We start from the raw sequence: 72,089 nt of genomic DNA, 5'->3' as shown, positions 1-72,089 counted from the left end.
AAACTAATCACCACGATAAGCTTAAGATCATTAGTTAATGACAATATTCCCCACACTGTACATTTCACACCCAGGACTCATTTGCTTTGCAACTGGAAATTTGTGCCTCTTAATCTCCCTTAGCTAATTCTTTCCTTTTTAATTCCAAATTGTAACTAACACTTGCTAGCTTTATGGTTAAAACTCATGGTGGTCCCAAACTTCTTGAGGTGGAAGTGTCTTTATTGATGAATACGTCAGGCACCATGGGTCTACGTTTCTGTGACTATCCTGGTCTTGACATGGAAAGCCTTGCATCCTTCCTTGGGATGTGAAACTGCTAATTTCGGTGATGGGTGGTTGAGGAGGTTGTAGGGAAAGCTCAGAAAAGAAGGGTTGAAAGTAACCCCATGTTCAGTGTCAAATGGTCATGGCAAAAATTATCCCCCTGACCACTGGCTGATATCGCCACCGTGATGTGCAGTTCAGGACAGTGGATGATGCATTGCTGCACTGACCCAAGTGTGGAGCCTGAGTGCCGTAAGCCTGAGCACTACAGCTTCTCTATTTTGCATGTGAATTCATTACTGTACTTTGATAGTGCTAGTTTAATTTTTAACTTTATGAATAGTGTAAATATGTTTGCTACTTCTACTGAAATCCCCTGAAAGTGTTAGTCATTCAGTCATGTCCAACTCTTTGTGATCTCATAGATTGTAGCTCACAGGCTCCTCTGGCCATGGAATTTTCCAGGCAAGAATATTGGAGTGGGTAGCCATTCTCTTCTGCAGGGGATCTTCCTGACCCAGGGATCGAACTCCAATCTCCTGCATTGCAGGCAGATTTTTCACCATCTGAGCCACCAGGGAAAGGTTAAGTCCCCTCAGTCAGTTCAGTCACTCAGTCATGTCTGATTCTTTGTGACCCCATGGACTGCAGCACACCAGGCTTCCCTGTCCATCACCAACTCCCAGAGCTTTCTCAAACTCATGTCCATCAAGTCTGTGATACCATCCAACCTACTAGGCTTCTATATTTTATTATTTATCTTACAATGATGTTCCTCTCAATCTCTACTTGAACCCAGCCAATCTTGATCTTCAGTCCCCACAAAAACAGCAAAAAATGGGTTAAAGCTGCAAATAAGTAAATAAGGGCATAATAGGTACAACAATCAGGTAAAACATAGTATGAAAATGACACACATATTCAATAGTTTCAGAATCAATCCTCCCTGCCTCCTAAGAAGGAACATGAAGGAGTCTCACAGGACTGAGCCCTTAACCTGTGGGAGCTGAAACTTCTAGGTTAATATTGTCAAATGGAATAGAATCAAAGACACCCAACTGGTGTCAGGGAATTGTTTGGTGGTGTGGAAAACACATACACACATATACACTGAGAGGCTGAGCTACAGATGAAATTATTGACCTTAATACTCAACCCTCTCTATGGTCATGTCCTTTCTCATTCAATTTTGCAATTCCTCCCATAAAAGATGGAGTGCATTTCCCCATATTTTGATAGTGGACTCAGCTGGTGACTTGCTTTTATTCCTTCTAGGTCCAGACTCAAGTGATCCCCGCTTTCTGCTTGCCCTCTTGTGTTTCTGCAATTGCCAGGTGAAGAGCATGCCCAGACCAGCCTCCTAATCATAGTAAGAGGTCAGATTCTTGGAGGACGTCCTAATGCAGCCCACAAATTGTTGAGCAGAGTTAAGCCTGACCTAAATGGGCAGACCTCTGGAACATCTTCTGGCATAAAGGACAGGCATGTTTCTCATCTGCTCTGAGAGTGATCCTTCAAAAAAACGATCCCCTGCATTATTTTTTGACCAACAAACTGATGTAGGGTGGATTGGGCCAGTCTTCACCCAGATTGCTCTCAGATTATTCCTCATATTTTCTTTGCGCTTCCTCTGCGTTACAGGAGGGCTGGCTCTTGCAGGCTGCATTTCCCAGGCACCCAGGTCTGGCTTCTGGATGGGTCTGACAGTGAAGACGTTGTTGGGAGACTGAGAAGCATGAAGAAAGGAGATGCTAGTGCCCTCTGGCTGCTCCTCCACTGCCGCAGGTCCTAGTGAAGAAGCCCACCTGTGATGCCAGCTCCCAGCAGTGGTCCTGGTCATCAGGGACCCTCCTTCCTACCTGGGCCCTGTGATCTGGAGTTAGCCATTCCCACTTACACCTCTGGTGCCTCAGTGTTCCATCTGGCTTGTCAGTTCCATGTGTACCCTGCCCCTGCAATGACTCCTCCTCCCCTTTCTCCCTTGGCATGTTGACAAAATTTATTTTATTGACGTCATGCCATATGTTGGGCTTTTGCTTTGTTTTTCTTTTTGTTCTGCAATTTTATACAATACATTCCCATACAACTTAAAAGTTACTCCTTAAAGCTGAGTTGGTTTCTGTTTTTTAGTTAGGCCCTTGTTAGGCAGGGTGTGGCAGACTGTTACACAAACAACTCCTGGGTAGAAAGAAACAATAAGGTGCATTATGTCTAGCCCAGGTAATGTAGAAAGACAGCCTTGGAGGAGAAAAGGAATTGACTTGAGACACTGTCATCCCAGCCTGATACCCAGAATAGGTATTCCCTTGCAGTCTCTATGAAGAGGGCCATCAAATGTGATCTTGGTCCTCATGGGGACAGAACACTCAGTGCTCGTGGAGGCAGCACATTTTCTGGTCTTGTTTTCTCAGTCCCCGGTGAGATTTCCCTTATAGCAGCCAAACCCATCCCCCTCCTTGCTACTCTTCACAGAATTGCAGCAGGTAGTTCTGTACCTTCTCTTCCCCTCCTTGTCCCAGTATCTTTTTCTTCTTCTCCAACTGTCTATGGAAAGTGTACAGACCTCCAGCATCATGGTGCAAGGAGTATCTGGGAGCATCACTTTTGATGGTTCTTATGGCCATCTTCCCCTGCCAATGGACTGGTTCAGATTGCAGGGGCCAAGACTTAACCTTAACTGCAACACTTTTATTGGCTGGCGTCTGAGGTTGCATTAACCGTTGCTGTAGCCACATTAGCTCACTGGTTTATATGTAAATGTTCAGTCCAATAAAACCCCTGGTAGCTTTGGGAAACCATGAGAGCTTGTGACTTGCAACAGTCGGTAAAAAGTTTCCAGGCTGTCGACTTGAAACAAATAGAATGACAGATTTTTTTTTTTTTTTTTTAGCAAAGATGGGTTTCTTTGGGGTCCACAGAAAATTGCAATTCAAGTTCTGCAGCTATGGTAAACCATGTGCAAATACCTAAGCAGCAAAAGAAGGATAACAATTTTATAGAGAGGAAAAGGAATATAAGAAGTGTTAGACTTTATTTTTCAGGGCTCCCAAATCACTGCAGATGGTGACTGCAGCCATGAAATTAAAAGACGCTTACTCCTTGGAAGAAAAGTTATGACCAACCTAGAAAGCATATTGAAAACCAGAGACATTACTTTGCCAACAAAAGAATTTATTGGCTGACTCCTTCCCAGGAACGAAGAGGAGTCTTTCTTCTTCCTAGTAAGGTCTGCTAGCCTCCCAGGACATGAGAATTGCCCTTCTGGCCTCCCAATTCTATTTAATTGAGGTTTCTGTTTATTCACTTTTTATGAAGCTTTGATTGGTGTCTCTGATGTACATTAAATTTTCTGAATGGAAGATGCTACAGCTTCAGTGATCAGAAATAATTTGGGGCTGACTATCCCACTGATCGTTACATCTTTCAGGTTCACCCTTTTTGTGAGCACCTAGTCCTTTCTTGGTTCTGGGTTTTTGTTGATAAATTAATTGTTTTATTGTAGGAGCTCTTAAGTTTCCAATATTACATTTTTGGGAAGCTTGGACACTTGGCCAGGGTAGTAATGGTCATCAGCCTGACTAACATTTATAGTTCAGTTCAGTTCAGTCACTTAGTCATGTCCAACTCTTTGCGACCCCATGAATCGCAGCACGCCAGGCCTCCTTGTCCATCACCAACTCACGGAGTTCACTCAGACTCACGTCCATTGAGTCAGTGATGCTATCCAGCCATCTCATCCTCAGACTTCCCCTTCTTCTCCTGCCCCCAGTCCCTCCCAGCATCAGAGTCTTTTCCAATGACTCAGCTCTTTGCATGAGGTGGCCAAAGGACTGGAGTTTCAGCTTTAGCATCATTCCTTCCAAAGAAATCCCAGGGTTGATCTCTTTCAGAATGGACTGGTTGGATCTCCTTACAGTCCAAGGGACTCTAAAGAGTCTTCTCCAACACCACAGTTCAAAAGCATCAATTCTCTGGGGCTCAGTTTCCTTCACAGTCCAACTCTCACATCCATACATGACCACTGGAAAAACCATAGCCTTGACTAGACAGACGTTTGTTGGCAAAGTAATGTCTCTACTTTTCATTATGCTATCTAGGTTGGTCATAACTTTTCTTCCAAGGAGTAAGCGTCTTTTAATTTCATGGCTGCAGTCACCATCTGCAGTGATTTTGGAGCCCAAAAAATAAAGTCTGACACTGTTTCCACTTTTTCCCCATCTATTTCCCATGAAGTGATGGGACCAGATGCCATGATCCTCGTTTTCTGAATGTTGAACTTTAAGCCAACTTCTTCACTCTCCTCTTTCACTTTCATCAAGAGGCTTTTCAGTTCCTCTTCACTTTCTGCCATAAGGGTGGTGTCATCTGCATATCTGAGGTTATTGATATTCCTCCTGGCAACCTTGATTCCCGCTTGTGTTTCTTCCAGTCCAGCGTTTCTCATGATGTACTCTGCATAGAAGTTAAATAAGCAGGGTGACAATATACAGCCTTGATGTACTCCTTTTCCTATTGGGAACCAGTTTGTTGTTCCATGTCCAGTTCTAACTGTAGCTTCATGACCTGCATATAGGTTTCTCAAGAGGCAGGTCAGGTTGTCTGGTATTCCCATCTCTTTCAGAATTTTCCAATTTATTGTGATCCACACAGTCAAAGGCTTTGGCTTAGTCAATAAAGCAGAAATAGATGTTTTTCTGGAATGCTCTTGCTTTTTTGATGATCAAGTGGATGTTGGCAATTTGATCTCTGGTTCCTCTGCCTTTTCTAAAACCAGCTTGAACATTTGGAAGTTCATGATTCATGTACTGCTGAAGCCTGGCTTGGAGAATTTTGAGCATTACTTTACTAGCGTATGAGATGAGTGCAACTGTGTGGTAGTTTGAGCATTCTTTGGCATTGCCTTTCTTCGGGATTGGAATGAAAACTGACCTTTTCCAGTCCTGTGGCCACTGCTAAGTTTTCCAAACCTGCTGGCATATTGAGTGCAGCACTTTCACAGCATCATCTTTCAGGATTTGGAATAGCTCAACTGGAATTCCATCACCTCCACTAGCTTTGTTCATAGTGATGCTTTCTAAGGCCCACTTGACCTCACATCCAGGATGTCTGGTTCTAGGTGAGTGATCACACCACCATGATTATCTTGGTCTTAAAGATCTTTTTTGTACAGCTCTTCTGGGTTTGTGACATTGTACAGGGGACAAGGATCAAGATCATCCCCATGGAAAAGAAACACAGAAAAGCAAAATGGCTATCTGGGGAGCCCTTACAAACAGCTGTTTAAAGAAAAGAAGTGAAAAGTAAAGGAGAAAAGGAAAGATATACTTATTTGAATGCAGAGTTCCAAAGAGTAGCAAGAAGAGATAAGAAAGCTTTCCTCGGGAATCAGTGCAAAGAAATAGAGGAAAACAACAGAATGGGAAAGACTAGAGATCTCTTCAAGAAAATTAGAGATACCAAGGGAACATTTCATGCAAAGATGGGCTTGATAAAGGACAGAAATGGTATGGACCTAACAGAAGCAGAAGATATTAAGAAGAGGTGGCAAGAATACACAGAAGAACTGTACAAAAAAAAAAAAAAAAGTTCTTCAACATTTATAACAGGTTCCCAAAGAGGCAGGCACTTTATACACATGGTTTAATCCTCTTAATAAACCTATAACACAAGAAATATTACTATCTCCACTTTACATGTGAAGAAACTGGGCACTGGAGAATGAATTGGAGTGAGGGCAAGGCTACAGGCAACTGGGCTCTGAACCCTGACTCACCATCTCAGGCCACCATAGCAAATGCCCTCCCCCAAGTTCACCAACTCAGGACATGAGTATTGTGCTGAACTGAATTCAGTTGATAACATTATCTGAAAATGTGGGCAGGCTGTTTACTTATGGAATTAAATCAGCCATGCAATCTAGGGACCTAAGAGCAAGCACATGGTGGTTTTCTCTTTTTCTAAAATTAGTTCTGAGCTTTTCTCTTTTAGGGATTTCTACTGTGTTTACAAATTATTGAGCCTTATGCTTTCCTAGGCCAGTAATAAATGGAACAAGAGGGAACAATAGAGATTAGAAATGTGTTGGGTGGATCAGGTCTGATAAATAAATAGCTGTATTTTTAATGAAGATGGCATGACTGAAAATCCCATTTATAGTTATCTAATTTTCTTATTTTTTAAATGGATAACAATAATAATAATATAGGGCTCATTTCCAAAACCACTTGGAGCAAATAATATGCAATTTTAAGAAATATTATAGAGTTATTATAAATTGGTTGCAAAACAAAAGTAAAAGGTCACCTCAAAAATCAAGATTTTTACCCAGCTGATGCAAAAAAAAAAAAAATCCTAATATATTTCTGTAATGTTCCCAGTTGAAAACAAAGTCATTTTTAAAAGGATTGCCAATTCATTCAGAACTAAAAACTTGATTCATCTTACCACAAGATTTGGTTTCTCCCAGTTCACTTTTGAGAAGGATTAGATGACAGTTGTTCAACCAGGACTTTATGTACTACTTGTTTGTTGGTTAATGGGGTCTTGGCACAAGAGTGGAGTTTTAGAAAAGAAATAGGAGATGCTTTGTTGAATAGACATGGAGCTTCATTGTCCCAGAATGTAGGTATCATTTCAGAAAGGAATCTCTCCCTGAGAAAACGCATACATGAAAAGTAAAACCATTCATGGAAACAAAATCTGAAAGCAGTATTAGAAAGGGAAGTTGGCATGCCTACTCCTGAAACCTTAGTTACCACAAGGTCAGCTGGCAAGCCAGGGTGCAGTGGGCTGTCTGGAGAAACAAAACAAAACAAAAGCATAAACTGCAAAAGACTAATCATTTTAAGCATCAATTAACCATTTATTGGATGCTAAAATTGGGCAAAAAGTCTTTTTTAAATATTATATTGGGGCATAGTTGATTAACAATGTTGTGTTAGTTTCAGGTGTACAGCAAGTGATTCAGTTATACATACACATGTATCTATTATTTTTCAAACTCTTGCCCCATTTAGTTTATTATAAAATATTGAGCAGAATTCCCTGTGCTATAGAGTAAGTCCTTATCAATTATCTATTTTAAATACAGCAGTGTGCAGAGGGTCTTTTAAACCTTTAAAAGATAATGTGTTCTGACCCTATAAGAGGTCATAACAGTATTGCCCAGTCTAAGGTTGAGTCATTGGGTAGATAGTTCAGAGGAAAGAAAGATTAATATAAGCTTATGAGATGAGGTGGAGAAGGCAATGGCACCCCACTCCAGTATTCTTGCCTGGCAAATCCCATGGACGGAGGAGCCTGGTAGGCTGCAGTCCATGGGGTCACTGAGGGTCGGACATGACTGAGTGACTTCCCTTTCACTTTTCACTTTCATGCACTGGAGAAGGAAATGGCAACCACACCAGTGTTCTTGCCTGGAGAGTCCCAGGGACGGGCCAGACATGCTCATATGCTCTCAGAGCCCCAAGTCAGATGCAATTTACATGGTCAGGGTTATTTCACCACAGTTGGTGCTGCCTGGTGGCTCAGCCACCGGCCCCCTTTCTCAGGGTTCAGGGGAACAAAATTACAAGGTCAGCCTGAGGTCAAATGTGTCCTCAGAGAAGAGGGTTCTGCCAACCCCCCATGCACAAGGTCACCTGGTATTTTGATCACAGGGGTCCTTGAGCAGAAGGTGGATTCTATTACAGTTTGGGTTGGCTTTGGAGAATAAAACAAGAACAGAGAGGAGCCCCATGTTTCCCTGAACTGGGATGCACTGCTTTTTTCTCTTCCTCATCAGTGTCTACGTCCACTCTTATAATTCTTATCTTCTTTGCACCTCTCCACATCCCACAACCAAAACCCCATAATCAAAGAAGCAAACTTGAAAGATGATGCTGGGAGAGGGCAACGCACAAACATACCCTGATGAGTCAACACAGGCTGTGAGTTCCAAACAAATGGTGAGTGTGAGCAATTCAAATAAAGAATGTAAATATGTAATGTTTGGAAGTCTACTGACCAAATTGATAATAGTATTTATGTCTATGGGAAGATAATAATATCTTTAGCTTTCAGCACTACTAATTGCAATTTTGAATTTTCAGTGTGTATATTTCTTTCACTTTTTTTAAGGGCTTCCCAGGTGGCTCAGATGGTAAAGAAACTGCCTGCAAGGCAGGAGACCTGGGTTCGATCCCTGGGTTGGGAAGATTTCCTGGAAAAGGGAATGGCTACCCATTTCAGTATTCTTACTTGGAGAATTCCACAGAGGAGCCTGGCAGGCTACAGTAGGGCTTTCGGCACAACTGATTGCTGTTTTGAATTTTCAGTGTGTATATTTCTTTTACAAAATTTTTTAAAGCAAGTATTCATAATTTATATTATCCTGATGAACCAAAGCAAGGATCCCGAAGTGGGGAGAAGGTGGGGCCCACGTGTCCCAGGCCCTGCCTGACTGCTTCGCAGGGAAGCACATGGGGCCCAGCTGAGCACCCAGTATGTGAGCAGGGGGCACCTGTAGCAACTAGTTAGGCATCGCTTGATCCCTGGTGGGGCTGCTGCATCTTGCTCCCTAGAATCAGCTCAGGGCTCCTGGCACATTTCAAAGCCTTTGGCTCCTTCTTCTGGACAATCTTTGCACAGCAACCATTTTCCTCGGTGAAAGCAAGAGTCACGTTTCTGTTATACAGAGGCAGAAATCAAACACTGAATAATTCATGGCAGCCCTGGTTATGATACCCTTAGAAATGGCTGCTTAATTCTCCAAGAGACAAACTCCATGAAACAGGAGTCTGAGCGCCTGAAGTGCAGAATGTTTCCTTTGGCTGCATCCTTCTCTCCTTGGAGGTTCAGAGAACTTTCCAATGCTACTCCAGCAAGCTTCCCAGGTGGCACTAGTGGTAAAGAACCTGTCTGCCAGTGCAGGAGACATAAGAGATTCAAGATCCATCCTTGGGTTTGGAAGATCCCCAGGAGGAAGGCATGGCAACCCATTCCAGTATTCTTTTCTGGAGAATCCCATGGACAGAGCCTGGGGGGTGGCTACAGTCCATAGGGTCGCAAAGAGTTGGAACAGGACTGAAGCAACTTAGCATACATGCACTCCAGCAAGAGATTAAGACATTTTTAAATCAGTCTTTCTAATTATTATCATGCTATTAAGCTTCAGCCCCAAATGTGAAACCTCATAGCCATGTTTCCTCTTTGCCTACAAGGATGGACAAAAGATACCTGTCCTCACAAGTGTTCACACAGCCCAAACTATCACCTCTGTTGGGGCAGTGACACTGGGGTGAGGCCCATATCAGGCCTCAGTGGAATCCAGCAGAGCTCTAAGCCTGCGGAATGTGGAAGGTTGAGTCATGACCCAAAGGCATCATAATCCCTGGGACGTGTGACTTTGTTATCTCAGGGGGCAGGCATGATTAAGGTAGGATCTTGTAGGGACTTGACCCTGCAGTACCTGGATTAGCCCCATGCAGTCATCAGGGTCCTCATACGAGGAGACAGAGCAGGAGCTGACTACAGACAGAGGGAACAACATGACAGAAGGTGAACATCGAGGAGAAAGAGATTTGAAGATGCTGTGCTGCTGACCTTGAAGGAGGAAAGGGAGCCGTGAACAAAGAATGTGGGTGGGCTCTGGCGACTGGAGAAGGCAAGGGACAGGTTGCCCCCTGCAGCCTCCAGAGAGAGCACAGCCCTGCCCGCCCATTTTAGACTCTGACCTCCACACTGTAAGACAATACATTTGTATGGTTTAAACCACTGTAGTAATTTGTTACAGCAGCAATCAGAAACTAACACAGACATGATAGGGTTAAATGATGGACTCTGTTCAGTGAGGGGAGGAAGGCAACTGTCTTCCCTTCTCTCCTCCTCAGGGTATCTCCTTGTAAGCAGGAGGCTCAGTAAGAGACTGACATCTCAATGTTATAGCTCCAAGGTCAAAGGCTTGTAACCCCTGGAACTGTAAACACATTCACCTCCAAAATTAACTCCTGAGGTGTGCCAGAGACATCCCAGAGGCAGCCACTTGTCTCTCAAGGAGATAAGAAAACCTTTAATTGTTCTACTTTCCCATACACGTTTGCATGAAAGTCTCATCTGACTTTGCAATCTGTTCATGCTTGCTCTATAATAAACCCTCTGCCTCAATTGGTCTCTCTCTCCTTTGCTCTCTCTGTTTTTCTATCTCTCTCCCCCACCCCTACACTGTACAGGGGATGGGTCTTTTGTCATTGTCTTTCCCCAGCAACTCCACGGCCATACTGTGCTCCTCATTCTGAAGTCACCCAGGCAACATCAGTTTTATATGCCCAAGTGACAAGACCATGGGAAAGTGGTGGGAGGTGAGTGCCCTGGGTGTTTCTGCTAGAACTCTGACCTGAGGTCAGGGGAACTTTAGTGCCCTTCCAGGTTCTGCCAGTCAGAGGAGCAGGACCTTGGAGGAATCTACTTCTTTAGGGATCCCTGGTTCCTAAACTGAGAGAGTTGGTCATTAGCTGGACTCCAGGCCCTGCAGCTTTCAAGTCTGTCATGAGAGTGTCTGTTCCTCGGTTCTTTGTCTCTTCACAACAAAGATTTGGAGCGACGGACATTAAAGCCCTCGGCGCGTCACAGCTCTCGGGTCTTGGACACACTGTTTCATAGCTTTTAGGCAAATCAGTGTTACAGCTCTATTTTATTTAGAAGATACCAGGAGAATCCATCCTCAAAGTGTGAGGGCATGCCAACCCAAAGACTTGAAGGGAAGAGAGTGGAGGAGCGTGTGGGGGAGGGAGAGAGAGAGAGGGAGAGAGAGAGAAAGAGCGCAGGCACACAGGAGAGGAAGAGAGAGAGAAAGCGCTTTGGCTCCTCCTTTTATGTTTTTTCCTCCACCTGGGCCTGCCCTATGCAAACTGGGCTTAGCCAGGAGTGCTGTTTGTTCTACCTGAAGTCTTCACTCTGGTCCTCGGACCTTCTTTTGTCCTATTTTCGCGGGCTTTTCCCTTCCTTGTCTTTTAGCCACCGCCATTTTGGACTCCTTTTCCCTATTCTACCTACCTAACAAGGTCCTAACAGCAGCGGGTCAAGAATGAGAGAGCACCTGTCTCTTGATGCTGGACTATGACCCTCGTCACACGGCTCCAGTGATCAGATACATCTGTGCAAACAGACCACAGGACAAACCCAGAACAGGGGAAGAAATTCGAGGGGCTGGTTATCACACATGTGCACCGGTTCAGAAAGCCGGCCTGAAGTGTAGGGGGAGGGTGGCAGACCCAGGGATAAGACTAAGAATCCATATGGCTCCAGTCACCCCTGACTTAGACTGATGTGCGGTCAGAGCTACACACAGTTCTGCCCACATGTCATCTTCACTTGAAGGCTCACCACAGGAAGTTCACTGTTCTCACCAGTAATTCAGTGTCAGGTCATTGTGGCTAACAACAGACTGAACTTGGAGAAAACACAGTCATTTCAGCCTGTTGGAATTCTGAACCTGCAGGAATAAACTAGAAAGATAGTTTCTATTGTCTGTTGGCCATCACAGGCTGGACACTGTTGACTAAACAAATAGATGTATAACTTGAGAGTTGCGAGTTAAGTTTTATTTGGAGTAAAATGAGGACTGCAGTCCGGGAGGCAGCATCTCAGATAGCTCTGAGAGGCTGCTCCTAAGCAGCAGTGGGGAAAAGTCAATATATAAGGTTTTGGGGAAGGGGGAGTTCAATGCCATGAAGCACTCATTTTACAAAAGGCTTTTGTTAGTCATGAGGATCTGATGTCACCATGAAGGGATTTACTGCTTCTCTAGATATGAGGGCTTCCCTTGTGGCTCAGCTGGTAAAGAATCTGCCTGCAATGCGGGAGACCTGTGTTCAATACCTGGGTTGGGAAGATCCCCTGGAGAATGGAAAGGCTAACCACTCTAGTATTCTGGCCTGGAGAATTCCAGGACTGCACAGTCCATGGGGTAGCAAAGTGTCGGACATGACTAAGCGACTTTCACTTTCACCTAGATATAGGAGATGCAAGATTGAGATCATAAAATCTGTTCCTAAAAGCATCCAACTATCTAAAGACCTGTCCCACCAGATTCCCTGGAGCACAGAGTGCCTCACTCCACCCTGAACTCCCTCAGGGGTTGCCGAAGGTCAACAGCTATAGCAGCATGGGGTTCAATCTCCCTAGAGGCAGATGGCAAAGGCCTTCGTTGTTCAGTTGTTGTCAATGCTCTTGGTAAGTGCCAATTTGTAGTTGACACAGCCCTCTTGTGGCCATAAATCCGACCATACTTTGGGGAGCATTTCATGACCATTTTGTCCCGTGTTTCTGGGAATGCTTGTTCCCAGTTCTGAGGAAGGTTTTTGTTGATAAGACACTCAATGTGCTATTACTGGACTAGGTCTTAATAGTCAAAGATCTCTGGACACCTGTATTCTAGTTATGGTCCAGGAGAGTATTCCCTCTCATTGCATCTTTTTTTTTTTTTTTTTTTAATGAATTGCTTATCTGATTTATTTATTTTTGTGTGTGTGTGTGTTCTTCTTTTTTTTTTTTTTAATTTTAAAATCTTTAATTTTTGCATGTGTTCCCAAACATGAACCCCCCTCCCACCTCCCTCCCCATAACATCTCAGTGAGTCATCCCCATGCACCAACCCCAAGCATGCTGTATCCTGCGTCAGACATAGACTGGCAATTCAATTCTTACATGATAGAATGCCATTCTCCAAAATCATCCCACCCTCTCCCTCTCCCTCTGAGTCCAAAAGTCCGTTATACACAGCTGTGTCTTTTTTCCTGTCTTGCATACAGGGTCGTCATTGCCATCTTTCTAAATTCCATATATATGTGTTAGTATACTGTATTGGTGTTTTTCTTTCTGGCTTACTTCACTCTGTATAATCGGCTCCAGTTTCATCCATCTCAACAGAACTGATTCAAATGTATTCTTTTTAATGGCTGAGTAATACTCCATTGTGTATATGTACCACAGCTTGCTTATCCATTCATCTGCTGATGGACATCTAGGTTGTTTCCATGTCCTGGCTATTATAAACAGTGCTGCGATGAACATTGGGGTACATGTGTCTCTTTCAATTCTGGTTTCCTTTGTGTGTATGCCCAGCAGTGGGATTGCTGGGTCATAAGGTAGTTCTATTTGCAATTTTTTAAGGAATCTCCACACTGTTCTCCATAGTGGCTGTACTAGTTTGCATTCCCACCAACAGTGTAGGAGGGTTCCCTTTTCTCCACACCCTCTCCAGCATTTATTGCTTGCAGATTTTTGGATCGCAGCCATTCTGACTGGTGTGAAGTGGTACCTCATTGTGGTTTTGATTTGCATTTCTCTGATAATGAGTGATGTTGAGCATCTTTTCATGTGTTTGTTAGCCATCTGTATGTCTTCTTTGGAGAAATGTCTATTTAGTTCTTTGGCCCATTTTTTGATTGGGTCGTTTATTTTTCTGGAATTGAGCTGCATAAGTTGCTTGTATATTTTTGAGATTAGTTGTTTGTCAGTTGCTTCATTTGCTATTATTTTCTCCCATTCAGAAGGCTGTCTTTTCACCTTGCTTATAGTTTCCTTTGTTGTGCAGAAGCTTTTAATTTTAATTAGATCCCATTTGTTTATTTTTGCTTTTATTTCCAGAATTCTGGGAGGTGGATCATAGAGGATCCTGCTGTGATGTATGTCTGAGAGTGTTTTGCCTATGTTCTCCTCTAGGAGTTTTATAGTTTCTGGTCTTACATTTAGATCTTTAATCCATTTTGAGTTTATTTTTGTGTGCGGTGTTAGAAAGTGATCTAGTTTCATTCTTTTACAAGTGGTTGACCAGTTTTCCCAGCACCACTTGTTAAAGAGATTGTCTTTACTCCATTGTATATTCTTGCCTCCTTTGTCAAAGATAAGGTGTCCATATGTGTGTGGATTTATCTCTGGGCTTTCTATTTTGTTCCATTGATCTATGTGTCTGTCTTTATGCCAGTACCATACTGTTTTGATGACTGTGGCTTTGTAGTATAGCCTGAAGTCAGGCAAGTTGATTCCTCCAGTTCCATTCTTCTTTCTCAAGATTGCTTTGGCAATTCGAGGTTTTTTGTATTTCCATACAAATCTTGAAATTATTTGTTCTAGTTCTGTGAAAAATATGGCTGGTAGCTTGATAGGGATTGCATTGAATTTGTAAATTGCTTTGGGTAGTATACTCATTTTCACTATATTGATTCTTCCAATCCATGAGCATGGTATATTTCTCCATCTATTAGTGTCCTCTTTGATTTCTTTCATCAGTGTTTTATAGTTTTCTATATATAGGTCTTTAGTTTCTTTGGGTAGATATATTCCTAAGTATTTTATTCTTTTCATTGCAATGGTGAATGGAATTGTTTCCTTAATTTCTTTTTCTACTTTCTCATTATTAGTGTATAGGAATGCAAGGGATTTCTGTGTGTTGATTTTATATCCTGCAACTTTACTATATTCATTGATGAGCTCTAGTAATTTTCTGGTGGAGTCTTTAGGGTTTTCCATGTAGAGGATCATGTCGTCTGCAAACAGTGAGAGTTTTACTTCTTCTTTTCCAATTTGGATTCCTTTGATTTCTTTTTCTGCTCTGATTGCTGTGGCCAAAACTTCCAGAACTATGTTGAATAGTAGCGGTGAAAGTGGACACCCTTGTCTTGTTCCTGACTTTAGGGGAAATGCTTTCAATTTTTCACCATTGAGGATAATGTTTGCTGTGGGTTTGTCATATATAGCTTTTATTATGTTGAGGTATGTTCCTTCTATTCCTGCTTTCTGGAGAGTTTTTATCATAAATGGATGTTGAATTTTGTCAAAGGCCTTCTCTGCATCTATTGAGATAATCATATGGTTTTTATTTTTCAATTTGTTAATGTGGTGAATTACATTGATTGATTTGCGGATATTGAAGAATCCTTGCATCCCTGGGATAAAGCCCACTTGGTCATGGTGTATGATCTTTTTAATGTGTTGTTGGATTCTGATTGCTAGAATTTTGTTGAGGATTTTTGCATCTATGTTCACCAGTGATATTGGCCTGTAGTTTTCTTTTTTTGTGACATCTTTGTCAGGTTTTGGTATTAGGGTGATGGTGGCCTCATAGAATGAGTTTGGAAGTTTACCTTCCTCTGCAATTTTCTGGAAGAGTTTGAGTAGGATAGGTGTTAGCTCTTCTCGAAATTTTTGGTAGAATTCAGCTGTGAAGCCGTCTGGACCTGGGCTTTTGTTTGCTGGAAGATTTCTGATTACAGTTTCAATTTCCGTGCTTGTGATGGGTCTGTTAAGATTTTCTATTTCTTCCTGGTTCAGTTTTGGAAAATTGTACTTTTCTAAGAATTTGTCCATTTCTTCCACGTTGTCCATTTTATTGGCATACAACTGCTGATAGTAGTCTCTTATGATCCTTTGTATTTCTGTGTTGTCTGTTGTGATCTCTCCATTTTCATTTCTAATTTTATTGATTTGATTTTTCTCTCTTTGCTTCTTGATGAGTCTGGCTAGTGGTTTGTCAATTTTATTTATCCTTTCAAAGAACCAGCTTTTGGCCTTGTTGATTTTTGCTATGGTCTCTTTTGTTTCTTTAGCATTTATTTCTGCCCTAATTTTTAAGATTTCTTTCCTTCTACTAACTCTGGGGTTCTCCAATTCTTCCTTTTCTAGTTGCTTTAGTTGTAGAGTTAGGTTATTTATTTGACTTTTTTCTTGTTTCTTGAGGTATGCCTGTATTGCTATGAACTTTCCTCTTAGCACTGCTTTTATAGTGTCCCACAGGTTTTGGGTTGTTGTGTTTTCATTTTCATTAGTTTCTATGCATATTTTGATTTCTTTTTTGATTTCTTCTGTGATTTGTTGGTTATTCAGAAGTGTGTTGTTCAACCTCCATATGTTGGAATTTTTAGTAGTTTTTCTCCTGTAATTGAGATCTAATCTTAATGCATTATGGTCAGAAAAGATGCTTGGAATGATTTCGATTTTTTTGAATTTATCAAGTTTAGATTTGTGGCCCAGGATGTGATCTATCCTGGAGAAGGTTCCATGAGCACTTGAAAAAAAGGTGAAATTCGTTGTTTTGGGGTGAAATGTCCTATAGATATCAATTAGGTCTAACTGATCTAATGTATCATTTAAAGTTTGCGTTTCTTTGTTAATTTTCTGTTTAGTTGATCTGTCCATAGGTGTGAGTGGGGTATTAAAGTCTCCCACTATTATTGTGTTATTGTTGATTTCCCCTTTCATACTTGTTAGCATTTGTCTTACATATTGCGGTGCTCCTATATTGGGTGCATATATATTTATAATTGTTATATCTTCTTCTTGGATTGATCCTTTGATCATTATGTAGTGGCCTTCTTTGTCTCTTTTCACAGCCTTTGTTTTAAAGTCTATTTTATCAGATATGAGTATTGCCACTCCTGCTTTCTTTTGGTCTCTATTTGCGTGGTATATCTTTTTCCAGCCCTTCACTTTCAGTCTGTATGTGTCCCTTGTTTTGAGGTGGGTCTCTTGTAAGCAGCATATAGAGGGGTCTTGTTTTTGTATCCATTCGGCCAGTCTTTGCCTTTTGGTTGGGGCGTTCAACCCATTTACGTTTAAGGTAATTATTGATAAGTATGATCCAGTTACCATTTACTTTATTGTTTTGGGTTCGGGTTTATACACCCTTTTCGTGTTTCCTGTCTAGAGAATATCCTTTAGAATTTGTTGGAGAGCTGGTTTGGTGTTGCTGAATTCTCTCAGCTTTTGCTTGTCTGTAAAGCTTTTGATTTCTCCTTCATATTTGAATGAGATCCTTGCTGGGTACAGTAATCTGGGCTGTAGGTTATTGTCTTTCATCACTTTAAGTATGTCTTGCCATTCCCTCCTGGCCTGAAGAGTTTCTATTGAAAGATCAGCTGTTATCCTTATGGGAATCCCCTTGTGTGTTATATGTTGTTTTTCCCTTGCTGCTTTTAATATTTGTTCTTTGTGTTTGATCTTTGTTAATTTGATTAATATGTGTCTTGGGGTGTTTCGCCTTGGGTTTATCCTGTTTGGAACTCTCTGTGTTTCTTGGACTTGGGAGATTATTTCCTTCCCCATTTTAGGGAAGTTTTCAACTATTATCTCCTCAAGGATTTTCTCATGATCTTTCTTTCTGTCTTCTTCTTCTGGGACTCCTATAATTCGAATGTTGGAGCGTTTCATATTGTCCTGGAGGTCTCTGAGATTGTCCTCATTTCTTTTAATTCGTTTTTCTTGTTTCCTCTCTGAATCATTTATTTCTACCATTCTATCTTCTATTTCACTAATCCTATCTTCTGCCTCCGTTATTCTACTATTTGTTGCCTCCAGAGTGTTTCTGATCTCATTTATTGCGTTATTCATTATATTTTGACTCTTTTTTATTTCTTCTAGGTCCTTGTTAAACCTTTCTTGCATCTTCTCAATCCTTGTCTCTAGGCTATTTATCTGTGATTCCATTTTGATTTCAAGATTTTGGATCATTTTCACTATCAATATTCGGAATTCCTTCTCAGGTAGATTCCCTACTTCTTCCTCTTTGGTTTGGTTTGGTGGGCAACTCTCCTGTTCCTTTACCTGCTGAGTATTCCTCTGTCTCTTCATCTTGGTTATATTGCTGCATTTGGGGTGGCCTTTTTATATTCTGGTAATTTGTGGAGTTCCCTTTATTATGGAGCTTCCGCACTGTGGGTGGGGTTCTATCAGTGGCTTGTCAAGGTTTCCTGGTTAGGGAGGCTTGTGTTGGAGTTCTGGTGGGTGTAGCTGGGTTTCTTCTCTCTGGAGTGCAGTGGAGTGACCAGTAATGGGTTATGAGACATCAAAGGTTTTGGAATAATTTTGAGCTGCCTATATATTGAAGCTCAGGGGAGTGTTCCTGTGTTGCTGGAAAATTTGAGCGGTATGTCTTGTTTTGGAACTTGTTGGCCCTTGGGTGGAGCTTGGTTTCAGTGTAGGTATGAAGGCATTTGATGAGCTCCTATTGCTTAATGTTCCGTGAATTCAAGAGTTCTCTAATGTTTTCAGGCTTTGGATTTAAGCCTCCTGCTTCTGGTCTTCAGTTTTATTTTTACAGTAGCCTCTAGACTTCTCCATCTATACAGCACCGATGATAAAACATCTAGGTTAAAGACGAAAAGTTTCTCCGCATTGAGGGACGCTCATAGAGGTTCACTGAGTTACAAGGAGAAGAGAAGATGGAGCGGGTAGTTAGAGGTAACTGGAATGAGATGTGGTGAGATCAAAAGAGGAGAGAGCAAGCTAGCCAGTAGTCACTTCCTCATGTGCGTTCCATAGTCTGGACCGCTCAGAGGTATTTACGGAGTTATACAGGGAAGAGGAGAGGGAGGAAGTAGACAGAGGTGACCAGGAGGATAAGAGAGAGGAATGAGAAGGAGAGAGACAAATCCTGCCAGTAACCAGTTCCTTAGGTGTTCTCCACCGTCTGGAACACACAGAGATTCACAGAGTTGGATAGAGAAGAGATGGGGGAGAAAAGAGACAGAGGCCACCTGGTGGAGAAAAAGGAGAGTCCAAAGGAGAAGAGAGTGGTCAAGCCAGTAATCTCGCTCTCAGGTAAACTTGGGTAGTGAAGTTTGGGTTTTTAAATGTACGAAATTGACAACAAAAACCCTAAGAGCAAAGATTAAAAATCTAGAGTAGAGGTTGGACTTTCAAAAATACAATATTAAAGAAAAGAAGCAGAAGGAAAAAGGAGGAAAGAAAGATAGGAAAAAAAAAAAACAAGAATTATTAAAAAACAAACAAACAAACAAAACAAAACAAAACAAAAAACCCAAAAAACAAAAAACCACCGAGAACCATCCAAAGGCTATATATTGTGTTTGCCTTAAAAAAAAAAAAAAAAAATTCTTTTTTTTTTTTTTTTTTAAATAGTAATAGTAGGTTATAGTAATAAAAATTAGAGGAGAAATGACTTAACAATTAAAAAAAAAGGTTAGAAAAAAAAAGAAAAAAGAAAAAAAAAGGAATGATTTTAAAAATAGTAAAAATATATCTGGCCCTTCTCTGATGTTTTGGGCCGTGTGGGATCTCATTGCATCTTTTAATACCTGAAAGTATGGCAAACCATTCAATATCTCAGTAATCCAAGTCTATGCCCCGACCAGTAACGCTGAAGAAGCTGAAGTTCAACAGTTCTATGAAGGCCTACAAGACCTTTTAGAACTAACACCCCAAAAAGATGTCCTTTTCATTATAGGGCACTGGAATGCAAAAGTAGGAAGTCAAGAAATGGCTAGAGTAACAGACAAATTTTGCCGTGGAGTACAGAATGAAGCAGGGCAAAGGCTAATAGTGTTTTGCCAAGAGAATGCACTGGTCATAGAAAACACCCTCTTCCAAGAACACAAGACTCTACACATGGACATCACCAGATGGTCAACATCAAAATCAGACTGATTATATTCTTTGCAGCCAAAGATAGAGAAGCTCTAAACAGTCGGCAAAAACAAGACCAGAAGCTGACTGTGGCTCAGATCATGAACTTCTTATTGCCAAATTCAGACTTAAATTGAAGAAAGTGGGGAAAACTACTAGACCATTCAGGTATGATCTAAATCAAATCCCTGATGATTATACAGTGGAAGTGAGAAATAGATTTAAGGGACTAGATCTGATAGAATACCTGAAGAACTATGGATGGAGGTTCGTGACATTATACAGAAGACAGGGATCAAGACCATCCCCAAGAAAAATAAATGCAATAAAGCAAAATGGCTGTCTGAGGAAGCCTTACATATAGCTGTGAAAAGAAGAGAGGTGAAAAGCAAAGGAGAAAAGGAATGATATACCCATTTGAATGCAGAATTCCAAAGAATAGCAAAGAGAGATAAGAAAGCCATTCTCAGTGATCAATGCAAAGAAATAGAGGAAAACAATAGAAGGGAAAGACTAGAGATCTCTTCAAGAAAATCAGAGATACCAAGGGGACATTTCATGCAAAGATGGGCTCAATAAAGGACAGAAATGGTAGGGACCTAACAGAAGCAGAAGATATTAAGAAGAGGTGGCAAGAATACAAAGAAGAACTATACAAAAAGATCTTCACTACCCAGATAATCATGATGGTGTGATCACTCACCTAGAGCCTGACATCCTGGAATGTGAAGGCAAGTGGGCCTTAGGAAGTATCACTATGAACAAAGCTAGCAGAGGTGATGGAATTCCAGTTGAGCTATTTCAGATCCTAAAAGATGATGCTGTGAAAGTGCTGCACTCAATAGGTCAGCAAATTTGGAAAATTCAGGAGGGGCCACAGGACTGGAAAAGGTCAGTTTTAATTCCAACCCCAAAGAAAGGCAATGCCAAAGAGTGCTCAAACTGTGGCACAGTTGCACTCATCTCACACACTAGTAAAGTAATGCTCAAAATTCTCCAAGCCAGGCTTCACCAATACATGAACCATGAACTTCCAGATGTTCAAGCTGGATTTAGAAAAGGCAGATAAACCAGAGATCAAATTGCCAACATCCACTGGATCACTGAAAAAGCAAGAGAGTTCATCTATTTCTGCTTTATTGATTTTATTGCTTTAAAGAAAGCTGAGCACAGAAGAATTGATGCTTTTGAACTGTGGTGTTGAAGAAGACTCTTGAGAGTCCCTTGGACTGCAAGGAGATCCAACTGGTCCATCCTAAAGAAATCACTCCTGGGTGTTCATTGGAAGGACTGATGCTAAAGCTGAAACTCCAATATTTTGGCCACCTGATGCAAAGAGGTGACTCATTTGAAAAGGTCCTGATGTGGGAAAGATTGAAGGCAGGAGGAGAAGGGGATGCCAGAGGATAAGATGGTTAGATGGCATCACCGACTCAATGGACGTGAGTTTGGGTAAACTCCAGCAGTTGGTGATGAACCGTGCTGTGGTTCATGGGGTTGCAAAGAGTCGGACACGACTGAGTGACTGAACTGAACTGAACTGAACTGATACCTGAAGGTGAAAGTGAAGTTGCTCAGTCGTGTCTGGCTCTTTGCGACCCCATGGGCCATAGCCTACCAGGCCTCCCCGTCCATGGGATTTTCCAGGCAAGAATACTGGAGTGGGTTGCCATTTCCTTCTCCAGGAGATCTTCCTGACCCAGGGATTGAACCCAGATCTCCTACGTGCTTCCTGACCTGCATATAGATTTCTCAAGAGGCAGGTCAGGTGGTCTGGTATTCCCATCTCTCTCAGAATTTTCCACAGTTTATTGTGATCCACACAGTCAAAGGCTTTGGCATACTCAATAAAGCAGAAATAAGATATTTTTCTGGAACTCTCTTCCTTTTTCCATGATCCAGTAGGCCTCTCTATAGACCAGTCCAGCTTAGGGGCATTTGGAAGTGGGAGTTAACCCAAGAGTCAATTTCCCTTCAATTTCACCAGGCATGAGCTAGTTAAGAGTACCAATAGAAAGGTTGGAGACAGTTCCTTAAATTATGTCTTCTTCTAGTCTTATTGAAGGCCATGTGTGAGGCATCTGATCTTCATCCTAAGACAAATTACTGAGATAAACTGCAGAAACAAACCTAGAGTGTCCTTTGAAAGTGAAGTCGCTCAGTCGTGTCCGACTCGTTGAGACCCCATGGACTATAGCTTACCAGGCTTCTCCGTCCATGGGATTTTCCAGGCAAGAGTACTGAAGTGGGTTGCCATTTCCTTTATTCAATTAAATTTTACATTAATGTACCCTTCCCTGGTGGCTCAGATGGTAAGGGATTTAGTGCTTTTCTAGACAGGAGGAGATGCAAGGATTGAGATCATAAAATCTGTTCCTAAAAACATCCAACTATCTAAAGACCTATCCCACCAGACTCCCTGGAGCACAGAGTGCCTCACTCCACCCTGAACTCCCTCAGGGATTGTTGAAGGTCAACAACTATAGCAGCATGGGGTTTGATCTCCCTAGAGGCAGTTGACAAATGCCTTCATTGCTCAGTTGTTGGCAATGCTCTCAGTCAGTGCCAATTTGTAGTTGACAGCACCGAGTTGAAGGCAATCAGCAATAGAATGAACTGAAGTGTTTCTCACTGACACTCATTTTCCTAACATCCCCAAACTGTTACTGAAGTACAGCTCAAACACTTCAATTCTAAGATATTCTGAACATATGTATATGCATTACTGAATCATTGCTGTATGCCTGAAACCAACATGGCACCATATTAATAAATCAATTATTGTTGTTCAGTTACCCAGTCATGTCCGACTCTGTGACCCCATGGACTGCAGCACTCCAGGCCTCACTGTCCTCACCATCTCCCGGAGTTTGGCCAAGTTCACGTTCATCGCATCAGTGAAGCCAGCCAGCCGTCTCATCCTCTGATGCCCTCTTCTCCTTCTGCCCTCAATCCTTCCCAGCATCAGGGACTTTTGCAATGAGTTGTCTGTTTGCATCAGATGACCAAAATACTGGAGCTTCCACTTCAGCATCAGTCCTTCCAGTGAATATTCAGGTTTGATCTCCCTTAAGATTGGTTTGATCTCCTTGCTGTCCAAGGAATTTTCAGGAGTCTTCTCCAGCACCACATTTCAAAGGCATCAATTCCTTGGCAATCTGCCTTCTTTCAATTCAGTTCAGTTTAGTCACTCAGTCGTGTCCAACTCTTTGCGACCCCATGAATCGCAGCACGCCAGGCCTCCCTGTCCATCACCATCTCCCGGAGTTCACTCAGTTTCACGTCCATCAAATCAGTGATGCCATCCAGCCATCTCATCCTCTGTCGTCCCCTTCTCCTCCTGCACCCAATCCCTCCCAGCATCAGAGTCTTTTCCAGTGAGTCAACTCTTCACATGAGGTGGCCAAAGTACTGGAGTTTCAGCTTCAGCATCATTCCATCCAAAGAAATCCCAGGGCTGATCTCCTTCAGAATGGACTGGTGGGATCTCCTTGCAGTCCAAGGGACTCTCAAGAGTCTTCTGCTTTCTTTATGGTTCAGCTATTCCAATAAAGGTAAACTATTAATATTTAAAAAGAGCCCAGGTACGAATTGCCAGTTTTCTCTCTCTCTCTACCACCATGACTGTGGAAGCTTCTGCCCAAAGGGAACCTCCACCTCACCCACGTTGGATATACAGTATCAGCAGAAAAAACTTGCATTTTATTGAGGTTTAAAAAAAACTAATATATTCTATATTTACCTCATTCAACTTAAGGGAAAGAGCAGACTCAGTGGTGGAAATGTGTCCCAACCAGAGGCATACTTATCTCTTTATTGTGTTTTTCAATGTACACATCCCTAAATACAAACCCAGGACCTGCACAAAGAAGATAAGAGACTTTTTAAAATGGAAAGATAACTATGATAAGGAAAACTAAACACAACATCACATGTTTAGTGCCATGTCATCCTGCCCAAATCGTCAGTTAAATGTAAATATTAATCCAAATTAATTTCTGGATAGCATCGTATCCCATTTTGTAAAAGTTCATCACTTCCTTCCTGTCATCATCTCTGTATACACAAGTCTGTCTTGGATTTTTAATTTTTCAAGATGAGATGTCTACTTTAACAATTCGCCAGAGAACAGTATATTGTCACCAGTTTAGGGTGGATCGAGGGGATTTTAATAAAAGTGCTTTTCTAAGTCTTCATTATAAAGCAACTTAAATAGGAGAGACCGCAGTGGCATATCCTCTGAAACATACTTTGAAAACAAGCATATTTTTAATCAAGTCTGATTTTTTTTCAATTTGTTCACGATTTCTTTTATTTTTTAAAATTTTTAATTGGAGAATAATCACTTTACAATATTGTGTTGGCTTCTGCCATACATTAACATGAAATCATTCAGATTTCAAGCGACTTTTATTTTCTACATCTTGCTGAGTAGAATGATTTTTTTTTAAGTTTGTTGCATATGGATGGGTGTGCATATGCACGTGCATATGAAAATTACAGAGAGAAACACATCACTATGGATTGTTATCTGATTACTGTGTGATTATTATCACTAGTATGGCTATGTGGTTATGGCCAATGTTTTCTACAGGACTTTTATACTATAATTAAATGAGCCTGTACACTTCCCTTAGCTGAGGTTCAAGTCTTGAGAACACTGAATCACTTCCCAAGATATCCGTGCCCATTTCCAAGACAGCCCTCTGAGGAGTTAGCTGTCCTTCCAAGGAAGAGGGATGGTGGGATGGGCCAACCCGAGAATCTCGGGCCTGACAGCCATGAGCACAGTTATCACTGCAGCGCATGCATGCATGGTAAGTGGATTCAGTCATGTCCAACTCTGTGCGACCCTATGGACTGAAGCATGCCAGGCTCCTCTGTCCATGAGATTCTCCAGGTAAGAATACTTGAGTGGGTTGCCATGCCCTCATCCAGATCATCTTCCTGGCCTGGGGATCGAACCCACATCTCCTGGGTCTCCTGCACTGACAGATTCATTACCTCTGTCCCATCTGGGAAGCCCAGTTGTCACTCTAGACCTTCATCAAAATCTCATTACCAGTAGGTGAATGTACTCAGTGAGTTAATGAGAGCACAGGGAAAGTGCTCAAGGTCTCCTTGCCAGATGCTATTCTTCCACACATTTGGAGGAAACAACCTAATAGTCCTTTGCTGGTACCTGCCATCGTGAGCTGCACCATATGCATTAACCCAGATGTGAAATGAAGCCATGACACTGTGGTTCCTGCCAGCCTGTGAAGAAATCAAAGGTCACCCCAAGGAAAGTGATCACTGATAGAACAGACCAAGGTTTAAGAATAATATAGCTAATGAAAATTAAATACAAGATGGATGCCCAAAACTTCAGCATCTCTGCACTGGTGCCAAATTGAATCTTGAAGATAAGAGTATTGGGTGAAGTAGCAAAGAAGAGTTTTATTGCTTTGCCAGGCAAAGGAGGACACAGTGGCCTTCTTCCCCTCAAAACTGTGTGGCCCAACCTGGGAGGATTTAGTGAGGAGTTTTAGAGCAATGGTTCAAGGGCAGGATTGTGGCAAGGACTAGGGTGTGTGCAGCACCTTCACTCCTTTAATCTGACCTCAGGTGGTTTCCTAAACTTGCTGAGTTGCTCCGGTTTCTTTAATCTGGCCTTAGGTTGCCTTCTCTGGAATGAAGAATGCTAACATCTTCCCTTGCTTAGGGGTTTCAGTTTTGTAGAAGAGCTCAAAAATACTGTTATGTGTACCCCTTGAGGTGGAACCAGGACCCCGCTCCAAGGCTGCACTTTTGTTTCTTGGATGCTCCTCCCTTGTCTCTGCCTCTCCTCCCTTCCCTGATTAGAAACTGTTTGAATCTGCCCTTCAGGACTCAGGGAAGGTCATGGAGGCTGTGGTCCATTTCCTACAAACAAGACATGGGGGACACAGATGCTTCCATGCCCAGGAGCTCCAAAGTGTCTCACTTGGCTTCAAGATGACTGGGGTGACGTTAAGCATACGGTATAAACTTTTAGGCCTATATTAATTTTCTAGGCTAGCATAACAAAATAGCACATTCTGGGGCCTTAAACAATAGACATTCATTTCCTCACAGTTCAGAAGACTAAAGCCCAAGATCAGGGTGTTGCAGGGTTGGTTCTGAGTCCTCTCTCCTGGGGTTATAATGATCTCTCCTCTGGGTTTGCATCCCTGACGTCTCTTCCCCTTGAACACAAATCATACCAGTGAGGACTCTACTCTTAGGACTTCATTTAACCTTGCTGCTACTGCTGCTAAGTCGCTTCAGTCATGTCTGACTCTGTGCGACCCCATTGACACCAGCCCACCAGGCTCCCCTGACCCTGGGATTCTCCAGGCAAAAACAGTAGAGTGGATTGCCATTTCCTTATCCAATGCATGAAAGTGAAGTCACTCAGTCGTGTCCAATTCTTCGCGACCCCATGGACTGCAGCCTACCAGACTCCTCTGTCCATGGGATTTTCCAGGAAAGACTACAGGAGTGGGGTGCCATTACCCCTTTAAAGGCCCTGTCTCCAAATACAGTTATGTTGGGAGCTGGGCTTCAACATATGGATGGGGGTGGGATGGGGGAGGATGGGCACCAACTGGCTCTTAACAGGGCTACAGAGAGTTAAGAAGTAGCCCCGAGATTCACATGATTCATAAGAACAATGTTTTCCAATCTACATTTATTTCCTTTTTTTTTTTTTCTGGTTTACCAGACTAGATATCTAGAGAAATGATGGAAAAATACATCTTCCTGTCATCAAGGCATTCGTTAGGTATTTTATAACTGTCTGAAAAGATGAAAGACTGTTGGGTAAGTGCTGGTGGGGTGACTGACTTAGAACAGCCTAAGCAGGAGTGCTGAACAAGGGATCCTCTTGATTCAGGACACTCACCAAAACCAGAGCTTCCAGCTGGCCCTGGAGTACATGTTTTATCAGGGACTTGAATGAAGACAGGATGGTAAATAAAGAAATCTCAAAGTTTTGTGTATCTCAAGTGCTGAACAGTAAGAGAGGGAGGATTACCCTAATGCTGACTTCGGCTGCACTGACAGTGGTGTGGGGTACTAGCTAATGAAGCAAGGGTGCCTCTGCACCTTAAGGAAACCAGCTGGAGAACTGTATGTAGATCTGGTCAGTGTGCACAGACAGCCAGCCACACACCAGAGCACTTCGCCTGCAGTAGTGGGATTTGGGAATGGCACCATGTGAGGAACGTGGAGAAAGCAAGCAGCTTCCCCACATTTGAAGGGCTGATCTGGGTGGACTGTGTTACCTCCCTAGAGAAGATCAGGGAGAAGGAGAAAGAACTACATATTTGCAATTTGGAGGCGTGGGACCAAGACAAGGATTCTCCACATTTAATTGGTTGCAAATTGTGTTAAACAAATGACACTGCTGATTCCCCATTTCCTCACCAATTAATGGGACAATACAACCAGCAGCACTGTTTTAGTATTTTACACATCAAATTGAAAACAGTGATCACTCCCTGGGCAGGGAATTGGGATCAAGGATAGTCTAAGCGGAGGTTCTAATATCAACACCTGGCATTTTTACAAAGAAAATACCTTTATATGCTACTTGTATAATTAAACATGTATTTGAAACTCAGGCAGTGAATGAAGAGTGTTTTTGATCAGGTGAAACCAAGTAATATCTATGAAATTACCTTTTATAACTTTAAGGCAAAATGTCAGAGAGTTTTTGATGCTAACCTAGCATTGTGATTCCTGGGGACAGCCATGACAAATCAAAATCTGTGATTGCACGTATATGTGCATATACCTACTTCAGTATGGACTGTGTTCATCTACACAACATACAACAAAGATACTCTATAGAAATACACAGATATTGAACCCTGTTTCCATAGACAAATGGTGACAGTGATTCTATGAGTTTAAAAACTAGTCTATAATATTTCTGTACACATCTCATTAATATAGGATTATGTACTAAATCTCTAGGTGTTGGAGAGTTTTTTTTTTAATTGAAGTGTAACTGATCTGTAACATAATGTCAATTTCAGATTGAAGACATAGTGATTTGATATTTCTACACATTACAAAATGATCAGCACAATAAGTCTAGTTACCATCTGCCACCACGCAAAGATATTACAATATTATCATCTACATTCCCCATGCTATACATTTCACCCCCAAGACTCTTTTATTTTTTAACTGAAAGTTTGTACCTTTTAATCTCCCTCAACAATTTCACTCTTCCCTTCTACCCTCTGGCAGCTATCTACTTATTTTCTGATAGTAACTGTTGTTTCTTGTTTTGTTATGTGTGTTCTTCTGTGTTGCTTTTTAGACTCCAAACATCAGTAAAATCTTCGATGTGTGTGTTTTTCTGTATGACTTATTTCACTGAGCCTAACACCCCCTTGGCCCATCCCTGTTGTTGTAAATGGCATGATTTCATTTTTTTATGACTGAGTAATGTTCCATTCTCTCTATGTACTACTCATCCATTCATATATCAATGGACACACAGACCACTTCCATATCTTGGCTTTTGTAAATAACTCTGCAATGAATAAGGGTACATATATTTTTTAAATTGTGTTTTGTTTCCTTTGGAAAAATACACAGATGTGGAGTCCCTGGATTATATGTTGTTGTTATTGTTGTTGTTCAGTTACTAATCCGTGTCCAACTCTTTGTGACAGCATGAACTGCAGCATGCCAGGCTTGCCTGTCCTTCACTATGGTCCTGAGTTTGTTCATGTCCATTGAGTCAGTGATGCCATCCAACCATCTCATCCTCTGTTGCCCTTTCTCCTCTTGCCCTCTGTGTTTCCCAACATCATGACCTTTTCAATGAGCTGGCTCATCACATTAGGTGGAGCTTCAGCTTCGGCATCAGTCTTTCCAATGAATATAAAAGGTTGATACCCTATGGATTGATTGGAATGATCTCCTTGAGGTCCAAGGGGCTCTCAAGAGTCTTATCAAGCACAACACTTTGAAAGCATCAATTCTTCAGTGCTCAGCCTTTTTCATAGTCCAACTCTCACATCCATACATTACTACTGGAAAAACCATAGCTTTGACTATATGGACATTCATTGACAAAGTGATGTCTCTGCATTTTAATACACAGCCAAATTATATGATAGTTCTATTCTTAATTTTTTGAGGAATCTCCATGCTGTTTTCCACAGTGGCCCCATGAATTTCCATTCCTACCAACAGTGCCCAAGTGTTCCCTCGTCTCTATATCTTTGCCAACATGGTATATGTTGTCTTTTTGATAAATCCATTTTGACAAGTGTAAAGTGACATCTCTTTGACTTTTTGATATAGTGATGTTGAACATCCTTTCATATGCCTTTTATCCATCTATATTTCTTCTTTGGGAAAATGTCTATTCAGGTTCTCTGTACACTTTTTATTCAGGTTGTTTGCTTTCTGATCTTAAGTTGTAGAAGTTTTCTGCATACTTTGGATGTTAATCCCTTATCAGATACAGTATGTGTGCATATCTTCCCCCAGTCAATAGTTGGACTTTTCATTTTGCTCATAGTTTTCTTTACTGTGTAAAGGTCACTGTGGTTTCAGGTCTTTTATTACAGTCTTTAATCCAATTTGAGTTTATTTTTCTACTTAGTGTGAGAAAGTTTTACAGTTCTTTTCTTATAGATGTAATTGTCCAGTTTTCTCAACATTGTTCATGGAGGTGGGAATCTTTTCCCATTTGTATGTTCTTCCCTCCTTTGTCATAATTAATTGATCATAGAAGGGTGGATTCACTTCTGGGCTCTTTATTCTGTTCCACTGATCTACATCTCTGTTTTTGTTCCAGGACCATGCTGTTTTGATTACTGTAGCTTCATAGTATAATTTGAAATCAGTGAATGTGATGTCTCCAGCTTTGTTCTTCTTTCTCAAGATTGCTTTGGCGATTTGGAGTCTCTTATTTTGGTCAACCATAATACAGACACCTCTGTATAGCCACAAATAAACTACAGCATAAAAGTTCAAATTCTAGAGTTTAAATAACTACCCTGTGCCTTACTGTTTTTGTAAATTGGCCAAGTGACTAACTTTCCATCTCTAAGTTTTCTTATCACAAAATGAGCATATTAATAGCTCCCTCTTTGCTCCAAAAAGTAAATGGGATTATACATGATGTATGCAATACACAATGTTCCTGATACACAATAACTATTCAATAAATGCTAGTTGTTTAGAAAAAAAAACAAGGATATAGGGAGAAAGTTCCTAGCAAAAACGGCCTACTTCTAAAAATAATACATAGCTCAAATCAACTGCTTAACATTACATAGAAAAAGAATAATAAAGAAAATCCAAGATTAGTAGAAAGAGGGAAATAAGAAAAATCAGAACAGAAATAAAAGAGATAAGAGTACAGTAAAAACATCAGTGGAATTAAGAACTGAAAAAATGAACAAAATCAACAAATCTTTAGTTAGACTCATTTAAAAAGGACAGTAATAGACAAAATCAGAAATTAAAAAAGAAATATAATACCTAATGCTACTGAAAGACAAAGGATCATGAAACTTTTATGATTGATTAATATGTCAATCTAGATAGCATATTAAAAAGCAGCAACATTATTTTGCCAACAAAGGTCCGTCTAGTCAAGGCTATGGTTTTTCCAGTAGTCATGTATGGATGTGAAAGTTGGACTGTGAAGAAACCTGAGCGCTGAAGAATTGATGCTTTTGAATGGTGGTGTTGGAGAAGACTCTTGAGAGTCCCTTGGAGTGCAAGGAGATCCAACCAGTCCATTCTAAAGACCAGTCCTGGGTGTTCTTTGGGAAGAATGATGCTAAAGCTGAAACTCCAATACTTTGGCCACCTCATGCGAAGAGTTGACTCATTGGAAAAGACTGTGATGCTGGGAGGGATTAGGGGCAGGAGGAGAAGGTGACAACAGAGGATGAGATGGCTGGATGGCAACACCGACTCAATGGATGTGAGTTTTAGTGAACTCCGGGAGTTGGTGATGGACCGGGAGGCCTGGCATGCTGCAATTCATGGAGTCGCAAAGAGCTGGACACGACTGAGCGACCTAACTGAACTGAACTGAATATGTCCACAAGTTTGACAACCTAGAATAACTGAATAAATTCCTAGAAACATACATTTTACCAATATTAAATCATAAAGAAAAAGAAAACCTAAACAGACTCATTAATACTAATGAAACTGAATCAGGAATCTAAAAACAAACAGGAATCTAAAAACAAACTAAGAAAGTTTACCTGATGAATTCTATCAAATTTTCACAAAAGAATTAATACCAATTTTTCTTAAACTTATTAAAAAACAGAAAAGGGATAACTTCCAAACTTATATTATATTATGAGGCTAGCATCACCCTGTTACCAAAAAATGAGGACATGAGAAGAAAAAATACAAACCAGTATCACTGATAAACACAGCAGTAAAACTTCTCAACAAGATAGTCACAAAAGAAATTCACAGTACAATTAAAGGCTCATACACCATGATCAGTTGAGATTTATTTCAGGAATGCAAGGATGGTACAACATCAGTAAATCAGTGTATGTGACTTACATACACTGTAAATGTAGGGTAAAACATGATCATCTGAACAAATGTAGAAAAAACATTTGACAAAATTCAGTATCCATTTATGACTTAAAAATCCAATAAAGTGAGCATAGAGGTGAGAGAGTCATTTCCTAGGCAGGTTAATAAGAAGTCTAGGGGTCCCCAAGGAGAGAGGGGTCTGGAATTCTCAAGGAGGAAGAAAGGACAAACTTTTTTTCTCTACATTCCTTAGGATTATATAACAACAATATATTCTGCCTGAGGACAGTCTCTGGATTAAACCCTCTGGCTAATTCTGTCTAGATCTGATAGATAGAGTGCCTGATGAACTATGGAATGAGGTTCCTGACATTGTACAGGAGATGGGGATCAAGACCATCCCCATGGAAAAGAAATGCAAACAAGCAAAATGGCTGTCTGGGGAGGCCTTACAAATAGCTGTGAAAAGAAGAGAGGCGAAACGCAAAGGAGAAAAGGAAAGATATAAGCATCTGAATGCAGAGTTCCAAAGAAAAGCTTGAAGAGACAAGAAAGCCTTCTTCAGCCATCAGTGCAAAGAAATAGAGGAAAACAACAGAATGGGAAAGACTAGAGATCTCTTCAAGAAAATTAGAGATACCAAGGGAACATTTCATGCAAAGATGGGCTCAATAAAGGACAGAAATGGTCTGGACCTAACAGAAGCAGAAGATATTAAGAAGAGGTGGCAAGAATACATGGAAGAACTGTACAAAAGAGATCTTCATGACCCAGATAATCATGATGATGTGATCACTAATCTAGAGCCAGATATCTCGGAATGTGAAGTCAAGTGGGCCTTAGAAAGCATCACTACAAACAAAGCTAGTAGAGGTGATGGAATTCCAGTTGAGCTGTTTCAATCCTGAAAGATGATGCTGGGTAAGTGCTGCACTCAATATGCCAGCAAGTTTGGAAAACTCAGCAGTGGCCACAGGACTGGAAAAGGTCAGTTTTCATCCCAATTCCAAAGAAAGGCAATGCAAAAGAATGCTCAAACTACCCCACAATTGCACTCATCTCACATGCTAGTAAAGTAATGCTCAAAATTCTCCAAGCCAGACTTCAGCAATACGTGAACCGTGAACTCCCTGATGTTCAAGCTGGTTTTAAAAAAAGGCAGAGGAAGTAGAGATCAGATTGCCAACATCCACTGGATCATGGAAAAAGCAAGAGAGTTCCATAAAAACATCTATTTCTGCTTTATTGACTATGCCAAAGCCTTTGTGTGGATCACAATAAACTGTGGAAAATTCTGAAAGAGATGGGAATACCAGACCACCTGACCTGCCTCTTAAGAAATCTGTATGCAGGTCAGAAAGCAATAGTTAGAACTGGACATGGAACAACAGACTGGTTCCAAATAGGCAAAGGAGTACGACAAGGCTGTATATTGTCACCCTGCTTATTTAACTTATATGCAGAGTATATCATGAGAAACGCTGGACTGGAAGAAACACAAGCTGGAATCAAGATTGCCAGGAGAAATATCAATAACCTCAGATATGCAAATGACACCACACTTATGGCAGAAAATGAAGAGGAGCTAAAAAGCCTCTTGATGAAAGTGAAAGAGGAGAGTGAAAAAGTTGGCTTAAATCTCAACATTCAGAAAACGAAAATCATGGCATCTGGTCCCATCACTTCATGGCAAATAGATGGGGAAACAGTGGAAACAGTGTCAGACTTTATTTTCTGGGCTCCAAAATCACTGCAGATGGTGACTGCAAACATGAAATTAAAAGACGTTTACTCCTTGGAAGAAACGTTATGACCAACCTACATAGTATATTCAAAAGCAGAGACATTACTTTGCCGACAAAGGTCTGTCTAGTCAAGGCTACGGTTTCTCCTGTGGTCATGTATGGATGTGAAAGTTGGACTGTGAAGAAGGCTGAGCACCGAAGAATTGATGCTTTTGAACTGTGGTGCTGCAGAAGACTCTTGAGAGTCCCTGGGACTGCAAGTAAATCCAACCAGTCCATTCCGAAGGAGATCAACCCTGGATTTCTTTGGAAGGAATGATGCTAAAGCTGAAGCTCCTCTACTTTGGCCACCTCATGTGAAGAGTTGACTCATTGGAAAAGACTCTAATGCTGGGACAGATTGGGGGCAGGAGGAGAAGAGGAAGACCCAGGATGAGATGGCTGGATGGCATCACTGACTCGATGGATGTGAGTCTGAGTGAACTCCGGGAGATGGTGATGGACAGGGAGGCCTGGCGTGCTGCGATTCATGGGGTCGCAAAGAGTCAGACACAACTGAGCGACTGAACTGAACTGAACTGAACTGAGGTCTGATGAGGTCTTTACACCTCCAGACATTCTTTGGATTTACTAGAGAGTATATAACTCCATTGCTAACACTAGCAAGGGGGTACGCTTTGCCCCCATCTGATGCCTATGTCAGAAGCTTTCTCTATCTCCTTTATACTTTAATAAAACTTTATTACACAAAAGCTCTGAGCGATCAAGCCTCGTCTCTGGCCCAGGATTGAATTTTTCTCCTCCGGGGTCCAAGAATCCCAGCGTCGTGATTCAACAGCAACCTTTCAGAGGGAAAATAACAAGATGAAATAAAGCCATTTATGACAAGCTCACAGTTATAGTGAATAACTAAAGCTTTTCCTCTAATCATGAACAAGACAAAAATGCCCACTTCTGCCAGTTTATTCAATACAGTGTTGGACGTCCTAGCCAGAGAAATTAGGAAAGAAAAAGAAAAATTAAAATCATCCCATTAAAAATGAAGAAGCAAAACTGTCACTATTTTCAGATGATGGAATATTATTTATCAAATACTCTAAGGAAGGATCAATCAAGATGATGGTAAGAAAATGTGGAACTCACCATAAAAACATCAAAAATACATCTACATGGAGAATAATTCTCGATGAAACATAACAGGAAATTGGATGAAAGTTTCCAATACAACCAAGACAATCAGGAAGAAACATAGGTAACCAAGCAGGAAGGGAAGAAAAACACTCTTGTTTACATTAGTGCTTTGGAAGACACTCAGAAGAAAAGGGAAAATACACAGCTGGACACCCACTCTGGGGAGGGATTCCTAAGACCCACAGATTGAATTCCTACTCCTAGGGTCTGATCCAGGGGAGACAAAGCTCTTGGCTGGTGGATGGACTACTGGGACAAACAGATAAGCAGTGGGAAGGTTGGACTTTGCTCATGAGAACAGTATGTGCTGGCCTGTTCCTGAGGCAGAGGGTAGAGAATCCTATTCTACCAGCTGCTGATGTTCTCATGATCACCTTAGAACATGCCCCATTCCTAGCAAATATTCTGGTACTGTTCACTCCATGCCAAGGTGTGGCATTGAACCTGGAGCAATGACAGCCAGAGATAAGACCTGACTGTGGAAGGCAGAAGTAACCTGGTCTTAGGGTAGAACTTGGGTGGGGCAGAAAGAGCAGCTATGCTTGGTGCTTACTCAGCAGGCATCAGAAGCAGCCCAGATCTCTGGTAGCAGCCACTCCATGACATCTTGTCCCTCAGTACACGCTAAGAGATCACAAAGGCCCTGTGGCTCCACAACTGTGCAGGAATGGCAGAAACTAGGGGCAGTGATCAGCTGTGAAGATCAAAGAGGGCCTGGAACAGGCTGAGTCTGTGCAGAGTGAAAGAAGTAAATATGGGTGCCTGCCCATGCAGAGCACCTGCAGACCTGTCTGCAGACGATGCAAGTGAAGAGCCCCCAAACGCCCCAACTTGCTTCAGCACTTTACCCACTCTGGGGCAAGGGATCTGGTAAAGGGAGAGAAGAAAACACACTCAGAGGAAATAGAGCCAATTGGCCCCAACCCAATACAATAAGAGTATGGGGCTTTAACACCTCAATTACATCAATGGTCTTCATTGGTTCAGTAGACTAACTCTGCTCCATATATATCTATAGTACAATGCATCCCAAAGTAGCAGAATATACACTCTTTTTAAGTATCAGTTCAGTTCATGTCAGTTCAGTCGCTAAGTCGTGTCCAACTCTTTGCGACCCCATGAATTGCAGCATGCCAGGCCTCCCAGTCCATCACCAATTCCTGGAGTTCACCCAAACTCACGTCCATTGAGTCGGTGATGCCATCCAGCCATCTCATCCTCTGTCATCCCCTTCTCCTCCTGCCCCTAATCCCTCCCAACATCAGAGTCTTTTCCAGTGAGTCAACTCTTCGCATGAGGTGGCCAAAGTATTGGCGTTTCAGCTTTAGCATCAGTCCTTCCAAAGAACACCCAGGACTGATCTCCTTTAGAATGGACTGGTTGGATCTCCTTGCAGTCCAAGGGACTCTCAAGAGTCTTCTCCAACACCACAGTTCAAAAGCAGCAATTCTTCAGCACTCAGCATGCTAGGCCACAAACAAATCCCTATGAATTTGAGAAGCCAGAAAATATAGAAAGCTTTTTCTCTTATCACAACAGTATGAAACTAAAAGTAAATTGCAGAAAGAAAATGGGAAACAGCATGAGGGACTAAATATGCTACCAAAAAAAAAAATTGGTCAGTGAAGATCTCAGGGAGAAAATTGGAAAATACCTTGAGACTAATGAAAATGGAAATGCATTACTCTAAACTATATGGGATGCAGCAAAATCAGTTTGAAAAGTTCATAGTGATAAAAACTTCCTCAAAAAACAAGAAAACTCTCAAATAAATAACCTCCCTCCTAAAGTAGCTATAAAAATAAGAAATATAAAAGCCCAAAGTTAGCAGAAGGCAGGAAATAAAGGACAGAAATAATAGAAAAGATCAATGAAATCAAGATTTTTTAAAGATAATAAAGTTGATAAGCCTATAGCCAGGCTCACCAAGAAGAAAAGAGGTAAGTCACATAAACAAAATTAAGAAATGAAAGAAGGTAAATGAAAACCAAATTGCACAGAGATACAATTTGTCATAAAAGTACAATATGAACAGCTATATGCCAACATATTAGCAGCAGCAGCAGAAGAAGAAAGTGTGAATTTCTAGAACATACAACCTGCCAAGACTTGATCAAAATAAAACACACATCTTGAACAGATCAATCACTAGTAATGGTACTGAATTTGTAATTTTAAAAAAACCCTCTAAGCAACAGAAGTCCAGAGGTCATACCTGCCCTTATCAAACTTTCTTGCCTGGCGAATCCCATGGTCTGAGGAATCTGGCAGGCTACAGTCCATAGCGTCTCAAAGAGTTGAACATGACTGAAGCGACTTAGCATGCATGCATGCACACACAAGTTGGACTTAATAGATGTTGGACATTGACTGCAAAAACAGCAGTATATACATTCTTTTCTAGTGCACATGGAACAGAGCAAGTGCTAGGCTGCAAAACTCGTGTCAACAAATTTAGGAGGATAGAAATGATGTCAAATTTTTTTATACCAACAGTATAAAACTAGAAATTAATTTTAAGAAGAAATATTAGAAAAAAAAACATATGGAGAGTAAACAATATGCTACTGAGAAAACATAGGGTCAATGAAGAAATCAAAGAGGAAAACAGAAACTAACTTGAAGCAAGTGAAAATAAAGGTACAACCTCCCTAAGTCTATGGCATGCAACAAAAGAAGTTTTTAGAGTCGAGCAATACAGGCCTACCTTAGGAAACGAGAGGAATCTTAATGAACAACCTAACCTACTATCTACAGGAATTGGGAGGGAAGAAGAAAATAATAAAGATCAAAGAGGAAATAATAAGAGAAATACCAAAATCTTCACAGAAAATATTAATGAAACCAAGAGCTAAGTTTTTGAAAAAATAAACATAATTCAAAACCAGTTTAAGAAAGAAAAAAGAAAGAACACAACAACAAAATAAAAAATGAAAGAGGAGAAATTATAACTGATATCATAGAGCTTAAAAAATCATAGAGAATACCACAAACAGTTATGTGTAAACAAATTGAACGGAGAGAAGAAATGAATCAATTTATAGAAATTGATCATCCAACACTGAATCAGTAAGAAACAGACAGTCTGAGCAGACTGATCGCTAGTGGTAGAGTGTAACTGAAACAGTAAACAACACCGTCCCAGCAAATCAAAGTCCAGGACTGACAGCTTCATCCAACACCGAATCAGGAAGGAGCAGACAGTCTGAGCAGACTGATCGCTAGTGGTAGAGTGTAACTGAAACAGTAAACAACACCGTCCCAGCAAATCAAAGTCTAGGACAGACAGCTTCAAAGGGGAGTTCAACCAAACAATGTACACTGTACCATACAAGGTAAATAGTGATGTAAACTGGTGAAGTCACCATGGAAAATAGTATGGAAATTCCTCAAGAAATTTAAAATAGAACTATCATATTATTCAGCAATTTCATTTCTGGGCATTTATCTGAAGAAAATGAAAACACTAATTAAAAAATATATGCACTGCTACGTTCACTGTAGCTGATATTTACAGTATTATTTACAGTAGCTGATGTATGTAAGCAACCTAAGTTCCCACCAATAGATGACTGGAGAAAGATATGGTGTGTGTGTGTGTATTACTCAGTCATAAAAAAAAAATGAAATCTTGCCATTTGTGATAACCTAGATGGACCAGAGGGATGCTAACTGACAAAAGTCAGAGAAAGATAAATATTTTATTAGTTCATTTACGTGAGGAATCCAAAAACAAAAATATAGACAAATAGAACAGAACAGAAACACATTTATATTTACAAAGAACAAATAAGTGACTGACAGAAGAAGAGGTTCAAAGAAGAGAAATGGTGAGGGTACAAATTTCTGCTTGGAAAATAGATGTCATACATATGGACATTTATTCTGGTTGGAGTCACAGGTATGAAATTGTACAACGTGAGGAATATAGTCAATAATTAGGTAATATCTCTGTATTACTGATTGTAATGAACTTAACTTTGGGATAATTTTGAAATGTCTAGATATACCAAATCACTGTTTTGCATAACAGGTACTAATATAGTGTTCAGCTCAATTATACTTCAAAAACAAACAAAATCTCATAGAAAAAGAGAACAGATTTGTACTTGCCAGAGGTGGGGAGTAAGTGGAGGGGGAAATTAGACATAGGCAGTCAAAAGGAGCAAATTTTCAGTTTCAAGATAAATACAAACTCTGGATGTAATGTACAATATGATAACTATACTGAACACTACTTCTCTGGTGGCTCAGATGGTAAAGAATCTGCCCACAATGCAGATCTGGGTTCGATCCCTGGGTTGGAAAGATGCCCTACAGAAGGGAAAGGCTATCCGCTCCAGTATTCTTGCTTGGAGAATTCCATAGACAGAGGAGCCTGGAGAGTTAAATCTATGGGGTCTCAGAGTTGGACATGACCTAGCGACTGAGCACACCGAGCACGTGAGCTGACTGAGAGTCTCACCAGAAGCCCAAGAAGCCTGTGTCCCTCTACCTTCTTCCTCAGTCCTACACCAAGTTGCTAGGTCTCCCAATAAGAAGCTTGTCCATGAAAGGGGTTGGACTACATACTTTCCCAGCTTCCAGTCATCTTACCTCCATGTGCTGACCGTGATTCTCCCCTTTGGGACACTGATGGGCCCGTGAACATCCTCAGCTACCGGGAAGTACCAAGAACAAAGAGTGTGGTTGAAAAAAACCCACAAAATTTGAGAAACAATCAAGAACCCAGGCTGAGCTGATTAGTGAGTCTCACCTTCAATGTGAAATGACTCTGTCAAGACTGGGAGAGGTGGCTATCTTATCTATTGTGCAAAACCAACAGAGAGAGTGAGGGAAATTAAATAAACAGAGGACAGTGTTCCAAACAAACAAACAAACAAAAGATTAGAAACAGTCCTTATTCTTATGAACAGAAGTGATTTACATGATACAGAGTTTGAAATAATTGTTAAAAACATGTTCACCAAGATCAGGAGAACAATACATATACAAAACAGGAATTTCAATGAAGAGATAGGAAAAAAATTATTTTTAAGCACCAAACAGAAGCCATAAATCTGAACCGTACAGCACCTGGACTGAAAAATCAACCGAGAGATTCGACAATGGACTAGTGGAAGGGAGAATCAGAAAACTTGAGGACAAAACTGTGGAATTCACCTCCTCAGAGAGAAAGAAGAAAAATTAAAAGAGTGGAGTTAAGCACACGAAATTAAGGGGCACCATCAAGTGGACCTACGATATGAATTATAAGGGAGAAAGGACAAGAGGCAGAGCAAGGGGCAGAAAGTTAATTCAGAGAAACAATACCCAGCAAAACTGTCATTCAGAATTGAAGGAGACATTGAATTTTCCAAACAAGCAAATGTTCATCACCATTAGATCAGTCTAATAGGAAATGTTAAAAGGAGTTCTACAAGCTGAAATGAAAAGATGCTAATTAGGAAAAGGAAAATATATCCAAGTATAAAACTCCCTGGGACAGATAAGTACACAGTTAAAATCAGAAAACTCTAATGTTGAAACGGTGGTGAGTAAAGCATTTATATAATATATCACATATGACTCACATATCACTTATAAATTCAGATGAAGGTCAAAACATTAAAATATCAAAATAATGATAACTGCAAGATGGACTAAAGGAGACATGCTCGAAGAATTAGATGAAAATATGATTTTCATTTATTCATCTAAGTTAAAAGAGACACTCAATGAATAGCTACAAATTATTTTTAAAAAGGAAACTAATATAAATCCTAGAATTGAAAACTATAATTATTAAAATGAAAAATAGGTTCAATATCACACTTGAGATGGAAGCAGAAAGAATCCATAACCTTGAAGATGAATTCAGGAAATCAATGTAAAAAACAAAGAGAAAAAATGTTGAGGGGAAACGATCTACGGCATCCATTCAGCACACCATCAAATGTGGAAGGAAAGAGACTCTGAGAAAGAAGGGAGAGGAAAGGGGACAGAATAAAATTACTTGTAGACATATGGCTGAAAGTTTATAAAATTTTGATGAAAACCACTCTCCAGATTCAGAGTTTACCTCTAGAAAAATGAAAGGAAACAGATCCACTCTAAGACACATCTTGGTCAAGCTGTGGAAAAACAAAGGAAAAAAAGTAGCCGGAGAAAAACTGTTCTCCATATATGCTGCTGCTGCTGCTGCTAAGTCACTTCAGTCGTGGCTCTGTGTGACCCCATAGGGGGCAGCCTACCAAGCTCCTCTGTCCATGGGACTCTCCAGGCAGGAACACTGGAGTGGACTGCCATTTCCTTCTCCTCTCCATATATGAAGAGACCACAATAAGATTAATCACTGACTTCCAGTCAGAAACGGCAGAGGGAAGGCTGTGAGATGCCACATTAAAAGATCTGAAGGAAAAAATTGTCACCCAAGGATTCCATGTCTATTAAATCAGAAAAGATGGCAAAATAAAAATATTCCCAGATAAACAGAGGCTGGGAGAACTGACTGCTAGCAGTCCAACATATAAAAAATACTGAAAGATAACATTTGAACTGAAAACAAAACAAAACAAAACAAAACTTGGTTCTTAGATTTGAAAACACTGGGCTGATTTGTTTAAAGGATGTTTGTGTATCTGTACAGTGTTCCAAAACTTTTTGTTCAGTGTACTGAGTTCAGAAAACAAGGATGCTGGAAACTTATGAAAAATTTACTCTGAAGGTTTAATTTGCTTTATATTTCACAGCCTTGGAAATTTCAAAAATTTTTTACTAACTTTTAATTCCTGGTAGTTGAATATAGTCAAAATTAACTGAAATTTTTAAAAAAATATCATAAAATTTAAAATACCTGGGATTAATCAAAGTTACAGGGAGAACTCCAGATTTTTTAAAGTATTGATGGGGACTCAAGCAGTGATATCAAAGGAACCTGGAATTCTCTGAGTCCTAGGGAGAAAGAGGCAACACTTGACTAATGTCTCTTAACAGGATGAGAAGGTAGGATGGGAAGGCTCAGAGAAGGGAGATGCATGAGGCTGCAGGGCTGGATGGTTAGGGAGGGGCTACAGTCCAGCCTCCTCCTCTGCTACTCCCTCTTACTCCCAAAGGCCCTTTGTGACCAGACCACAGCTCTGTGATGTGAGCCTAGTACTTTAGTCCCCAAGTGCACACCCTGTACTCAGTTGCCTGAGGGCAGCAGTGTGATACAGATGAAGGAAAATCCTCTCCTTTATCTGAAAAGTACTTTTGATATTTGGCTGAACTCCAGCTCCCCTTTTTGGGCGATCGATACCATCCTCGCCTTTCTGTGTGGACTGGGGCTCTTTTTCCTGATCCTTCCCTACCTGGAGAATAACCCATCCTTTCCTCCCCTTAGGAAACATGGAAACATCAGAAAGGTAAGGAACCCTTGGTCCAGACTCACAAGCATATGAAATCTTTTTTATTATGATTTCTACTTTTCTGAATCAACCAGAGATTCTTGCGGTGGGAAAGAACAGGACATCTATTTTCAGGGAAAAATAGAATATCATGCCTCTAGGGACAAACCAGGCTGGGCAGGAGATATAGTGAACACTAGGATTTCTACCCAAAGATCTCAGATCAGGCGTCCAGGTGTGGCAGGGGCTCCAGGGCATATCCCAAACAAAGTGACCAGGGGTTGAGGATTGGATACTTAGTTCAATCTCAGGAGAGGACAGGACTCTCTAAGCACTAGTTCAGCAGCTGTGAACAGTGTCTCAGGGCTGATCTTCTGGCAATGCTGAAGCCCCAAGAACCTCAGAGCAGGGGCTGGTATCAAGAAGCAGAGATCTACCTGATGGAGCTAAGATTCACCCACAGTCTGAGAATGCGTGTGTTTCTTGAGCAGAGGAACAGTGACAAAAGAAGTACCTCTCACATAGAAAATCATCTTTTGTTCTTTGTAGGGAACAAGGTATAAAGAAGGTTGAGAAGTGCTTGCAAACGAGATGTTCTGCCCAGTGTAGGGAACTAGGTTTAAGGAAGGTTGAGAAGTGCTTGCAAACGAGACTCTCAACCTGAGCTGAACATTCTTGCAAACAAGATGTTCAGCTAAGAATCCTGTTTGTTCCCGTGGGAAAAGAACATTTCTTGCACACAAGGATGTTTCTCTGATTCCTCAAAAGGAACAGACCCTGGGACAAAACGGATTCTAAGTTGATAAGGAAGTTCCCCAAAACAAAGTCTTAGCTGCAGTAAATAAGTCAAGGTAAAGGTTATCTCGACCTGCGCCTGCGCACTGTATAGTCTCTGAATCATAGTGCTTGGCAGCTTGCCCTGTAGGTTGTTGTGCAAGGGATATAAAATAAAGCAGCTGTAAGAAGCAAGTGTTAAAATATAAAGATTCAAACCACTCTGCAGTATTGGTGTTTCATTCTGTCACCGGCAGTTCTTCAAAGAAGGAAAACAGAAAATATTTTATCCACTTTAAAAATGAGTGAAAGGAAAGAAACATCACAGAGCTCTGTCCGTGAAATGTAGAAAGTCATATTATGTATGGACACTAGTGCCTGATGCTTGTCTAGACAGGGGAGACTGAGATTTGGGTCTTAAGCTGCCCTTTTTTCTCTCTCTCTCAGCATCAAATGGAAAGAAGGGGAAGAAGCAGGAGCAGCAAGAGAAATGGAGCTTTGAAAGGTGAGTTCTGACATCCAGCCATGAGTGCCCCCAGAGTTGGTCCCCACCTCTCTGGCCATGAGGCCCAGCTCCACGGACTCGGAGGGGGCCAGTGGCTGGACTTCTTCCGTGAGAAACAGAGCCCCCAGGGAGGCTTCTGAGAAGGACAACAGAATCCAGATACTTCCCAGATTCTGTGTGTAGAATGTAGCTGTGAGGGGCCTGAAAAAGACTCTGTACCAAAGGGGCGTGTGGGCTGTATTGGACTAATAGCACCTGGACTGGGAGGGGTGAGCCCTCCAGTACACATAGCACACATGGTTTAACTTTGCTCAGATTCAACTGCAGACTGATGCCTGCCCATTTCCCCTACAGGTAGGTTGTGAGGGCAGCAAGGAGTAAAGGATATGGAAAATTTGAGTGATAAACCCTTTCACGAGCTTCACCATCACTGTCAGGGGTCATGTGGTATTGGACACTGGTGCTTGGGCTCCAGTCTCCCAATGGTGCCCCTGAAAGAGACGGTGCACTCAGCTTCCTGTAAGACCCCTAGGCTCCTATCTTCACCACCATGACCCAGTCTGCTGATTTCCAGCTTGCAGAGATTGCCTGGAAGCACTGGAAGAGGTCTGGGACCTGACTTCACTTCTGCAAAGGTAGAGAATCTACCCTTTCTTTCTAGGGGGTTCTTCTAGAGCCTATGGTGTGAGCCCAGGGATACTGGCAGCCTGGGGCTGAGCTGGGAGGAGGATTCCCGGGGGGGTGGTATGGCTATCACCCTGAGGTGAGGAACAGCAGGAGCATTGTGAAGTCAGTACTGGGGCCATGCAGGGCTGTGGGGTGCAGCTGCCCACCCCTGCCTGGCCTGTCTGGTCCTCCTGGCCTGGCAGCTCCTGGCTGAAGCTTGGTTCTTCATGTCTCCTGCAGACATCTAGGGAAGTTCCCTGACAAGGGCAGCTTTCATCAGGTCTCATGTCAAGATTCACCTGGTAAGGTTTGCAAAGCAGTTTCTGCTGGAGCCCACCAACCATGCAGGGAAGAGGCAGCTCCCACCATTTCCCCAGCTCCTCTGACCAAGCAGCCTCTACCATGGGCTTCTACCATTTCTCCAGGCTCAGTTTCCACTTACTCAGAGTCATACCTGAGTGCCTCTCCAACACCAGAGCATTTATTTCCCCTGGACAGCCTTTCACCCTGGCCACTGGCTCTTTCCCCTTCCCCACCAAGGCCCCCTCATGGGAGAGCCTGCTCTCCACCTCCAGCACCCTGCTCTGCCCCAAAACCATCAGGCTCCATGATGAGTCTCACTCAGGGTGACTCTACGGCACTCGCACTGGGCACCATCCAACACAGGTCATCTCCACACTCCCCTGGCCTGGCCTGGTGGCAGGAAGCAGCCAAAGCTTGGAGCTTCTCCACCTTGACACACTTAGAGTCCCAGAAAGAAAGCCTTCCCCTCTCCCCACCAGAGGCTTCATTCTTGGGAGATCCCAGAAACAGGCAGATAGAGGCTGGTAGCCTCGCTTTTATCAACCCTGATGTCCAGGAGCTGCTGGAAATACTAATCACCAAGAGAGTGGAACTTAAGTTTTGGAAAGAGAAAGAGGAGGAGGAGGCAGGCTACCACCTGAATTCTTCAGGGAAGAGGATCGAGTCACTGGGTCACAAACAGGACACCTTGGGTCACCAACACTTCCGGAACATAAAAGGCAAACATGAACAGCTGCTTGGTCCTGAGAAGCCCCGATATCCTGACACTTTGGGGGACTGTCTACAGAAGACATGCAGCCAGCTCTTCTGGGGTCTCCCCTTTCTGCACAGTGAGTCTCTTGTAGCTGCTGTCACACTACCTGGGTCAGCTCAAGAGTTATGCCCTGTCTTATTTAATGAACACTCTAAAGCCAGACCATTCCATCTTCCAGCTAAAGTAACTTCAAAACTGTCATTGGCCAAGCACTTGACCCACCCTGTCACCCAGGCTCAACCTCAATCCTTGACTCCAACCATGCCCCAGTTGCAGCCATCACATCTGGGTCACATGGAGACCCAGGCCCAACCCCTACCCTTGACTCCAATCATGCCACAATGTCAACCATCATCTGAAGTTTCCATGGAGACCCAGTCCAGTGCCCAAATCTTGGCTTCAACCATGCCTCACTCTCAACCACCAACTTGGGCTCACATGAAGACCCAGGTTCTACCCCTACTCCAGACTCCATCCATGTCCCAGTGTCAACCACCACAACCTCAAGCTCACGTGGAGATTCAGGACCAGTCCCTTCCTTGGACTCCAAACATACCCCAGTTTCAACCACCACCTCGAACTCACATGGAGACCCAGGTCGAATCCCAACTCTTGGCTCAAACCATGCCTCACATTCAAGTACCACTTCAGGCCCACGTGGAGACCCAGGTTCCACCCCTACTCCAGACTCCATCCATGTCCCAGTATCAACCGCCACAACCTCGAACTCACATGGAGACCTGGGTCCAATCCCAACTCCTGGCTCAAACCATGCCTCAATTTCAAGCACCACTTCGGGCTCACATGGAGACCCAGGTTCCACCCCTACTCTGGACTCCATCCATGTCCCAGTGTCAACCACCACAACCTCAGGCTCACATGGAGACCCAGGTCCAACACCTACGCTGGACTCCAAACATGCCCCAGTTTCAACCACCTGTTTGGGCTCACATGAAGACCCAGGCCCAACCCCTTCCTTGGGGAGGTAGAGGTCAGGCAACCATGCCTCAATGTCCACCAACATCTAAGATTTCCATGGAGGTCCAGGACCACCAACAACCCTCAACTCCAACCATGCCCCAGTTTCAACCACCTCCTCGGGCTCACATGGAGATCCAAGCCCAACCGATACCCTTGAATCTAAACATCCCTCTCTGTCAGCCATCTTCTCGGGCTCATATGGAGATCCAGGCCAGACCCCAATCCTTGACTCCAGTCATACCCCTATATCATCCACGACCTCAGGCTCAGTTCGAAACAACTGTCCATCCATCAGCCTCTCGCTCAGTCCAGTCATCATCATCTCAACACCAGATTGGGTCCATTGAAACATCTTGCCCTACAGTCCAAAATAAGGCATCGTCTTTCAGTTCAAATGCAATTGAAAACCTGGAAAGTCACTTTCGGAAAAAACAACTAGAAAGAGAGAGAACTCTACCCTCTTCAGTTAAAAACTCTCAGCAAGTCTTTAGCCAGGTCAGTCCCAACCTACCCCAGGAGACCAGGTCTTCCCAGGCTAACAGCTCTGTCTCCGTCCTTCCTGGGTATTTGATCAGCCCTGAGGTGCAGGAGAAACTGGAGCACCACATTTCCCAAAGGTTCACGCAGCAACAGAGTGGCCTGTTGAACAGAATCCAAGCATCTCAGAAACTGATGCAGCCTCAGGATCGATACCCAAGGCCTTGTCAGGCACAGGGCAGGGAGGGGCCCTCAAGATGCTCTGCAGGTCTAGGCAAAAGGAGACAGGATGCACAAAAGATGAGGTCCAAGTGCCCAGCACAAATCGTACCAGGGAGAGACCTGCGCCATGATGTAGGGCAGAGTGTGGGGAAGATCACTAAACATCTGTACATGTTCTCAGCCAACCCTCCAGTGGAGGATCCGAGAGCAAAATCTGAGTCAGAAAGAGTGTTGAGCCCAGACAAGAAGCATCCAGCAGTCTCAAGCGTCCTTACAGAGAGGAAGGGAGAGCAAATCTGTGAGAGAGAGATCCCTGTGAAAGTCTATCATTCGAGGCTTGCTGGCAACCTTGTTTTAGACATTCTGGGAGAGACAAATGGTCCCATGAAAACAGAAAGTACACAGTCCTCTCAGGATGGGAAAGCCTCCATGATCCCCTCCCATGAGTCTCTTGCCCTCAGTCCGTATACCGAGCAGGAGCTGGAAGCACATACAATGAGGTTTCGGGTGAGGCACAGGTGGAGCCTACTCTTCAAAGTCCTTAAGTTCATATTTTGCTTGAAGCTGAAAAAGGTTCAAAGGCCCACATTGAAGGCCACCTGTGAATCTGGAGACCACTCAGCCCCATTAACCAAGGGCTTGGGAAAACCTCCTCAGCCCCACGCAGGAGAGAAACTGATAACAACAGAGGCAGTTGCCCCACTGGAGAGTCCCCTCCCTGTCCCCTCATGGGCGACTAAGAAAACCTGCGGGTACCTGGGAGGACCCACACCTGGTGACACCCATAAGCCCTCAGATGTCCATCTGACTGGACAGGAAAACAAACCATCTTCTCCGGCCCCCAAATACAACTTTGTGAGCAGAATGTGGCACAGTGAGTCTGTTGTGGAAACTGAGAAAGGTGGCCTGGAGCCAAGTCCAAGTTCAGCAATGGCCAGCAGTGAGCCACAGAAGAAAACTAGGGGGCAGGCCTCCCCAGAATCTTGCTCTAATGTGATAGTTGTGGACCTCGATGAATGTTCCCCATCTTCCAGGGCCCAAGAGGTTGTGGAAGGAGACTCAGCTGGGAAGGGCACCAGGGAACCTAGTGTGCAGGTCAAATCCCTAGACATTAATATGGATTTCAGGAGATTACGGTCTCCAAGGTGCAATAAAAGCCCCTCATTGAATACAAAATCTGTTGCCTCAAATACAGAAGATCTACTCTTTGAGAGACAGTTTCTTAAGCTTGAGTCTCAAGGGTTCACTGACCAGCAGGATCACGCTCAAGGCCAAGCCACCAGTGTGCTCCTTCAAGACTGTGAAACTGGTGTGCTTCTTCAAGACTGTGCCACTGATACACTTCTCAAAGACTGTCACTCAAATATGTTTCTTGCTGCAAACATCTTGGCTTCTCAGCAATCTCTGCCCTATCAGATCTTATCCAGTGGAGACAAATCCAATTCCTCAGAACTCTATGATGCTACATCAAGTGAAGGGAGCAGCCAGGGGCAGCAGGTGGACATGAAACAACAGCTCAAATATAAGAGCCAAGGCAAGAAGTCTGTCCCCAAGGATGGGAGAGAGAAATACACAAGGCCCAAATTAAGACAGATTCAAAAAGGACTGGCAGAACGGAGGGCTTACCAACCCCAAGGGATGAGCCATCCTGGCCAGAAAAAAGAATCAACAGAGTCCCTAAAAAGTAAGTTTCGACAGAAGAGACAGGTTCTGTCAGAAAGCCACTTCAAAGAAAGGATTAAGCTCCTTCTGCAGTGGATTTTCCCCAATAAATGCAAAGAACCAGAAGAGCCCCTGCAAAAAGGCAAGCCTGAAACAGTCAGTGTCAAGAGCCAAGAATCAATCAAAAGCAAATCCACCATGGACAGCAGGGCTGTTGAGGCTCAGACTGTCATAACAGCTGTTGGACAGATCCTAAAAGAGAAGATGGTGTTTCACCATGGACCTCATGCCACGGAGTTAAATTGGTACCAAGCAGAATTCCAAGACCCAATAGGTCCACATTACTGCCACCACAGAATTCTCTCCTACCAAGAACAAAGGAGAATGAGGAGAGATACACCCCGTTATCACCAAGCTACCCCGATGTGCCATAGCTTTTCAAATAAGGGTAAGTGGACCAGTTCCAGGGACAGCAAGTGGGCCTTCTCACCCAGGGATCCAGGTCCCCCTCCAGGCAGAGCTTGCCAACTTGGATCAAGAGTGACAAGCATCCCAGGCCATCCCCTCCACTGTCCAAGGCATGGTCTCCTTCAGAAATATGTCTTCTGGTAAATCAGAACCTGCTTTTCACAGCATTACAGGTAGGAAAACTCTTCCTCGAGAGAAAAATCCATACCATGCAGATAAATATTTTCTCTCATGTTAGCACATCCTCTGTGTGCTAAAGGCTTCTTCTTACCAGAAATAAATGGCTTTTTCTCAGGAGCAGGGGTAGTAGGCTGTCTGTGCCTTACTGAGGGGAATGGAAGGCATCAGGGTCCACTCTTCCCAGGTGCCTGCTTTGACTTCCACATGGAGTGGGGCCATGGAGGGAGGTTGACCCCAGCATCGATACTCACCCGTGCCCCAATTCCCAACTGCACCTTCGGTTTCCATAATACCAGCATTACAGAAACAAGCAACACCATTAGGACATGTCACAGTGAGCTAAACCTAAGGACCTCCCCCTTCTCAGGATCTTGCTCACTTCTATCCTACTCTCTCTCCACCTGGATATTGTGCAGCTGGTAAGGGAGGTGTGTTCAGAAGCTGAAATTCCCCTCAGGCTCAGGAAGAGTTAGGGAGAAACTCACAGTCAGAATAAGGAGGGGAGTCCTTATGTCACAGTGGATAGATGACGCCACCCTGAAAGCCCCTTTCTCTCCCAGATGCAGCTAGAACAAGATAGGCTAAGTTTGTCACCCTCCCTTTGCCTTTCTCGTGCTCTGAAGCAGCAGCAAGAATGAGGACCACATACTCCCAGCCCTGAGAGTGTGCAGTGTGGAGCATGGAAGCCTCTGAGGGCTGGTCCCACCCTGCCCTGGAGGAGAGGACAGCCATGCTTACAGAGCCCACCTCCCCCAGTGAATGAGCACGGTTGTGACTCTGTGTGTAGGCACCTCATGGTCCGAGAGTGGGACGCTGTGCCCCTAGGATGGAATGCAGGGGAAGGATGTTAGTGGAAGAGGCGCCCACAACGGTGCATTTACCAAGGAGCATTTGTGTCCCACCACCGTCCACAGGACCAGAGGAAAGACGTTAGGGGCCTGATGGCTCATGGTGGCCTCACTCCAGAGTCTCCCCTCTACTCTAGTTCCCTGGGCCCAGACAGAGGGAAGCCACCTGGAGCCCCTCAACAGAGGGCCAAGCTCCCAGAGGCAGCAGAGACTCAAGCAGAGAAGCTTCACTTCTCCCCATTGAAGCAATCAGCTTTCACAGGACTGGGTACTCAGGACAGACTCACAGTCGGTGACCTCTACCTACACCTGTGGCCCAAGGAGGCTCCCAGGGTACAGGTAGGACTCAACAGGCCCACAGACTGTTCAGGGGTCATAGCAAGTCTCATCTGCTCTCATCTTACTCACTCCAGAGGCCAGGGTGGAAGATGCCAGCAGACGGGATGCATCACCCAGCATGCATGAAAGTGACCTGTAGAAAATGAACAGACCACCAGCTTTCCTCCTTGGGCCCGTCCACATGGGAAAGTGGGGAGACAAGAGCATTTCCCTAGAGAGATTTGGGGCTCTATGTCACAGACACTCCCATTGTGGAGAGATCTGCTCCTGGAGGGGTCCCCGATCCAGGAGCCAGCTGGAATGGCCCCGCCTCCATGCCTGTCAGGACCCCCACATATAGGACCAGGCCCGGGGCTGTGGGGGTAGAGGACACAGGCCTGCTTCTGCTGTTTTCTCTCTGGAGACTAGTCCTGCCTCTGCACTGTGTCCTCCATAGGGGGCATAGCGGTGGGGGCTCAGCCAGGGTCTGAGGGGATGGGCTGTGACCTACGTCGTTGAGTGGCCTCCAGAGCTCACAGAGGGGAGCAGAGAGCGTGGATTCTGAGCCCGCCTGCGAGGTCCTCTCAGAGGTGCCAAGAGGTGAGCACTGAGTCGGGTGAGCTGGAACTAAGGCGCCGATCTGGAGAAATGACACAGGAGGGACCCTGACAGAACAACAAGAAAGCAGACGGGGAGAGTCACTTGCCCTTCTCCTGCCATGAGGTGCAGAAAGGACAGCAATGGAGGGTCCCCATGAAGACTACCCACACTGACCCCAGACAGGGACCTCCCATATACCCACACTGATCCAGCACAGGGCCCTCCCAGAGACCCACACCCCAGACAGGGCCTCCCACTGACCCACACTAACTCCACACAGGGATCTCCCACAGACTCACGGCGACCCTACACAGGAACCCTCACACAGACCCACACTGAGCCCACACAGAGAACTCTGACAGACCCACACTAACCCCAGACAGGGCCTCCCACTGACCCACACTAACTCTGCATAGGGATCTCCCACAGACTCACAGCAACCCTGCACAGGAACCCTCAGACCCAACACAGAGACCTCTGACAGACCCACACTGACCCACACAGGGACTCCACTACCCTCACATGGGAATCTTCCACAAATCCACCCTGATCCTGTATAGCAGTCAACCACAGATTCACACTGATCCTGCTTACAGATCTCTCAAACACCCACACTGACCCCACACAGAGACCTCTGATAGACGCACATTTACCCCACACAGGAAACTTCCACAGACCTACACTGAGCAATCTCACACGAGACCTCTCTTTGAGACCCCCACACAGACCTCACAGGCATTCTTTAGAATCTGAGTATACACACTGTGATAGTTCCTTCATAGTGAGTCTGATATCACTGAACAAACCATGTGCATTGTGCTTTGCAATGCAAATGTGTACAACCAATATTTACAACAGTGTGGAGATTCTTCAAAAAAATAAAATTAGAATACCATGTGATCCAGCAATTCCACTTCCAGTCATAGAGCAAAAGGAATTAAAATGCTTTTATTCTCAAGAGATATCAGTACTTCTCTATGTCCTTTGAAACTTCATTCATAGTAATGGCATGCAGAGAACCTTCCAGTTTGTTGTGGATGAGTCCATAAAGAATACACACACAAATATACATACATAACATATACAATGGGATATTATTCAGCCTCAAAAAAAGTAAATCATGACATTTACAAGAACATGAATGAACCTGGAGATCATTATGCTAAATAATATAAGCCTTCCGGAAAAGAACACTGCATGGTATCACTTACATGTGGAATCAAAAAAAGGACAGTCATAGCTGGTCATGGGGTATCTGCAAACAGATTGGTAAACAGATACAAATTTTCTGTTATAACATGAAAAATAAATGAAAGAATAAAGTCTTGAAAATTTCTGAGAGTAGAATTTACATGTCCCCATATACAAATGTAAATATGTGAGAAGTAATGGGTATGTTAATTAACTTGATTGTTAGAATCCTTTCACAACACATATGTATGTCAAATAACCACTTTATGTACTTTAGCTACACCATGGTTTTGTCAGGTAGCCCTCAAAAAAGAGAAAAAAAATCAAAAAAATGAACAAAACTACTTAAATTTACCATTACATAAAGAGATAAGGAAAAAATGTATAAAATCAGAAGTGAAGGGATATTACTACCAGCTTTATAGACATAAAAAGAAAATTTTATGTCTAGAAACATCCTACCAAGTCTGAATTATGAAGAAATACAAAATCTAAACAGCTCTAGAAGTGAAGATATTGAATAACTATCAAAAAACCTCCAGTGACGGAACACCCAGCATCAAGTATCTTCATGGTGAATTCTACCAAGTGGAAAGAATTAACACCAAGTCTTCTCAAGTTCTTCCAAACAATTAAATAGGAGACAGTTTCCTCAGTCATTCTATGAGGTCACCATTACACTGAATATAAAGCCAAAGACATGACAAAAGTACACCACAGACCAACATCCCTCATGCAAACTGGCGCAGAAGCCCTTTAAAAAACAATAAGACAGAACAACAGAGGAAAGGGCTTATACACCATGACCAAATGGGACTGATCTTGCAATGTAAGATTGGTTCAATAAATGAGAAAAATCAATATGGCTTATCACTTAAAAAGATGGAAATAAACATCATGTGATCATCTTAACTGATGCAGAAAATAAAACATTTCACAAAATTCAATGCCTTTTTGTGATTAAAAAAAAAGTTGATGACTTCAACATAATGAAGGTCACATATGGGAAAAGTCATAGCTATTAAGTGGTGAAACTTTCCCGTGAAAATCAGGGACATAGAAAGGTTGCCTGTTTCACCACTTCTATTCAGTACACTACTAGAATTCCTAGACGAATAAATAAGACAAGATAAAAACTAAAAGATATCTAAATCAAAAAGGAAAAATGAAACTATACTTGTTTTCAGGCAATACAATATCATATGCAGAAAACCTTATGATTACACACAAACACACCAAAAAACACCCTTAGCATTAATAAATGAATTTAGAAAAGTGCCAGATATAAAATCAACATTTAAAAATCAATTCTGTCTCTCTATATTAACAATGGAAAACATGAGAAAGAAATTAAGAAAGCAACACCATTTATCATATCATGAACTATAGAGTAAAATACTAGAAACAACTTTACAAGGGGAAAAAAGAGATGTATATGGAAAACTAGAAAATATTGCTGAAAGAAATTAATAAAGATGCCAACAAATGTAAAGGCATCCTGTGTTCACAGGCTAGAAGACGTAATGCTGTCAATACTAAAAGTGATGCACAGATGACAGTCTCTAATTATAATGAGGTCTTCTTTTTTTAGAAAATAAAAAACTTCATCCTGAAATTCACATGGAATTCTAACAGCCTGAACAGGCAAAATAATGTGTAAGCAAAATAAAGTTTGAAGTTTCAAATTTCTTGATTTCAAAACTTGCTATAGAAGGGGGGTGGTTTCAAGATGATGGAGGAATTGGACAGGGAAACTACCTTCTCCCCTACAAATATATCAAAAGATAACCTGTATGTGGAACAATTCCCATAGCACATCTTCTGAACCCTGGGAGAGGACCCCAGGAGTCCAGAAAGGCAAGCCAATCTACTTGGAATGAGGTAGGGCAAAAGACAAAGACAAAAAGGGAGAGAAAGGATCTTGAGAATCCATCCTGAGGAGGGGGTCCTGAAGGAGAAGTTTCCAGGCAACAAGAAACCCCCTCACAAGTGGGGTTATAGGGGAGCTTAGGAACCTCAGATGGAAGCACAATAATGCAAAACAGAGAAAATTCTGCACAGAGGTTGTGCCAAATTGCAATTTCCAGCCAAAAAGAAGCTCACACACTCTCATCAGCCTGCAGCAGGTGGGGGCTGGGTGCGGAGGCTCTGGCTGTGGGGCTTGGTCCTCAGGGAAAGGACTGGGGCTGAATGCTGTGAAGATACTCCAAGAGGGTTAATGTGACACAGCACAGCAGGACAGGGGAAACTCTGGGACCACTAGAGAAAGTTCACTTCTGTGGGAAGGCTCTCAGGCAGCATTCTAATTCTGCGTGCACCCACAGAACAAAGAACAGAACCATAGAGAATACCTAGGAGGGGAGAGCAGGCTGCAGTTTGTAGCCCCAGAGGCAGAAAAGCAGGCGCACAACTGCCAGAGGCAAAAGGCAAAGGACCACTACAATCTTGGCCCCATGGACCCATGGATCACATCTACAGCTAAGCTGTGAGTGGCCGAGGATCACTACCCACATCTTCCCAGAACCCTGAGTGGCTCAGATCTGCCAGCCAGCAGGGTCATAACCCAAGGACAACTCCCCTGGGGAAACACACAACTCACCTAAGACTGTGGCAACCTCCACAGGACCCAGCTGGGAGCCCAGTTGGCTTGGCTCTGCCAAGGGTCCAACAAACCAGGATCAACTCCCGTGGGAAGTCCACCATTCAATCTTTTGTTATTAATTTTGTTTAATAAGTGTCAGCAAGCTCCAGTGCAGGATGCCCCATGCCAATCCTCCAGCAAAACAGGAACACAATCCAGCATATTAGCACATAGGCTGCCCAAAGTCATACCAAACCCATAGACACCCCGAAACTCACCACTGAACTGTGCTTCAGAGAGACATGATCCAGCTTCATCCAACAGAACACAAGCACAAGTCCCCCCATCAGGAAACCTTCACACTAGTCCAGCCCCACGATGGAGGGCAGATTGCACAACTAAGAGGAACTATAACTCTCCAGACAGGAAGAGGACAAAACACCTACAAAACATAAATAAGACCATTAACTAAACAGTAACAGTAATCTCTGCTGATCGAGAAATAATATAAATGGATTAAACAGTGGTTGAATGGTTTAAAAAAAAAAAAGACCCAACTCGAAGCTATCTACAAGAGACTCATTTTAGATTTAAAGACACATACAGGCTCGAAATGAAGGGATGGAAAAAGATACTCCATGCATGTAGATAGTAAGCAAAAGAAAGCAGGGGTGGCTACTCATATAAAAGAGTGATGTTAAGTCCAAAATTGTTTCCATAGAAAAAGGTCTCTATATTTTAATAAGAGTCACTTCAACAGGAAGATATAAAAATTATATATGCATACAGCATCAGAGCACATAAAGGTATAAAGCAAATACTGGAATTAAAGAAAAAAATTGATTGCATATAAGGGCAGTAAGGGACTTCAATAATCCACTTGTAAAAATGGATAGAAAATCAATAAACAAACATGCCTTGATGAAAACATGTAAGGATCGTATGGTCCTTACAGACATATTTAAACATACCACCAGACAGCAGCACATATACATTCAAGTACACAAGCAACATCCACCAGGATACATAATAGGTCACAATCAAGTTTTAACAAATTTAAAAAGACTGAAATAATTTCAGGTATCTTTTCTGACCACAATAGGATGAAATAAGAAATCCCTTAAGAGCAAGAAAACAGGAAGATTGAGAAACATGTGGAAGCTAAACAATACACTCTTTCCCCCCACTTCTGGTTTTTCTGAGGTATAACTGATATTGACCGCTGCATAATTTTAAGACATACAGCATAATGATTCGACTTACATATATCATGAAATGATTATCACAAGAAGGTTGATGAACATCATCTCTTATGGATACAAAATAAAAATAAAAGAAAAAATGTTTCTTTTGTGATGAGAACTCTTAGGATTTACTTTCTTAACTGTCATATATAAAATACACCAATTTTAATTACATTTATTATGCTGTATAAAACATTTAAAAAAAAAAACATTGGGTCAAAGATAAAATCAAAGGAAAAATAGACACAAAATAGACTGTACACCCAAACTAATATACACCAGTACTTTTCCTAACACTGCCCTTACACATATGAAAAACCTACCATTAAACACATACAAATCCCCAAATTCATGGGTGAAAAAAGCACATGTAAAAATAGTCCTCAAATATCAAACACCTAATCACCAACTACTTGATGTCTGTGTTACAATCTCAACACCCTCCAAATCCAACACTCACCCTTACACACTCACAAAAATAGAGGCATGAACTCCCCTTAATCACAAATATCCACAGACAAAACCAACCTGCACATTGGACAACCTATCAGACTCCCACTAACCAATTAGTTACGTACAAACCCCATCTATGCTTGCAAATCAATCATGATTTGACATCAGACTACAAATAGATGTCTGCTACTTCATCATGGACAAGACTGCCCTTTGAACATATGTGTCGACTGATATTTTCACGTTAAATATTTTCACCTGTGAAACCATGAGAATGTATGTTAGATCTTCACTCACTGTCCACTCATTTTCCAATGACCTGCGCTACTTCTTGCGATGAGCGCTTTCAAGTGGAAGAAATTCCCTTTAGCTTTTATACTCCTCAGAAGGCACGGACTAGAATGGCACCTGTTTAACTGCTCTCACGATTGACCCTCCACTACAGGCCCTGCAGTCCGGGAAGCATTCTTGCAACCTGCTCCCCAGAGGTGCCAGTAACCCTGGTGTAAACACTGCAAGGGAACTGAGCGCTGTAGGGGAGTCTCCCTATACTGACAAGGGCACAAGTAACCCCCAGGGTGAAAAACAGCGCAGAGTGCGACACCTGAGGGTTGAAAAGTCTGTGTCTCCCTTACCTCAAAGTTCCTGTAACTGATGCTAGAGACTGCCCTGAGTGGCACCTCTGTCCACGCAGGGTTGGCGGTTGGGGCTCCGCCCTCTGTATTTCAGTTAGAGTTCCTGTCTTCCTGAGCAGACAACTTTAACAGAAGCTGGGAGCAGCTCTTGAATAATGGCCGTCAGCCTGTCCACAGTGGGCGTGCGCATGCGTGCAGACACTGGGCACACAGACAACTGTCCGAGGAGGTCGCTGCAGGAGGGCAGAGAAGTTAGGGTTCGAACACGCTGAGGAGCTTCTATGTCCATGGCCTCTCACCGGGAAGCTTCATAGCACTCTCTTAAAATCAGCTCTTGTGAGCTGCGCACCGGTGATTTTTACGTTTCACACCTGAAATCCATGCACTTAAATACAAGAGTTTTGGAGAACTCCATCCTTAAATTGGGAAAGTGTTTTCATGCCCTTTCATGCCTTTTCATGCCCTTGGACTGCAGTTCCTTGATTCTTGTTTATGTCTGTCAAAAACCAGTAGGTCCTTTTCCCTAGTAGGCCAAAAGTTTCCATTAAAGAACAATTCTAGCAAAGAATTTCAGATCTGGAAAACGCTCTGAGATACTGTGTGCTGACTCCATTCCTACACTCTCCAAATGCACTCACTCGACTAGAGTATTTTTTCTTATTATTTATTTACTTCATGGAGGGTCTTCAGTAAATGTTGATTCTCAGATGTTTCCTTGCAAGGTTTTTGTTATATCAATAACTTTGATCAAGACTTGAAAATCTGGGTCAGTTTCAGTTGACATAGCAGTAGCATGGGAATAGTTTTATGCTCCCTTCCGTTTTTATTATATATTGGAGAATTTAAGCTCCCTAATTTTTTTTTTAAGAGATAGTAGCAGAATCAACTTACTGATTTGGGTTAGTAATACTTTACAAAGAAGATTCAATCATCAGATTCTCTTAGTGATCAATTCCAAAATTAGTACCATTTCTACTTCACAGGATACCTCTTAAAACCCCTGGTATCTAACAATACTGAGAGCCTCCAAGCACACAGATTGAAAACTCTACAAGACATAAGCATGGAATCCCACTGCACTTCTAATGTTCCATGCTTCAGCAGAATACGATAGGTCATCTAAGGTCTGTGATCCATAACCATAGATTTTTTTCTCAGCAAGCAATACCTGCCTCCCTCCTTTCTGCATGATAGTCAGAGATCATGGTCCAAAGGACTTCTGCTACTCCCTTCTGTTGCCTGTCTCCCCAGATTACTTCTGGACTCATTTAATTGTATCTGCCTCCGTGGTCTAAGATTTTGATGGAGTAAAAAATGACTGTAGACATGAGATGGGATAATTTTTTCCAAAATTCAATTTTTATATCAGTGGCCCTGGGAAGGTTCATTCAAACTCTACTCAGAGCCATGAATAAGAATTTTTTAACAATTTTTTGACAGGACAAGGGGAAGAATCAACAAGAAAGCCCACCTTTCTGGAGTGCCAGGGTACAATATTTTACCTCCCCATTCCTCTAGTGTGAAGTTACTGGTTAAAATAATTTCATCTTTTCCCATGAGAAAAGCTCAAATAGTGAGAAATGTCTCCAAGTTGTTAATTTCTTCAACCCTTAACAGTTTGATTGATGTTTTTTGTTTGTTAAATAAAATTTACTGCGATTTTCCTTAAATTGCTCTCACCTCATCTTCTCAACTAAGGTCGAGGGAGAGTGCACAGAGTAGCTAACCCAGAGAATAAAAAAGAAAAAGTTAGGTGCATGTAAGAAGATATTTTTGTACTGAAAGCGCTAAAGGCCTGGAAAATATGCAGATGGACAAGCCATTCCCTTCCAGTGACTGGTCAAACCCTCTGAAAGTATCCAATATATGTATCATTGAAATCTTTCAGATTTAGAATTGGGAAAAAAGGTAGAAATCATGAGGAACTGGGCATGAGTTAAGAACAATTTCCTACACAATTGTAACAAAGAAGAGTAAAGAACCTGAGTTCTGAATTCCCAATTCCCTATTTTTCTTTTTCAATATGGCCACTGTTAAGTTTTCATACAGCTTTGCCCTTTGAGGCATTTTTTTTCTTTAGTTAATTGTTTTTTTTTTTTCACCAGGAGCAAAAAACTTTTTAAGCAGAAAGAAAAATTTGTGTCCCAAAGGACTCAATTGCTCTTCTAAATCTTTACAAACATTAAAAAGCAATATAATGGAAAAGGAATAGAGATTTTAAAAAATATTAAAATTAACTCAAAATGGAACATAGATTTAAATGTAAAATTTCAAAATTTGAAACATTTTTAAGAAAATAGGAGAAAATCTTTGGATCCTAGGGCTTGGTGAAGGCTTTTTACACATTGAGAGGAAAAACATTATTGATTAAAAAAAAGAGAAAATTGGATTTTATGAAAATTCAATATTTTCCTACATGAAAGACTCTGTTAAGGATGAGAAGAAGCTACAAGTTTGGAGAAATTATTCGCAAGTCACACATCTGACAAAAGTCTTAGAGTGTATAAAAAACTATCAAAACAATAAAAATAGGAACAATTCAATTAGAAAATGAGGAAAAGATATGAAGATACATTTCACCAAAAGAGGACATCTGTTTGACAAGTAATTCATGAAAAGACGTTCAAAACTCCTGGTCTTTAATGTAACTCAAATTAGGAACACAATGAGAATAAATCACATGTTGATTTAGAACAGCTAAAATGAAAACTAACTTCATTATTAGTGAGTGTGCCAAGAATAAGTTATCTCATAGTGCTGTTAATGGAACTGTAAAATGATACAGTCAAACCTAAAAGCAGTTTGGCTATTTCTTTAAAAAACTAAATATATACTTACCATATGGTCCAGCAATTGCATCCCTGGCTGTTTACTCCAGGAAAATGAACACAGGGTAACAGGATCTGAGTATAGTCTGCAGGAGTACAAAGATATTCAAGTTCTGTAAGAAAGATCAAGATTTGAATCCCTGTTCCCACTAATTCCTACTTATGTGACCTCTGAAAAACTACTTAACCCTGCTAGGCTTCAGTTTATCTTTTAAAAGCAGCTAAACCAAGATAAGAATGCTGAGCACTAAGTCAGTTTCAGGCAATGGGGAACTGGCTGCCCTGGAGCAGACATTCGGTCCATCTGTTATGTGGATATGATATGTGTTGGAATCCCCTGGTTAGAGGTCTAAGGAAAACCGGGTGGGCGGTGGCGGGGTGGGGGTGGGGGGCAGAAAAACACCTACCTCCAGAAATAAGATATAGGAAGGCCTGGCCCCAGGGCACAGCCAGCCTGAGGCTGCTGGGGTTGGGAAGAAAATAAGACCTTAGGACCAGTGGAGTGGCTACTAGTGCAGCTGAACTGCCTGAGCTCCCCTGGTCTTCTGGAGAATGTGTGTGGACCACATGGTGTCTCAGTAGCTCCCTGACTCCAGGGCCCTGAGCAATCTTGCCTAAGGACCCATACCAGAGTTCCCCACCAAGGCAGGGAAAGTTAGTCTTCACCTTCCAGAGACTGCTGGGCTGTTAAGGGCTGAAGCTGATGGTGGTACCTCAGTGGTAGAACTCTAGCCAGAGGAATGGCCAAACGCAGGGACTGTGGAAATGTGTGGATGCTGGGAAGACACTTTTTTTGAGACCTTTTCAACTCGAGTGCGAGTTCCTGGCTCCAGACATGGGATCCATGTGAGAGTGCATGTGAGTCCATTTGTGGTTATCTGTCTGTGGGAGTCCAGGATATATCGGCAATGCCAGGATTGGAAAGAACTTGGCCTGAATCTTTTGAATAGCGTCTAGTCCGTATTGGATATGTGCTAAAGGGGACATCTACCATATTATCATGCGAAGTCTGGGGTGGGTACATTCTGAGGCCTCCTGGGGTGCTGCTGGTTACACAATGACTCTGTGTCAGGTACTTGGCAGGAAGGATGATGAGAACACTGCTTCCAGGCTTATTGCCAGGCAACTAAGTCCTGAGTCAGCTAAGCAGAAAGAAGACACTAGGCTCCTACTGCTGAAGGTGTGTGGACTCTTGGGACAGGCTGGCCTGAGGCCCTGGCCAGAAGGGAGCCATTTCATGTGGGGTTCAGGGCCAGGAAGGTGGGCAGTGAGTTTGGAACCATGGAGGTAGGTGAGGGATGATGGGGTCCGTGAGGGAACATGGGGTGGGTGAGGGATCCATGGGGTCCGAGAGGGATCATAGAGTGGGTGAGGGATCATGGGGGTGGCTGAGAGGACATGGGGGTGGGTGAGGAGTTACTGGGAGTCAATTCTAGGAGCAGAGGTGTGAGGTCTGCCAGACTGGACCTCAGCTCGCAGCCTGGCAAGGGTCTCCTCGCTCTGTCTCCCACTCAGTCGCCAGATCCCCCACGTGCAAGAGCCTTCTGTACTGTAGGCAGGAACCCCCTTCCTCATGGCCTGGGTCATGTTCCTCAGTCCAGCTCAATTGTCCTGATGCGGGGAACATCCCCTTACCTCCACAGGGAGAAGGTCATCCCTTCTCCAAACCTGGGGAGTGATGCTTCTTTACTTTGAGAAAGATTCTTACTCCCCTGCAGTACAGACACCTGACACTATGTCTTACTTCCTATTACGGGCTGAATTCTGACAACCCCCAACCCCAGTTCATTGACTGAGGTGGTAAAGAATCTGCCTGCAATGCGGGAGACCCAGGTTTGATCCTGGGGTTGGGAAGATCCCCTGGAGAAGGGAATGGGCAACCTACTCCAGTATTCTTGCCTGGAGAATTCCATGGACAGAGGAGGCTGGCAGGCTATATACTCCATGGGGTCACAGAGTCAGACATGATTGAGCAACTAACACACAGAAAATTCTTATGTTGAGTCCTAACCTCCAGAACTTCAGAATGTGACTTTCTTTTGTCTGCGCAGTCCAGCATGTGGGTTCTTGGCTCTTCAACAAGAGACTAAACCCATGCCCCCTGCAGAGGAAGCCTGGTGTCTTAACCACTGTACAACCAGAGCAGTCCCCAAATGTGACTTTATTTGGAGTAGAGCTTTTAAAGAGATAATCAAGTTAAAATGAGGCCACGAGGATGGATCCGGGTACTGCTAAGTCACTTCAGTCGTGTCCAACTCTGTGTGACCCCATAGACGGCAGCCCACCAGGCTCCCCCCTCCCCGGGATTCTCCAGGCAAGAACACTGGAGTGGGTTGCCATTTCCTTCTTCAATTCATGAAAGTGAAAAGTGAAAGTGAAGTCGCTTAGTCATGTCCCACTCTTAGCGACCCCATGGATGCAGCCTACCAGGCTCCCCTGCCCATGGGATTTTCCAGGCAAGAGTACTGGAGTGGGGTGCCCTTGGGTTGCAAATGGTGCCCTTATAAGAAGGGGAAATGTGGACACAAACACGCAGGGGGAAGACCCTGTGAGGACACAGGGCAGAGGTGGTGTCTATAAGCCAAGGCGAGAGGCCTCAGGCTTCTGGGCTCCGGAACTGTGATAAACAGTTCCTGTTGTCTAAGCCACACTGCCTGTAATATTTGTTACAGCAGCTGGAGCTGACTGATGTTCTTCCTCTGAGGCCTGTGCATTCCCACAGTAGAAAGACGCCCTTCTCTCTCCCCAGCTGGACTCCTTCAGAGTCCCCACCCCTGCCCTCCTCCTGCTGTAATGGCCCTGCTGCTTCCTGTTTGCTTGTCCAGGGAATCAGACGATAGACCTCAAGAGAAGGGCTGAGTGCTGAGGATCAGGAGGAGCCATAGGGCCCCAAGACAGAATCAGGATGACTCTCATTTGTTTTTATTTGGCTTTTCAAGCTTGGATTGTGGGGGTCACAGCTGGTGGACAGGGAAGCCAAGAAGAGACCATCGAGACCTGATGGGGCTGGAGGAGGGGAGGGGGGAAGGTTCCAGTGAGCAGGCCGGGTCCTGAGGCACACAGCTGGAGCTGAGGGGCTTGACGGATCACCACAGGGCATTTCTCAGGGCCCCAAGCATGAACAACACCAGGGGCCAGGTCTGTGGAGGCACAAAGGCTATGCCTGGCATGGACGAGCCGGCAGCCTGCAGAGACTGGTGTGGAAACTGGGTCTGTGGAGGAGTGGACGTGGGCTCAGGGAGCAGTATAAGAGCAGACGTGGGCTCAGGGTGGGGTGTAAGAGTGGACACAGGGGCTCAGGCTGTGCTGCCACATTTTAGGGTAGCCACTTACCCTCTTTGGGACCTGTTTGCTCACCTATAAAACAGGGGAAAACAGAAAGTGTGAAGAAAGCATCAAAATTCGAATATCCAACAGTGGGACTTCCTTGGTGATCCAGTGGTTACAAATCTGCCTTCCCATGCAGAGGACACTGGTTGGATCCCTAGTCAGGGAACTGATATCCCACGTGCCACAGGCCAACTAAGTCCACATGCCGCCACTACTGCGCTCACGTGCTCTGGAGCTCACGTGCTACAACTGAGAGAGGCCCGCGCGCAGAAACGAAGAGCCCGAGTGCCATAACTAGTGCCCACCCAACACAGCCAAAAGAAAACAAACAAACAAATGCAAAAAAATACACACACACACAAATATCCTACGGTAGACTGATATCTGGAATATATAAAATACATAAAGAGCCCCTAAACGAAGAGATAGAGCACCCAACAGAAAAATAAGAGGGGGAAAAAATCTTGAAAAGAAACTTTACAGAAAAAGATATCCAATGATAATAAATATGTGAAAGTATATTTAATTGGTCATCAAGGAAATCAAACTACAGTAAGCTATTAAAATGAAAAAAGATGAAAAGTGCTAAGTATTGGTGAGAATACAAACTCTCATCCACTGCTTCAATGAGTGGAAATGGTGAACCACTTTGAAGACGTTTGGTAATGTCTGCCAAAGGTGAATACATGCATACCTTTTCCTCCAACAGTACTACTCACGGGATTCTGTGAAACAGAAGACGAAACATTTGGAGTGAAATGAAATGAAACACTTGGAGCACTAAAATACCCACTAAGAGTAACTAATCATAGGATTCAATGCGCACAGGAGCGTCCTGTAGAGCAAGGAGACTGAACACACTACAACTACAGGCAACAGCATGGACGAATCTCACAGATACAACGTGAAGACAAGAAAGGCTGACAACTGGAAATAAATTCTACTTATGCAACATTCGGAATCTAATCTAAAGTACTGAAGATGAAGATGGTGGTTTGCGTTGGGTGTTGGTGACAGGAAGGAGGTGTGAGCGGGGCCTCTAGGGTATTGATCACATGTTGCTTCACTATGTGAAATTTTATCCAACTTATGAAAAGAGCATGGATATATTCTTTTGTATGTATGTTACACTTCAATAAAACCTTTAAAATATACTTCAAGAACAGATGCTGTAGGTGTCCTCATGTGCAAGGGAGTTAGGAAGGGGGGTTGGCCTGGGGGACACTGCCAAGGGATGGAGCCCAGGAAGACGCATGGAGGAGGAAACGGGAAGTCCCAGGGGCTCCACAAAGAGAGCAGAGGCAACACAGCCCCTCCCCAGGGAAACTGAGGCCCTGAGAACAGGCGAGGGAAAAAGAGAAAGCGCCTTACTCATTTGGCAGATGGACTTTCTGTGGAGAAGTCCCCAGCCCACAGCATGTCCACATGTACAGAGCAGTTCTTGCCTTTTCCATCTCAGTATAAGTTTATAGAACTTGTTCTCAACGAAGCTCACATTCTCTCCTGGAGATGGAAGGGTTCAAGCAGAGGTGCTCTGAGGATAAGTAGGAAATCAGGGAAGGAGGCTGTACCCAAGCTACAGAGCTCTGCCTTATCGGTCAGCACTACACTTCAATGTGGGGTTTTCTCCAAACACCTGAGCTTTCATCCTTGTTTCAGACTTCTACCTATGCCTAATAAGCCCTCCCCTGTTTCTCAAACTTTTCCAAACTCATCCTATTCCCTCTACCTCTTTTATAATAACAGACACACTATTTCACAAAGGAAAATGGCAAATCCCTCCAACACCTGCCACTCACTGGTGCTTAGTAATCGTTCACCAACCTATCTACCCTTTCACAAACCATCCCATCCAGTCACCTTTTGTCTGTCACTAACCTTGCTTTCCATCCACTTGTTCCTCCATCCTACTACCCATCTTCCCTCATGTCCCATTCGCCCACTCAGCCTTCCATCCATTTGCCTATACACTCATCTTTTCACCCATCTCTCCATTCTCCCCTCCATCAATAGACCCACTCACTCCATCTCTCTGCCCACCATCCTTTCAACCATTGGCCCAGCCATCTTCCCTTCCACCCATTCATCCTCCCACCTTCCCGCCATCCATCCTCTCGCCCTATCACTCATTTATTCTTCATCCAGTTTACTCATTTATTCCTCCATCCTCATGTTAAGTATCTTTTAGCTAATGATACTAACATTTTTAGTTGGCGCAGAGAGGTTAAATGAAATAAGTATTATTATTTTAGATCTAATAAGTGGTGTAAAGGAAATAAAACAAGAAGATGTACTATTAGGGGTTGCCTGTTTTAGCTCATGTGATCGAGTGAAACTGCTCAGAAGAGTAGCCAAGCTGCATATGTTATGAAACAAGGCATGATGAGCTTAGTTGGAAAAGCAAATGAGTCCAGGGAGATAGTCAAGATGCAGACCTAAGGTGGGAACTGCCTTGGCATCATCAAGGCAGGAAGGAGGCCTGCTGGCTGGGGTGGTGTGGGTGAGGGGTGCAGTAGGAGGTGAGAGAGAGGAATGGGGCCTGAGAGCAAAGGCAGGGAGTTGCGACCTTATTTTAAGTAGAAATGAGAAGGCACTGGGGGTGATGAGGAGGGAACTGGCATGACTCCTGCTCTAAAGCAAATATTTAGACAGCTATGTGGAGACTAACGAAGAGCACACAGGGTGGGAGCCGAGATCAGTCTGGAGGTCCAGGGAAGAAAGACCCGGGGGCAGCAGTGGGATACCTACCAGGTGCTAGGCCCTGCCTGGGGCACAGACTGGGATATTGAAACAACAAAGACAGGGTCCCTGTCCTCAAGGAGGAACTAGCCTGTGTGTGTGTGTGAAGTGTGTATACATGTGTTGTGTGTGTTTGGGTGTGTTGTGTGTGTGTGCTGTAAGAATTATGGAGACCTGGTTGTTTGTCCTATAATTACTGAGTGTTACTGACACACTAATAAGCAAGGACCATGGATGCTGGAACATCCCACCCAATGAAGACAGAATCTATTCAAAATGCTTATAACACCTCTGTAGAACATCATACCAAATTATGACCCTACAAACAATTACAAATAAATATTCTTTCCCTCCATAATTTTGCATCATAATCATTTCACCAAGTTGTAAACACTCCTTTCCTTAATGAAGACTCTTGCTTATAAGTTATTCATAACTTTTGGCCTAGATTTCTCCTCTTTCAATCTTAAAAAATACAATTTTTTTCCTGTTACTCAGTTTGCCTAATAACCCTACAAAGTAGATAACTGACCTGAGCTGGGAGAAGAGCAAAGCGAGTTTCAGAGAGTGAAACCCTCTAAGTCATAATCATTTTAAACTGATCAGGCAGGTTTAGAGGTCAGAGGTAATACTTCAGTTTTCTTTCTACTTTTCCCAAGCACCTCCTATGGCACTGGGAAATCAGAGAGTTTGTTAGTGACCTGGAAGGAGTCAGGCCCCAACCATGACCTTTGAGTTGGATCAAGTCATCTCAGATCTATGGTTGATTTAAACCTTGGAATCAAGAACCAGAAAGACTTCAAGAACTCAGATTCTTGATTCCAAAGTCAGATTCCCAGACTTCAGAGCTTTACACTTTAGGGGACACCAAAGCCTTAGAATCACACACTTTCAGAACTAGAACTAGAATGGTCCAGTCCTCTGGAAATGAAGCATAGTGGGCCAAGGGGACCTTTGCCTGGAGACCCCTCAGGTAGAGACATACCTCCCTTCTTTGCTCCTGTCCTTCTCCCCTTCCTCCTCCTCCTCTTATCCCCCCCCCCAACTCCCCAGTAACCTCTCACTTTCTTCATTGCACATCCCCCAGCCAGTTATCCAGCAGGATGAGTTACTGGGGAGCTTCATGCCAGGGACTGGGAGGCAGGCAGGGATGATGTAGGAGGTGAAGTTCACAGGAAAGAGCAGCTGCAATATGGCAATGTCAATCCCGAAGGGATATAACTTCTTGAAGTCTGGGTGTGTGATAATCCGAGTCACAGACACCTCCTGGGTGTGCTGGGTATGCTGGTACAGCTGGGTGCTTCCTAACAGAACCTGATAGTTCCCAAGGGCTTAGGATTTCCTGGAGGAAGAAAGGCGTGCTGTCACCATCATCTCCAAGTGGGGACTAGCTCTTTCCCTGCATCCTCATCTAACTGCCCACACCCCTCTGGACCCATCCACTCCTTGTGACGCCAGACAGCTTCTGTCCATCCATTTTGAATGTTCAGGAGGCCTTCTTTCTTGAGGCTAATTGATATCCTATTTACAGTTTCAGACATATGGCTGCTTTCTCCATTAGAAACTAGAATGGCAGAAGCACTGAATCCTTGCTCTGGAAATGTCCTCAGTGGGATCATCAAATGAAGGCTTTTTGATTGTACACAGCAGGCATTCTGGGGCAGTTCTCTCTCTCACTTTACCCTTCTGGAGACCCCATACAACCCACCTTCTGGCCCACTCTTCCTGACCATCCCTTTTCTTTAAACACCTCCCTGCCCAAGTCCTGCTTCTCCACTTAGTTACAAAGATTTACAAAATATTTGTTAAATAAATGAGCAACTGGGTGCAGGAAATGGAACCTCGCCTTGTTTCCCCAGCACAGGTGCTGAAACCAGTTCAGTTCAGTTCACATGCTCAGTCATGTCCGACTCTGCAACCCCATGGGCTACAGCACGCCAGGCCTCCCTCTCCATCACCAACTCCCAGAGTTTACTCAAACTCATATCCATTGAGTCGGTGATGCCATCCAACCAACTCATCCTCTGTCATCCCCTTCTCCTCCAGCCTTCAATCTTCACACCTCATCTACTTGGAGGCCCTCTCTCATGTTCCCCTCATCCGATCCTTGCCCTCCAGCAGGCACTCATTCTCCATAGCCCTTCTCCTGACCCTCCCACCCCCACTCCATGTGCTCTGCCCTTCTCACCCATGCTGGGCTTTCTCTTCTGACAGGATGGAGGTATGGTGAAGTGGGATTTGTCACTTCACCCTGATTCACAGAGCGGCTTGCATGGAGCATGGCACAGAGTGGTTGCTGACAGACTCTGAGCCCTCAAAGCTCTTGTGCCCAGACCTGGACTGTGATGCCTGAACTCCCTGGTGACTCCTCCTCCTCTGTTCAGAAGTCTGTAACTAAGCCAGCCCCAAAAGGCTAGGTGAATTAGACTCCTGAGCAGCCCTGTCACTCTCCCAGGGAGCCCACCCCCACTTATGCAGCCTGGCACCACGGCTATCTGCATGCACGCCAGTGACCATGACTCCTCCTGGGCACACAGTTTTGCAGGAGTAGTAAGAATTGCCCAGCTGTTGGTCATACACGCGGTCCCAGGCCCCTGCCTAGAGTCTGACACCTGGAAATAGGGGGCATTGAGAAGAAGTTTTGATCTGAGATGGGCCCATACCAAATGGCAGCGAGGACAGACACTGCCGCTCTCCTGAGGCACACCTGTGTTGGGGAACAGATACAGGGGCTGAGGGCAGAGCATGAGGAGGATCCGGGCAGGTGAGTGGGAGGACAGTCCAGGTGGAGGGTACACAGGCCAAAGCAGGAACGACATGCCTCTGAAGGCCACAGACTGCCCAGAGGAGCTAACGTGGGACACTATCCCCCTCCCTTGCCTAGGCTATAGACTCACTTGAGAAAGCAGTGGGCAGTGGAAAGGAGCTAGCTGGAGTTAATGAGGACAGCTCCACAGACGTGCAAGCCCTGGGATTGCAGACTGGCCTGCCGCGGCCACTGGCCTCCGTGTCCCAGCCACCGTAGATCCTCCCATCACCTTGGGTTTCCCACACACTGTGGAGACTCCCCTGCCACCTATAGTAGAGACCCCAGGTGTCGCAACCAGGAGGGTCACATCACTTCACAGAGGCCAGGCCAAGGCCAGGCGTCCAGCGGCCTAGTCAAAATGACAGGGCTACCTGGACTCCGCCTTCACTGATATTTAATGAAGTTTAATTTACTATTCTTTCTTGTATAACTCATGCTTTGCATGTTATATCTAAGAGATCATGAAGAGTTTCTCCTATGTTTTCTCTGTGTTTTCTCTGAGAAACTGTAAAGGTTGTTTCCTACATTTGAAACCATGATCATGTTTTAGTTCATTTTTACCTACCAGATATAATAGGTTTCCGTTTCTTAGTTTTTCATCTTTCTTGTGTATATCCATTTGTACCAGCACCTTTTCTTGGTTAAAAAAGAAAATTTACTCTTTCTCATATTGAATTGTTTTAGAACATCTGTTGACAATCAATTCATAACAAAAAGTAAGGTTCTACTCCTGGACTCTCAATCCTGTGCCAATGAACTGTATTGCTTTCCTGTGCCAGAATTCCACTGTCTCGATTAGTATGTATTATGGTAAAATCTGAAATCAGGTAATAAAAGTTCTCCAGCTTTATTCTATTGCCAAATTGTTTAGGCTATTTTACATCCTTTGAATTTCCCTATGAATTTTAGGATCAGCTGTCAAATTCTACCCAAAAAAAGCCTGCTAGAATTTTCACTGGGACTGCATTGAATTTATAGACCAATTTGAGGAGTTGCTTTCTTCATAATATGAGATCTCCTGATCCATGAACAAGAACAGTTGCTTTGTATAGACCTTTAATTTCTATCAGCAATATTTTATAGTTTTCAGTGTACAGATCTTGCACTTCTTTATTATGTTTATTGCTAGGATTTTATTCTTTTCCATGCTATTATGAATGAAATTATTTTGTTAATTCTCTTTTCATATTTTTGTACCTAGAATACATAAATGCAATTTATTTTATAAGAAATATTGCTTCCTATGAACTTCCTACACTTGTTTATTCATCCTAGTCTGTTTTGTCTTGTTTTACATTGCTTTGGTGGGTTCACTGGGTGTTTCTAACATATAGGTTCATCTCTTCTGCACTAAAGGTTCTAATTTTTCCATTTAAAGTGGGATTCCTTTACTTATTTCTCTCCTATCTTCTTCTCTCTCTTTTTCCATTCCTCCCTTCTTTCCTCTCTTTCTCTCTCTCTCCCTTTCTTTCTTTCTTCCACATCACAGAGTTGACATTGATAAGGACTTTGTTCTTTTAAATATAATCTATCAATTTTTGTCTTTAATTTTGAGTGTTTAATCTATTCACAGTAATGTAATTATTAATACAGTTGGAATTACATTTTCCAGTTTGCAATTTGTTTTCTGTATATCTCTTATATTTCCCCCCAATTTGAGACAGACTGGGATGTGGGACCCTTTGCTGAAGTGCTGCAGCAGATTCCCATACACTGGTGTACACATGGGTGAGTCCCACCTGTGGGTTAGAGTCCCACAGCAACATACAACTGGCTGGTTTCCAGGTTTGATCACCCGAGTGGGCAGTGCACAGGGTGCTCCCTCCTTAACTGGGCCTTTCTGGAAGCTCACAGGTTGGTGCCTGAATAGACACCCACATGGGCGTGAATTGAAACTGCAGTCTCTTTCTGTCACTTTCTCTTTTTTCAGTCTTTTCTGTCCCTCCTTCCCTTACCCCACCCTTAGTCCTACACCTGCACACCCATCCCCTTAATCCTGAATACTTCTTGTTTGTGTCTTCAAGTTTCTGTCATTGGTATCTTTGTTTTATTTAGGTTTGTCTGTCCAACTGCTCCTGCAAGTCTCTGCTGACATTGTGGGCGTGGTGGAGCACCTATGCCTTGAAATACAAATGCAACCCACATTGTTTGACACTCCAGCCTTGGGTCGCTTGCCTGTGAGCTTAGTCATGTCTGCCTTCTTGTGACCGTTTGGACTGTAGCCCACCAGGCTCCTCTGTGTATGCGGTTTTCCACACAAGAATACTGGAGTGGGTTGCTTTTCCTTTTCCAGAGGATCTTCCCAACACAGGGATCAAACTCGGATCTTCTGTGTCTCCTGCATTGCCGCAGATTCTTTACCCACTGAGCCAACTTAGTGGGAGTTTAAAGAACAAAAAAGAAATGAGGAACCTTCATCTCTCCTCTCTGCCTTTGCAGTGTAACTATTCTGCTGCCAGGCTCCTTTGTCCATGGGATTCTTCAGGCAAGAATACTGCAGTGGGTTACCATTTCCTACTCCAGGGGATCTTCCAGACCCAGGGATTGAACCTGTATCTCTCATGTCTCCCTCATGGAAGGTGGAATCTTTACCACTAGCACCAACTGGGAAGCCTATTCTGCCAGGACTCTCAGGAAATACCTGATCCATCTGTGATCCCCCAAAATGAGGGGTGGAGGAAGACCTTTTAAAGTTCAAGCAGGAAAATGATCAGGTCTCTGGTGCTGTAAAAATTAACTTGCCTGGCTTAAGTTTGTGGGTTTAATAAATACAGACTTCTCTGTATTATCAAAGTTAAGAAATATACTTTTCTTGTACCTAGCATTACTGGAAATCAATAAGTGCATACTGTTTTTATTGTAAAATCTGTCACTGAGAAAAATAACCTGATATGATTAAACTTTTAAGTAAACATGACTGAGATAGGAGTTTTAAGTAAACTTTGATCTGCCTCTTGAGAAACCTATAGGCAGATCAGGAAGCTACAGTTAGAACTGGACATGGAACAACAGACTGGTTTCAAATAGAAAAAGCAGTACGTCAAGGCTGTATATTGTCACCCTGCTTATTTAACTTATATGCAGAGTGCATCATGAGAAACGCTGGGCTGGAAGAAGCACAAGCTGGAATCAAGATTGCCTGGAGAAATATCAATCACCTCAGATATGCAGATGACACCACCCTCATGGCAGAAAGTGAAGAGGAACTAAAAAGCCTCTTGATGAAAGTGAAAGAGGAGAGTGAAAAAGTTGGCTTAAAGCTCAACATTCAGAAAACTAAGATCATGGCATCTGGTCCCATCACTTCGTGGGAAATAGATGGGGAAACAGTGGAAACAGTGTCAGACTTTATTTTTTGGGGCTCCCAAATCACTGCAGATGGTGACTGCAGCCATGAAATTAAAAGACGCTTACTCCTTGGAAGAAAAGTTATGACCAACCTAGATAGCATATTCAAAAGCAGAGACATTACTTTGCCGACTAAGGTCCGTCTAGTCAAGGCTATGATTTTTCCAGTGGTCGTGTATGGATGTGAGAGTTGATCTGTGAAGAAAGCCGAGCGCCAAAGAGTTGATGCTTTTGAACTGTGGTGTTGGACAAGACTCTTGAGAGTCCCTTGGACTGCAAGGAAGTCCAACCAGTCCATCCTAAAGGAGGTCGGTCCTGGGTATTCATTGGAAGGACTGATGATAAAGCTGAACCTCCAATACTTTGGCCACTTCATGTGAAGAGTTGACTCATTGGGAAAGACCCTGATGCTGGGAGGGATGGGGGCAGGAGAAGAAGGAAGGAGATGACAGAGGATGAGATGGCTGGATGGCATCACCAACTCGATGGACATGAGTGTGAGTAGACTCCAGGAGTTGGTGATGGACAGCGAGGCCTGGTGCAAAGAGTCGGACATGACTGAGCGACTGAACTGAACTGAACTGAACTGATGGGAATAATTGGGCTTCCCTGGTAGCTCAGATGAAAAAGAATACTCCTGCAATGCAGGAGACCCGGC

The 72,089-nt window shown here is 43.0% G+C and overlaps 1 pseudogene; it reads right to left on the bottom strand.

The window, feature by feature from the left end:
- Positions 1 to 49,923: 49,923 nt before the first annotated feature.
- On the bottom strand, positions 49,924 to 69,963 carry LOC138080750 (serine protease 40-like; annotated as a pseudogene).
- Positions 69,964 to 72,089: the final 2,126 nt, after the last annotated feature.

Source organism: Capricornis sumatraensis, chromosome 6, assembly GCF_032405125.1.
Source record: "Capricornis sumatraensis isolate serow.1 chromosome 6, serow.2, whole genome shotgun sequence".
Taxonomy (NCBI): domain Eukaryota; kingdom Metazoa; phylum Chordata; class Mammalia; order Artiodactyla; family Bovidae; genus Capricornis; species Capricornis sumatraensis.
Note: the sequence above shows the minus strand (reverse complement) of the source record. Positions and strands in the feature narration are given on the sequence as shown.